At 38.1% G+C, this 71,356-nt stretch overlaps 4 protein-coding genes and 1 non-coding gene across 14 annotated transcripts; 2 read left to right on the top strand and 3 right to left on the bottom strand.

Moving 5' to 3' along the window:
* The first annotated feature begins 3,117 nt into the window (after window positions 1–3,117).
* Window positions 3,118–18,786, top strand: clptm1 (CLPTM1 regulator of GABA type A receptor forward trafficking). Its single transcript, XM_042415240.1, has 14 exons — window positions 3,118–3,230; window positions 7,486–7,634; window positions 9,575–9,698; window positions 9,921–10,079; window positions 10,250–10,367; window positions 10,473–10,558; window positions 10,940–11,060; window positions 11,208–11,452; window positions 13,090–13,183; window positions 13,281–13,471; window positions 13,659–13,754; window positions 13,939–14,074; window positions 15,471–15,638; window positions 17,505–18,786. The coding sequence occupies exons 1-14, from the start codon at window positions 3,180–3,182 to the stop codon at window positions 17,684–17,686; spliced, it is 1,920 nt and encodes a 639-aa protein (XP_042271174.1). The 5' UTR covers window positions 3,118–3,179; the 3' UTR covers window positions 17,687–18,786.
* Window positions 18,787–20,981: 2,195 nt separating this feature from the next.
* On the top strand, window positions 20,982–34,707 carry relb (v-rel avian reticuloendotheliosis viral oncogene homolog B). 2 transcript variants are annotated; one of them, XM_042414290.1, is made up of 11 exons: window positions 20,982–21,273; window positions 21,549–21,569; window positions 24,567–24,733; window positions 28,748–29,080; window positions 29,985–30,151; window positions 30,320–30,411; window positions 30,556–30,687; window positions 30,798–30,902; window positions 32,083–32,298; window positions 32,475–32,546; window positions 33,247–34,707. In XM_042414290.1, exons 1-11 carry the CDS (start codon window positions 21,213–21,215, stop codon window positions 33,684–33,686), a joined length of 1,806 nt encoding a protein of 601 aa, XP_042270224.1. In that variant the 5' UTR covers window positions 20,982–21,212; the 3' UTR covers window positions 33,687–34,707. The 2 variants fall into 2 exon arrangements, with proteins under 2 accessions (XP_042270224.1, XP_042270223.1); XM_042414289.1 differs by having other exon boundaries at window positions 20,983–21,273; window positions 33,244–34,707.
* Window positions 34,708–42,719: 8,012 nt separating this feature from the next.
* On the bottom strand, window positions 42,720–50,903 carry mrpl28 (mitochondrial ribosomal protein L28). Of its 2 annotated transcripts, none has more exons than XM_042415083.1 (6): window positions 50,841–50,903; window positions 46,434–46,742; window positions 46,058–46,210; window positions 45,831–45,965; window positions 43,504–43,590; window positions 42,720–43,221 (listed from the first exon to the last, which is right to left on the bottom strand). In XM_042415083.1, exons 2-6 carry the CDS (start codon window positions 46,716–46,718, stop codon window positions 43,126–43,128), a joined length of 756 nt encoding a protein of 251 aa, XP_042271017.1. In that variant the 5' UTR covers window positions 46,719–46,742; window positions 50,841–50,903; the 3' UTR covers window positions 42,720–43,125. The 2 variants fall into 2 exon arrangements, with proteins under 2 accessions (XP_042271017.1, XP_042271016.1); XM_042415082.1 differs by lacking the exon at window positions 50,841–50,903 and adding an exon at window positions 47,700–47,835.
* Window positions 48,469–48,555, bottom strand: trnastop-uca. The gene has a single exon. It is a non-coding gene; the product is annotated as a tRNA-Sec (tRNA).
* A 182-nt stretch (window positions 50,904–51,085) lies between the features above and the next one.
* LOC121899338 (zinc transporter 1) lies at window positions 51,086–68,916 on the bottom strand. Of its 8 annotated transcripts, none has more exons than XM_042415073.1 (8): window positions 65,699–66,963; window positions 65,486–65,599; window positions 59,705–59,828; window positions 57,349–58,047; window positions 54,903–55,217; window positions 53,873–54,135; window positions 53,538–53,725; window positions 51,086–51,624 (listed from the first exon to the last, which is right to left on the bottom strand). In XM_042415073.1, exons 3-8 carry the CDS (start codon window positions 59,757–59,759, stop codon window positions 51,345–51,347), a joined length of 1,800 nt encoding a protein of 599 aa, XP_042271007.1. In that variant the 5' UTR covers window positions 59,760–59,828; window positions 65,486–65,599; window positions 65,699–66,963; the 3' UTR covers window positions 51,086–51,344. The 8 variants fall into 8 exon arrangements, with proteins under 8 accessions (XP_042271007.1, XP_042271008.1, XP_042271009.1 ...); XM_042415074.1 differs by having other exon boundaries at window positions 66,062–66,963; XM_042415075.1 differs by lacking the exon at window positions 59,705–59,828.
* Between the last annotated feature and the right edge of the window lie 2,440 nt (window positions 68,917–71,356).

Here is a 71,356-nt window from a genome sequence, read left to right as displayed (position 1 = left end):
TATTGAACCACTGAAATAAAAAATTGAAATGGTGAAGCTCAATAATCTGTATAATCTCTTTCAAATCAAATGTATCCACTTAATTTAAACTGAGCTCTCTCATGTATAAATCAATGGCAAAATCCAAGAATAAACATCTATAGAAAGTGTATTCTGAAAAAGCTCTCAGCTGCTTGTAGCTGCAGTACATCGTGCAAAATTGTTGGACTGGATGCTGAATCTAATCCTTAGACTGTCCCAATCTGAACTATGAAATGAATCTTTAATTGTGCTAAAATTAAAACAACAACAACATTGAATTTCAAGTAGTACTTAACAGGCAAAAATTTTGAATTCATGAATTTTTTTTTTAGTTCCATGTGGGCACAACACATTTAAATAGATGCAATTCAAATACAATCACTTACCCCTTTCTACACGTTCTTCATCCTGTGGCATCACACAAGTTTGTATTTAGTCGAGTGGCTTAAGTTGTAAGTCATCTAGTGGAGGTGTTGAACTCAGAAATGTACTTATGTATAGTATGTTTTCCATCCGTAGCACAAGTAAAAATGTATGTATGCGATTTACAATGTACCTTTTTATAGGTATGTTTTTGACCAGATACTCCTGACACCTAATACGTCATCAAGATTATATTTCGAAACACAAAACACAGAAGAAACTCTTTCAGTTTTATTTTATGTGTTTTCTGTTCCTGTAGCTACATGTTAAAACACATCATCTTGTGTTCAGTCTTTCAGTCATCTAACAGTGAGAATGTAAATCACTCACTTTATAGTCTCCCTCTCCGTTATAATTACAACACTCAGCTTTTGACAGGGTGCATTTCAAATGAATGATATGCCTTAATTACGCTTTGTTTTGTTACACGCTTTCCCGTCCTCTGAGGTTTACAGAAGAAATTTGTTGTTTGTGGTTTCTTTTCAATAGAAATGTCATCAGCACACAAAATACAGTGTTGTCCTCCTTTGCTCGAAAAAAACTGTCAGTCTCTAAGGTGCTTGTGTTACTATGTGCCAAATGGTAATACATTACAATAAAAATGATTTGCCAGTATAATTGCTTATCAGATTGAGTTTATTTGTTTGTACATGTAACACAACATGAACCATATTATGTTTTTCACTCATTATTTGTCTGAATACAACACACTATACATCTCATGGACAGATTGTATTCAATAATATACATATATGAAAAACAAATCATGGCGTTTGTTGGAAATGTGTAGAGTATATATGCAGAATATTAATTATAATTTGTTCTAAATGTCTTTGCAATGTGTGTGATGATATTTCTAAATGTGCAGTGGTGGAAGAAGTACTCACATCATTTTCTGAAGAAAAAGTAGTAATACGGTAATGTGAAATATTCTCAGCAAAATACACTGAAAGTATCAGAGCAAAAGTGTTCATTAGTATAAATATACAATTAGAAATTACTGATGCATTAAAATGTATAAGCAGCATTTTAATGTAGCATGGTGAGGTAAGTACTTTACTGGTTAATTTATTTAATAACATTGTATTTCTTTTTACATGTGATCTTATGCTCTGTGTAAAACATGTATTTCACACCTAAACGGTTGTGGAGTAGAAGTATAGAGTAGCACGAAATGTAAATTACTCGGGTGAAGTACAATTGTACTTACAGTACTTGAGTGAATGTATTTTCCATTTGGTGGAATGAATATAAAGGTTGACAGAGAGGAAGGGAAAGTTAAAAAAAATGACATGTTTCAACAGGAAGCTATTTTACACACCAAGTAATACAGGTTCTACTCTGAGTTTATAGGCAGCTTTCATTTTATTAAAGGACGAGTTCACAATTTTTCAAGTCTGTCTTAAAACAACAGTCAGGTGCCCAAATGAACATTGCAACAGGTTTTTCTTGCTGTAATCATCATCAGGAAAACCTCTTTCAGTGTTCAAATGGACACCTGACTGTTGTTTTAAGACATACTTGAAAAATTGTGAACCAATCCTTTAAGGTACACCACTAAATATGACTGACTGAAGCACAGTGTTTCATGCTGTTTCATCAGCCTTGTCAGAAAAAAGCAGCACACAATATTTCTCAATCTCATTTATTCCCTACAGTTTTTTTTATTTACAACAAAGAGGTACAACAACATGTGTCATACAAAACCAGTAAAGAAAAACTTTGTACAAGCCAGAAAAGTCTAAAGTCCATTTATTGTAAGTCCTTTCAGAGTTCAAATAAAATGTACTTCCTTTAAAATACTGAAAGTCTTGTTAGCTTTTTTTGCTCTTCACATCTTCGATTAAGGTGCCATACTGCTCGAGTTCAACAATAAACTGATGAAAGCAGGTTTGGAGCCAGACATTTAGATTTATGGATGTGGAATTTACCAAGAATGATCAGCAGCTGAATTATAAAGGTAATATTGCTATCCAACCCACAAAATATAACACCAAATACATCAATCTGTACAATAGTGCCCATTTTCTTATTTATTTATTTATTTTTTAACATCTTCAATGGAATAAGTATACATTAAATTTACATCACCTTGTGTATACAGCTTAAGTCTACAATCACATGAATGCCAGTGGGAATAAAGGTTTTAATAATAATAAAAAAGTTAAATATCTTGCTAAATATCTTGTAAATCTTACAGTACTTATACGTTTTATATATTGAATAAATATATTGTTTGACATGGACAGTCAGCTCTGAAAAATTTGGTTCTTTGCTTAAGAGTTTGGATTTGTGCATATAAAATTCAAAATAGTAAGCAAATTAATCAAATAGAATTGCAGTTTTCCTTTTTCTTTATTAACAAAAGGATAATATACAAACATTCAGGTAAACAGTAGCAGCACATACAAATCAGATTTAAATAGCATAAATACATGAAGAACATAAAATGAAAATATTAAAAAACAGTTACATGAATAAAAAAACATATTAACATACTTTTCACCTTTTATTTTAATTTTTTATCATGTATATGTTCAAACCATACAATCATATTCAACCAACATATAAAACTTAAGTATACAAATCGACCCAAAACTGCAGTTTTACAATCACTCCCTTGCGAGACGCACCGTACGTCACTCCAGTGACGCTACAGCTGACCTCTCGCGAGATGAAGCGCAGTTTCCCAGCTACCAGTGTGTGTGCGGTGTGTGTGACAGAGACAAGGAAAGATGGCGACGCAGGAGAGCGAAGCAACTAAAGCTACCGTGAGCAACGGCGAGGTAAAATGAATGACACCTGTATGACCGTGTTTAATTTTTATTGCTAGGGTTTAGGAGAGCGGTGTGTTTGTGTGAGTGTTGAGTGTGTGACCGTTAACGTTTAAACGTGTTACCGTTCGTTACACGAGCCCGAGTGACGTTGTCAGTGCCGGTTGGTTTTTAAAACGACCCCCTCCTGACGACGTGTTGAGAAATCCTGACTGCCAGCGAGCAGATGAGGGGAGCGAGAGCGGCGTTTACGGTTAAATCTCACCTGGAGACACACAATAATACAACCGGTGACAAGATAATTAGTTGACTGAAAGTGTGAGCCGGCTGACTGCTGCAGTGTGTCGGTTAGCTATCACAAGGCCTGAACCTGAACAACGCAGCTTGGGCTCGTCTAACCAGGCCAGTCTGAAGCAGGTCTCACACATTTCTTACTCTCTGTTCAATCTTTACACTTGTCTTTTTTTTTTTTTTTTTTTTTTTTCAAATTTACAACCTTTCCAGGGGGACATTTCAGCTTCAACGCTAATTTTTTAACGCACAAATACCACATAAATTAATAACCTGTCAGTTGTTCTTGTTACAAATGACACGTCAAGTTAGATGAAGCAGTTTAGTAAACGTCCAATTTGGTTAGTAATGTAAATGTCCTCTTAAATCGTTAAAACAATATCTGTTAAAGGGACATTTCTGCTTTTTCCGAGTGACACATGCTAATCACCGTTTACTAGAGGTCAAAGTGAATCATCAGTGTCTGGAGGCAAACTACTGGTCTGCCTTTTCAGTCTAAAAAAATCTCCAATTTGTAATGATACAAAACACTGATATGAAAAAGAAAGGGAATTATGAAGCTGTCAATGGCAAATGTTTGGTATTTTTTACCCAATCAATGACCAAAATGACTAACCAGCAATTTGTCATTCAACTACTTGTTTAAGAACTAACTGTTAATTTTGGTTTTGTTTTCTTTAGTTTCCTTTATAGCAGTAGTAGGCAAATAGTGGCCCCCTGGTGAAAACTGAAGATTTAGACTTTCACAGTTTACATCAAAACTTTTACATATTTTCCTTTATTTTACAAATCTACTGTAGATAACAAAATGAACACAATGCTCCTATCAATCACAGTTATTGTAATATAACCTTGCTAGATCTGATACTGCCCCCACACAAGGAGAGTCATTAAAACCATGGTTGCACTATACTATTTGAACAGTGCATGCTGCTGAAATTAAGTCTAATAAACCTACCAGAAATTAAAATGTTTTAATTCTGAACACTGTTTTGATTCCGCTTTAGCCTATAACAGATTTGTTCTTCACAGACACAAGTCATTGGCAGTCCAAACAGAAAGGGTGTGTTGATGCCATCATTTTGATAAAAAAATATATTTGCAACATGGGGAAACAGGATTCTTTTTATCATGCAGCAGCAGACATAACATGTTTTTATTTAGAAAGTTAGTCTTTAAGGATTCTGAAAATACCTTTCATGATTCACGGTTAAATGTTGTGAAATGTTTTCTTTTTTGGCTTTATCCTCCAGTAAAATGGATGCTTAGCTCAGTGATTCAAATGTAATGGTAATACACAAGTGGCAGAAACTAGGACAAGGGTACTGCATGTATTAGTGTATCTTTTTTAAAAATAAAATAGCTCTGTCAGGATAAATGCGCTATTTTAGAGGAGACAGTTGGTCTCGAGGCCCACTGGTGCTGAATCATTTGAGAAACGTGTCTGTGGTATTTAATTTAGGGAAACTGCTAAATGGTTAATAGCCAGATATAAGCAGAGGTGTTGGTTCTGCTCAGTATTGGTGTAGTAAAGTAGCAGCTTCTTGATTTTTATTTCAGATGTTTTCTGAATGTGAAGAGACTTTAGTGTGAACAAATTAGTAGCCTATCTTTATTTTAGCACAGACTGAAAGCATTTTTACGAATTAATAATTGACACACATGCCACAGATATCTTTTTATATCCTTATTTATATGCTTAATATTGCATCGCTTTCTTTTATATCCTTATTTATTTGCTTAATATTGCATTGCTTTCTTTTATATCCTTATTTATTTGCTTAATATTGCATTGCTTTCTTTTATATCCTTATTTATATGCTTAATATTGCATCACTTTCGTCTGGCTGTAGAGGTTACTGTCACTATGTGTAATAAACATTAAAAGAGCAGCCTCCACTTCTCTGTGAACGATTCACTTACCTGAACTTTTTGCCCTCTTCCTGTGACAATCCAGTGTAAAGCATTTACCCTGCACCCTGAGTAGGTGGTTAATTGTTAATCCTTGTTCAAGGTGTGTAAATTTATTATCTCAACCTCGAACAGATAACCTGTTTTCTGTTGCTGAACATATTGGTGATCTGTCTGTGTGACAGTTATTATGTTGATCCCTCCAGGAGACAGAGATCCATGTCTCTCTGATAATAGAGGCGCTTCTATTTTAACACAACAGGACATGGCAGCAAGGATGAAAAGCCCTATTTTGAGCCACTTCACGGCCTTGAAATGTTCTGTTTATGATACCGCAGGGCTAGTGGCTTACCCCAAAACCTTGAAAATTTCACTTCACACTCATTCTCTGCCTGCTTGTCACCCTGAGAAATGATAATAACCTGTTAAACAGAAAACATTTTTTTTTTACCCTCAAGTGGTAATTGTTTTGCAAAGGCAAACCTCCTGTCTCCCTTGTGTTGGTGACAACGGGGGGAGATTAGATGTTTAGATAGTGAATGAGTCTCATGACTTGGCGTGTGCTTGTCCATTGTGTCATTTGAATAGAATGTGGCTTTGCTGGATGGGTGGGGGGGTAACACGGACACGCTGGAGCTTCGAAGGGTGAAATCACGTTAAAGAGCAAAGTAACGACAGATTACAGATGGTCTTAAAGATGCACGCTGATGGTCACATGAATGTGACCTTAGTAATTTAAACTGGACCTTTAGATTGTGGTAGTTAAATTAGCCAATAGCCTGTCAATATCAGTTTTGACAGATTGATGAATTCAGGTAATATCGTCTGCGTAAAAATTAAACCTAGCTGCCTCTTGTGGTTTTTGTCTATTTCTCAGTTTGCACTGCATTTGTCATGTTTAGGTGCCTTGTAATTTGTAATAATTTGAGGGCTGCAATAAACAATTTTGTTTCATTATTGATTAATCTAATATATTTTTTATTGAAATGTCAGAAAATAGGAAAATATGCCTCAGAGGTTTTCCAGACCTCCAAGTGACGTCTTTATATATATTCAATTTACAATTATATAAAACAGAAAAACAGCAAATCCAGGAACAACAGAAGATTTTGCATGTTTTCTTGACACATTATTTAAAGGATTAATTGATTATTTAAAAATCTGTGGGTTTTTTTGCCAAGCAAACATTACATTGCAGTCGTCCTACTATAAAGTTGTGAAAACAAGCAATTTGTCAGTATTACCTCCCTTCAGCAAATCATGGAGTGACAGATTGATTTGTGTGAATGAAGTGCTTCAAATACAGAAGTCAGGCATAATTAATCAATGATGTGAGGTCACCACATAATAAAAGTCTGCGGTGAATTGTATTTTTGTCACCTCATCTTCACATTTAATCCATAAAAATCGACTGTACACTCTTTATTCTTTATTTGGATCCCTGTTAGCTTTCACAAAGTGGTCTCTGGTCTTCTGAGAACCACACAACAATAGCGACAGTAAAACAAACAACAATTTAAAATCACATTGAGCAATAAATCAAGAAAGAGCAAAACAAGCTGAATATAAAGATCAGACAATGAGTGAAATAACTGAAAATGTAGTAAATACAAACTTACTGTGAAAATCAAAAACAAAATTATCAATATAGAAACAAAAAGAAAATAGAAAATGATCAAAAATGTTCCAAAACTGCAATAAATAAAAGTAACATCTATGCAGGAGTTGTCAGATTTTGTTTTAGTGACTTTTTTGAAAGATAATCTATATTTGATGTGTCTTATGTTTGTAGGGAGCAGAAGCTCTATAGAGAACCGTTCTCGTCATACATACAATTACTATGTACTGTCCTGTATAGATAATAGCATTATATCACCACTTTGCGGTTACAGTAAAGTACAGTGGCTACATCTGACTCACGAGTTCTTGAGTGGCTCTTTTTTTTTTTTTTTTAATCTGCGGGTGAAATTGTTGTTTAACATACTTCATCACATGTTGCCTTCGCTGCAGAGTTCATCACTGTGACACTTGGACTGAATGTTTGTGTGTATATTTATGGTTTTAGGTGAGCAGTAATGGAACTGCTGCAACAACAGACGGCCAAGCAGTGCAGACAGCTGGAAATGCACAGGACCCTCAGCAGCAGCAGCAGCAGCAACAGCAGCAGCAACAAGCACCTAATGCATGGCAGGTCATTAAAGGAGTCCTCTTCAGGTGCGTCTCTCTCTCTTTTTGTCTTTTATAGCTGACTTGACAAGCAGAGAGTCAGCTCAGAGATAAAAGCTTACTCTGATACTGAGGTTTAAAAAAAACAAAACAAAATGCATGATGTGGTGTGTCATGGTGGCATCACAATCAATATAAAAGTAGTGTGATTAATATTTAACACATTTTATCCTGGTTTTAGTGCAGAGAGTGACCGCTCAGCTAAAGTTCACTTGGCTCTTACAAAGTTCACTCTGTGCAGAGTTTCTGTGTTTCTCCATCTGCCATTTTTAACCCAAATTAGGCCTTTTGAAAATATGTTTCTTCATCTTCTTCTGCCCGCATTGTTGCATAAACAAGCCAGACAAATTGTTATTGATGGATTTCCATTTCTGATTTGGTACAGTCACAGGGGAACATTTGTTCTCACTGGATTTTGGGCGTTGACAAGTGACAGATCTTTTAATAATTCTAGTCTACTTGTTCAGTATGTTGTCCAGTGTATTTACGCTGTCATTCACTGTGTGCTGCTTTATATATCAAGACAAAAAAAAATGTATGTTGGCAGCTGTTAGTTGTGGCTTTCAAGTGTTTGTAGGTTCAGTCTTCACGTAGACCTAACAGTTGAATGTTATGTTTAGTGAATTTGGATTACATACAAAACACAGCATGTTTTGAGCTTGTACCAATGAAGTTTATTTTTGAACCCTAATTTGAGTAATAGTTGTTTTTTCCTGCCTAAGGCGAGCAGTTAGAGCCAAATAGCAGCTGCTTATGTAAAGGGAAGGTACATTTATTTGATTATGCTCCATTAACAAGTCTTTGGCATTTTAGCACATTTTAGTATCATGATTTGGAAAAACCATGTGTTGGAAAAGTGTAGCATCCTTATTCCCAACAGCTGCAGTGTTCAAAAAGGAGACATGAATGCAATAACAACAAATCATATTACTGCTCAGCTGGTTCACACAAATAAAAATTGCAGAACAGTTCTCTATATATTCCTAAACTGCAGCACTTCGTGTGACTGATTCTGGGATTGGTCCAGGAACAAATGTGGGCTGCAATTTAAAAAAAAAAAAAAAAAAAAAATCTTAAGGAAACAATGTCACATTTACAACACCCAAGCTCAGGAAGCAGGTGCTTACAAGAAGCATCTGAAGGCATTCTAAGCTTATTTGTATCCTCGAGTCTGGGTGTTAATTGTTGAAATAAAAGAGAAATGTAAGAATGAATTTGATGTGGTCAGTTTGCTGGACTTTGATTTGATTTGATTTAGTTTGTTACATGAATCACAAGGTCGAGCAGAAAGCATTATGAAGCTCTAGCTTTGCCTTTATAGGCAGAGTTTTTGGTTAAAAAGAGATGAAAATTCAATAAGAATGACAAACCAAGATCTTGTCTAAAGGGAATGTTTTAAGTTGTCATGATTTTTTTATTTTTTATTTTCATATAGCACAGAAAATGCAAGCACGCAAATGCAGATTAGAATAATAATGGATAAAAAGTCAGTATCGGTTCTTGATATTTTTCTGAATATTTCACAATATTTTCATTTGTTGCTACACAGTACTCTGCATTGTTCTTTCACTTCATGTTTGTCTGCCTTGACCTATGACTGATTTATGATGCAAGAAAGGCGCCTAAAGTCAGACTGTAATGCAGCCTGACTGGATACAGTTTAATCAGATTAGCCTTCTTGCGGTTTCACTCTCTTGTGGCAGCTCCTCAGATCTCAAGAGAAAATGCAAAACACTTTTTGAACCTTTTTATGCAAATTTACCCAACATTTGTTCATTCATGTACAAACACGTTTAAATATTAATCCAATTCTTCCCCCCAAGTGCTTCCCTCTCTTTTTGTTCTCTTTATTTGTTTTTCCGCACTTATCTTTGACTTTAATTCCTAATATACTAAATCTTTTCACCTTCTCGCACGTGTTTCTCCAGAATCTTCATAATCTGGGCGATCAGTAGCTGGTTCCGTCGAGGGCCGTCCACTCCTGACCCCAACACGCCAGCCGGGGCACCCAGAGTACCCAGCAGGAACCTCTTCCCCAAGGACACCCTCATGGTATTACACCTGTCCCTCTTTATAAACACTCAGTCCTTTTATCTGCATGGCCAGATTTTTAATTGAATTGAAGCTGTTCATTCTTCAACACGTCTCATACATGAAGCCCCTGATGTATTTGAGCAGAAAGCCAAAGTTATCTCCCCCCGTCACACCAGCTCGCTCGCTCTCCCCTGCGTCTGTAATGTCATAAACACCTTTATTTTCTCACCATGCCTGCAGGACCTGTACGTGTATATCTCCCAGGACGAGGTGTTCTCAGACTTCAACAACACAGATGCCCTGTTCTGGTTCCATAGGGACCTGGTCTATGGAGACTGGAACACGGGGGAGAGCGGCGATGGCTGCTACCAGCAGTATACGGAGATGGACATCCCAGAGGTGAGGATGACTGAGGATGGGTGGGGGTGGGGGGGGGGGTGGGGGGGGGGGGGGGGGGGGGGTGAGAAGGATCAATTGTTGGTGAACAGATGTTGGGGACAAAGTTAATGAACTTGATGTAAACGTGTATTTATCTGAAACACTCCCTCCTGTTTGGTGTGTGTCTGTAGAACGTGCAGCAGAACGGTTCCCTTTACATACACGTCTACTTCACTAAAAGTGGATTCCACCCAGACCCCAAACGCAAGGGGCAGTATCGCAGACTGGCAACAGTTCATGCAACACGAAGTAAGCACATGTGGTTTGAATTGTCAACTCACAACAGAAGAATAACAATGTCATAATTTCTGTGATCCTTCCAAAATGTTAAACTTGACTTGTTTACTCTTATAGTGCTGAATAAATTCAAGCGCAGAAAGTTTCTGAAGACCAAGAATCTGCTCACAGGAGAGACAGAAGCAGATCCTGAAATGATCAAGGTTGATATTTTTATTTTATTTTTTCATTATTTGGCATTAAGTTAATCAATGATTTGCATAAGAAAGATTTTCCACTTAGCCTGCCAGTTTTGTCTTCATATATTTGATTACAGTGAGCATTTCAAATAATGACCTTGAATATATGATGACATAGATAATGTGGTAATTCTGGAGAGGAGCCATGATCAAAGAATCAAAAACCCATTTAAAACCATTTAATGTAGTTAGTTACGTTTAATAATGGTTCGGTTTGACTTCAATAGAAACTAAAGTTGTTACAGCAGCTAAAACATCAGTTAGTTTCATTAATTCTGACTTTGCAGAGGTTGTTTTGCGGCTCATCTCCGACACCTATAATCAAATGTCTCTCAAATGTCGCAGCGGGCAGAGAGCCACGGTCCAGTGGAGATCATCTCTCATTGGCACCCCAACCTCACCATCAACATGGTAGACGACCACACCGCCTGGGTCAAAGGCTCCGTCCCTCCACCACTAGATCAGCGTAAGTTCCTCCACCCACCTCATCACTGTTTGTTTATAATGCTGTTAATTTTAAAACTACAACAAATGTTAAGTTTCAGATCATGAGTCTTGTTTTCTTTGAAGTTGTTCATGTGTCAAACCATCTTTGACATTTGTCTACCACTAGATGTGAAGTTTGATGCAGTAAGTGGAGACTACTACCCCATTGTGTACTTCAATGACTACTGGAACCTTCAGAAGGACTACTATCCAATCAACGAGACTCTGACGAAGCTGCCGCTGCGCCTCACTTACTGCCCGCTGTCCCTGTGGCGCTGGCAGCTGTACGCTGCGCAGAACGCTCGCTCACCGTGGAACTTCCTGCCGGAGGACACGTACGAACAGTCTGATGAAGATCAAGATTCGGTTAAGGTAAGAGTTCAAGGGTCACAGAGAATTTAAGTAGATGTGATGAAATGGGAGTATATTCAGGTGTAGACCCAGGTTTTCTCCCTGTGCCCCCTTTAAGTGGAGCTAATTAATCGACTAGTTGATTGACAGATGATTAATTGGCAACTACATCAGTGCAAAAGCTCTGTCTCCAGGTGGATTTCTGTCAAAAGTGAATTATTTGTTCCGTCAAAGTCCATTTATTTTTACTGCTAGCTCTCTGCCACCGCACCTCTGCTTTTTGCTTTGTATATGATTAAACGGCAAGGGAAAGAGATGCTTGTTGTTCCAGACATCAACGCTTGTTCCAGCTTCCCGTGGTTGTATATGCATTGATTTATATGTCTTATTTTCTCCAAAATTATCAAAGGTATGGCTGTTTTATTTAATGTGCACTTATTTCTCTGTAGGGATGGGTACCGGTATTAAACAGGCCCTGGGGCTAAATTATTAAAGACCTAGTATTGATAAGCTCCACCGTTACCGGTTCTTTTATTGGTATTTTTTAATGTTTTGGTGTAATTTATTGTCACGCTACAGCCTCTCCTCTGCTCTTTGTGTCGGGCTGAGCTCCTACACACACACACACACACACACACACACACGGAGTGAAGTCAGTGAACAGCAGAGCACAGGTGAAGTGAAAATAATTTGTTGGTGACAACTACCTTCATTACTGTAAGTGCAATAAAACCTTAGAGTAAAAATCCAGTACTTTATCAATACACCTGTTCAACAAGCATGAACATGTAAAAAAAGTGAAATTTGAATCTGCTTTGACCGCAGTCTCTCATCCACCACTGCTATGTTTTACACAACCACAGCACGCAAGCTCAGCTAATAGTGAATTGTTACGAACAAGCTAAAACAAAAGCTGTCTGTATGTATTCTTAACTGTTTAGATGAATTTGTCACATATCTTAAAATTTGGCAAACTCTTGTAAACTCAGCCGCTGGCTGAGACAAACCAGCTCCCCTCTAGACCAGCTCCTCCCAGTGAATCATCAGCATCAGAGGGAGGAGGACAGAGGACAGGATGAATGACTGATACTGACTGATGTCTGTGTTCTTCATTCTGTCTAAACTTCTCTCAATATTTTGATGTCAGGAATATTATTTGTTTTATCTACATTTTAAATTTATTTACAGTGAGATGTTATTGAGTTTATATAGTGACTTTGCTGTTGTAAACATTACTGTTGCTTCTCTAGAAATATTTAGTTATATTTTAAATATAAATTAAATTCTAATCCTGTTCTGAATTTATTCTTTTTAAAATAATTTTTTAAATTTTGAATGTTATTACATCTCAGCTGTCCATGAACTTCTATAAAACTTAAAGCACTTCATAATGCAGTGAAAAAACATGTAGCATAAGGTTTATTTCTGCCATTTGGTTACACAGATGTGTTGTGTGATGTGTTTTTCTTACAGTATATTACACATTGCAGAATAGCCTATATAGGGGCCCCATTCTTTGTGTTCGCCACTGTATCACAATAGTAATGTATAGATATATGTATATAAACAGCTGGTGTCTCCTGTGGACTCTCTGATCAAACTTAAAGAACCTGTCGGTGTTACCTCTGTACTGAAGTTAAAAACTTTTCTTTGTATAGGTGGCCCTTCTGGAAACCAACCCCTACCTCCTGGGACTCACCATTGTCGTCTCCATTGTGCACAGCATCTTTGAGTTTCTTGCCTTCAAGAATGGTAAGTTCACAACAGCTGGTCCGTGTTCAGGACTAAAATTGTTCCTCTGGTATCTTTTAATGCCCACAGCTACTCCTCACCTGCCTCTCCTCCTCAGATATCCAGTTTTGGAACAGCCGGCAGTCTTTGGAAGGCCTCTCCGTACGCTCCATCATTTTTGGAGTGTTTCAGTCACTGGTGGTGCTGCTGTACATACTCGACAATGAGACCAACTTTGTGGTGCAGGTCAGCGTCTTCATCGGCCTTCTTATTGACCTGTGGAAAATCACCAAGGTCATGGACGTCAGAGTAAGTCAAAACAACTTTCTTTTTTCATGTATAACAATATTTAACAGTATTTAATTTTCTGTAGTATATTTGAATATCCTCTTAGCAATGTTTCTTTTGTCCCTTGTGCATCACGTTTTGCATGTGTGCATCTTGTTACCCTGTTTCCACTGTATTCAAGCAACCATCAATTTATATCTTTCTCTAGCTGGACAGAGAGAACAAAATCGCAGGAGTAATCCCAAGATTGGTATTCAAAGACAAGTCAACATATGTCGAGTCTTCAACCAAAGTCTATGACGATGTAAGTCAAACCACAGCTGAGCTGGCCATATGTTTCCCTGTGGAGAAAATACACATTACTCCATCGAAATGAATAGAATATTATAGACATGTTTTATACAAGTGGACGAAAAAGGAATATTGAAAATGTATTCTTGTAGTTTCTGATAACAAGTTAACTGTTGCTTCCTTTACTCTGTGCACAGATGGCCTTCAAGTACTTGTCGTGGCTGCTCTACCCTCTGTTTGGCTGCTATGCGGTCTACAGTTTATTGTATGTAGAGCACAAAGGCTGGTACTCATGGGTACTCAGCATGCTCTATGGCTTCTTGTTAACCTTTGGTAAGTTTGTCTGAAGTGTTTATTTACTCTAGTACTCCCGTGTCCTTTTTTTGTTTTCTGTTAAACAGAGCAGTATTTTGTGTCAGTTGTTGAAAACTCGAAGGCTGATGTCACACAAACAGGTGGAAGAAGTATTGATACAGCAATGTAAAAATACTCGATTACAAGTAATGCATGCATGAAAAATCCCACTTGAGTATTAGCAGCAAAATGTAGATTAAGTAATAAAGTTAAAGTACTCATTTTGTCCCTCTGACTGACATATTATTATATATGACATCATTAGATTATTAATACTAAAGCATCAGTGTTAGAGCAGCATGTTACTGTTGTAGCTGCTGGAGGTGGAGCTAGTTTGAACTACTAAGTAACTGAAGCTGTCAAATAAATGTAGTGGAGTAGAAAGCACAATAATATTTCCCTCTGAAATGTTATGGAGTAGAAATATACAGTAGCATGAAATGGAAATAGTTAAGTATAGTACAAGTATCTCAGTGTTGTACTTAAGTGCTTGAGTAAATGTTTCCACCACTACAAACAGGACTTCATGTATTTTTACTTATATTTTACTTATAAAAGAAAAAAAGGATACAACTATAAAGAAAATGGCAAACAATAGAAGAAGAGTTGTTAACCTACTGGAAATAATCTTGTTAATTACCTACAAATCATGATTGATCTTTGAATAGGCCACAAAATTAAAAAACAAATGTACTGGACAGGAATTAAAATCAGCACTTTCGAAGCTACTTTACATGGATCCAGAAACATGTAGCATCATATAAATTCAGTAAATCTCAAAAAGATTATCAACAATTACCACTGACAGCTGTCGGTCTCATTGAGAATCGGTGAAAATGTATTATTGTATATCTTTTTCAAGAGACGAGTAGATAACAATGTCAAAAAGTAAATATAAACAATGTGACTGAAGACTTGTTAAATACTCAGATGAATGATATAACAGATTTTGTTAACATGGATAATAATTACAGATGAGGCAGCACGAAGAGACGTTTCTTCATCAAGATAATCGCTCTACTCATTCTTCACCTTTATTCTGTTCCTGTTTTTATTAATCTTACTGTCGTCTCTGTTGACACATCGTGTTTATGCAGGTCTATTTTTTTTAAAGGCCAGAGATATTATCGTCTCTCTTAATTACTCCGTCTCTAAGTGGACACACACACAGCTAATGTTTTCATACTTGCATCATGGTTACGTATCCAATTCCCAATAGTCTCTGCTAATGTGCGTTGTATAAATAGACTTTTCATAAGAGCACACTCAGCTATGTCACCTACTGTCGAATTTAATGCCTGTGGTGTAAAATTGTTTATAGGATTGAACTGATCTAACTTCTTTTCTCTCTCTCTTTTTTTTTTTTTTTTTTTAGGTTTCATTACAATGACGCCGCAGCTATTCATCAACTACAAAATGAAGTCTGTGGCCCACCTCCCATGGAGGATGCTCACCTACAAGGCTCTCAATACCTTTATTGATGACCTGTTTGCCTTTGTCATCAAGATGCCCATGATGTACAGGATAGGATGCCTCAGAGATGGTACGTCTTCCCCGATGTAGATGTTGATATTTTACATTTTTTTTTAAATGACTTTACCTGGATCAGGGGGAGTAAATGAATCACCTGAAACAACCAGTGGAAATTAAATATGTTCACTTCCTCTGCCATCATTCAAGAGGAGCCATTTTGAGTGTGTAGCTAGATGAAGATTGCTGGAGGTGGTTTCAGATTCCACTCATCCCTCAGCGGCTTAAAGTAGGTGGGCAGTTAAACCAGACAGATTTGTTGTTTGTTTCAAAAAAAGGCTCTCCTTCTCTCTCTGGCCTTTGTGTTTTGACTTTAACACACTCGCACTAATGGAAATGTGGATCAGTCACAGCCGAGTGTGTGACTCCCTGTAACCACAGAGCAACTGACTGATCACCATCAGCGTTTATGTCTGTCGCTACTCTTCTCATTATATTTAGTCCTCTGACTCCACCTAGTGTCAGCTCACTACATCTTACCCATTTTACTAATGCTCCCACCAGTTTATTAATGAGTTACTGTTTCAGTATAATAGTCATAATGTCCATCATGTCATATTTAGACAACCTACAGAAGTCACATAATTACTGCTTTACTTCTCCTTTATGTCTATGGATCAACAGCAGTTACAGTTTAAAGCTCACACAGACTTAAAGGCAGTTATAAATGTGCACTTTTCCTCACTGGTCAGTGAAGCTCACACAGACCTTCACTCTTGCTGTTATGTTGCTGATAAGTGACAGTTTAACTCACAAAGACAAGTATTCACAACAGGTAAATGACATTTTTATTTCTTTGTGGGAACAGTTCTGAAATTCATTCGTAGGTTGGTGATATCATTACCATAGCGTGCCGGTATGTTTACATGCACACACACAAAAAAAACCCCAGCTTACTGGGAGAAATTAGGTCATGCCGGTAAATTGATAATGTGTCATCTGGCTACTGTAAAATCTGCACTTAGACCAGTATTGTTTTTTTTGTTTGACTTGTTTGAAGTGATTTGTCCCAACAGCACTACTACATGTAATGATCTTTCCTTTGATCCTGCTGCCCTTCTGTCTGTACTTAAGTGTCTGACATTTTTGCACATGTAAAGCCAAAAAAACCCCAAATCTGGTTACATGTATTCATGGCCAAGTAATAGTGTTACTCTAGGAGATATCTAGTTGAGGTTTCTCATGTACATTATGTTAAATAAATATGTGATAATTATTGACAGTAACTCGCTGAAGCGCATGTTGACACACTAATGTCTTTACATCCAGCGATTTAAGTCTTGCTTGTCCGTTTTGACTTAGATTTGATCACTACAAAGTAGGCTGGTACTTTTTTCTCCTCCTTCTGGCAGTGAGAGTAAAGGGGGGAAGCTTGGCTGTGATTGCCTGACACGGGCATGAAGCATGCTCTCATGGGCGCCCCAAATGACAGGCACACAGAGAGGACGTTCCAAAACAGTATGCTTGATAGCCAGTACACCATTGGCTGTAACCTGCTGTTGCGGCTGTAAAACGGTGGTTAAATTGTTTTGAGCAACACACCACCCCAAAGAAATGACTCATTTCACGATCAGAATTTGATTCATTCGATCTGATAACATTTGGAAACTCTAGAAGAGCCGCACGATTAATGGCCACATAGCCAGCGTGGGAATGTCGCCCAGTCATGATGAGATATAAAAACTCTGTATAGGGTGAAGTACAGAGAGATTTATCTGGCGGTGATTGGCTTAATCAGCCTTGTGTGAACTTGAATGTAACAGACGTTTGTTTATATGTAAATGTTCTGCAGGTTTGGTTACTCACAGCCATTTAGGGAAAAATGCATTTGAATTGATCTTGTTTCTCATTGGAGTAACATCTGTGTCTTTTCCTGCAGATGTCGTGTTCTTCATCTACCTTTACCAGCGCTGGATCTATCGGGTCGACCCCAACAGGGTCAACGAGTTTGGCACCAGCGGAGTAGACCACATCCCGGACAACACAAACGCAGCCGACGCTGCTCCTGCCGCGGCCGCAGCCGTCACAGACAAACCAGAGGGGGAGAAGAAGAACGATTAAGCGAGACCACGCCCTGATCTGCCTCCCTGGCTTTCACTGCTGGGGCGAAGAGGACTTGTGGAAATTAGGCAGGGAGGGTAGTCGTCGTTTAGCCGTCATGGACGCCGCTACAAAAAAAAATGCAGTTCAACTGTTCCCTCTGATTTCTGTGTGGATCCACAGAGAATCATATTCAGTGTAGACTTGGTAAATTCTTATTTCTGTTCCCCGCCCATCCCTGCCCTCTCGTTTTGAAGTTCAAGTGAAGTAAAACAAAACGTGATGTACTGTATTCTGTATGATTTCCAGAGAGTAACAATGTCTTGGCGTAGAGGTCGGGAGGGGAACGGGTTGCAGTTATACAACATTTTTTTTTTATATATATATATACAGGGAAGAAAGAGGCCAAGTGCAACTTTTGTTCTTTGTGTAGATTCCTTGTGAATTTTTCTTTTCATTCCATGTGAGCACCGTGTCTCGGATTGCCTGTAAAATGGTGAGTAGTGCTGGAGGAAACTGGAAAGGTCCTGAGCCACGACATAGGGGGGGCGTTGAGAAGGGGAGACGAGATGGATGAACCCTGCAGGACACTACCCACAAGGACAGTGACTACTACCCTCAATTTTAAACAAATGGTTAATGTTCTGAAGTTGAACAGAAAAAATAACAGCCTTGTTGGTATTAATATAAATATATTAATATTGTCAATGACTTAATTTTTGTTTTTCAGTCACCGAAGAATTATTTTGTATGTCTTCAAACTGTACAGAATCTCAGCTTGTCATGTTAATAATACCGATGTCAAAACTGTCTAGCAATAGCTAATTTGCAAGTCTAATTTTATCCCCCCCTCCTCCCCTCAACTGGATCTCTGATTTTCAAAGTGTTTCACGTTCACACTCCAAACCAGATCACCATGACACACATACACACATACACACATACACACATACACACACACACAAACATACACAAACATACATATGCAGTGGAGACAGTCAGGTGTGTGCTGGGAGAATTACAGTGTCTCTTGTTTTTATTTTGAGTGCTGTAAATCCTGAAACTAAGAGGGTTCCATGTTGGTACATATTAAATTTTGAGCATTCATGTTTATAGTAAAACTTAAGTGTGATTTAAAATGTCTATGCAAAGCTTTTTTTAAATTTGATTTTAACCTCAACTTTTACTTAGTGCACTGAGTTCAAGAATAATATTTTTGCATGAAAGCTTAAATGTTTCACTTTGTGCGAATTGCAGTAAATGCAGTTTAATGTGTGCTTGTGCAGCATGCATGTTATAATGTGTGCAGGCCTTCATGCTTTCACCCTGAGTGCTTGAGTTCAGGCAACTGACGATTATTTTGATTATTCTACCAATTATTTTCTCAATTGTTTTGTTTGTGAAATGTCAAAAAATTGTGAAAAATGCCCCTAAGTTTCCCCGAGCCCAAGTTGATCTCTTCATATTTGTCTGACCAACAGTCCAAAACCCAAATATATTAAGTTTACTATCACAGAAAACTACGAAAACCAGAAAATACTCATAATCAAGAAGCTGGAGCCAACAAATGTCTAACATTTTATTGAGAAAAAAAATGACAAAGGTTTATGGAAATAGTTGCAGATGATGGTCTTGTCAACTGAGTGAACAGCTGATTGTTTCAGCTTTACTTGAGTTTGATCATAAGTCACTGTTTGGAAATTGACAGGAGGAAGGTTAACACCTTTTGACAGGTGGACAGAAAAGCAAGTTGTATTAACGCACAAAGTTGATACAGTAATGTTTATGTAATATGTAACAGTGAGAATTATACACAAATCAGTTTTTTAAACGTGGAAATCACCCTCTTTGGAAGTTAGAATATATAATCTGATGTGATCTCAGACTGTGGCTGAGTCACCTCGTCCCTGTGCGCTCATCTCAGAGTCTGTCATCAACTCTTTGTTATTGTCAAAACAATAGTGGCAGTTTTGTCTGGTTATCGGTCTGGAGGCTGAGACATGAGACCAAAATGCAGAATTGGGTACCATTCACACTAAGGCTGCAACTAATGATTATTTTCTTGATCAATGGATTAGTTGTTTGGTCCTTAAAATGTCAGAAAATGGTGAAAAAATGTCGATCACTGTTTCACAAAGCTCAAGATGTCTTCAAATGTCTTGTTTTGTCAACAACCCAAAGATCAGAATCAGAAGGGAAAATACAACTACCACAAAAGACAGGTATATGATAACTAACATTTATAATTAAAAGTGAGATACAGTAAACATAGTAAAAATATGTTCTAAGAGAAAAGAGCTGCTGAGTTTTAAAATATTTATAAGATATTCAGTTTACTGCCATAAAAGACTAAAGAAACCAGGAAATATTCACATTTGAGAAGATGGAATCAAAGAATTTGGACATTTTTCTCTTAAAAAAAAAAGACTCCGATTAATCAATTATCAAAATAGTTGGTGTTTAATTTAATAGTTGATAACTAATCGATTAATCGACCCTCTAGGGATGCATCTAGCAGGTGACACCTGTGTGTAACTGAACCTTGTGAAAGATTATTGTGAGATTTACAGATTACTTTCTGCTCTCGTGTTTTAGTGGATAGTTGAAACTCGGCTCTAGTTTTCAGGTCTGCAGTTGACGTCTATTTGTTTAGTTGTTTTCTCTCTGAGCCGGCTGAGTCATTCTTCCTCTAAACGCCCGAATTTTCACTTTCCATTTCCTTTAAAAGTCGCCTGTTTTCTTACTAGCCAGCAGGTGTCGCCGCTGCGCCTCATGACTTGAGTAAATTCCCCAAAGGTTGATGGTGAAGATATATCAAATACGTCACTTTTTGACTGGGGGCAAGTATTAAACATTCAGTGAGGTTATTGGCAGTTTGACAGCTTCAAGTATTCATGATAAAAATGAGGAATTTCCACTTTTCCCTCAGTCAGCTAGAAGCAGGGGAGGCGTATGATGCAACCAGGAGAAATATTAAAGACGCCATTAATGTGGCCATTTGGGAAAAGCTGGTTTAGGCTTAATTATTTTATAAATAAGTGGTATATGTAGGGAAGGAGCCAGATTTGAATAGTTGGAAATAGTTTTTCACACGAGACTAAAAGCAAAACTCTTCGGTTAGATTATGTAATGGAAAAAATCTCCTTCTTGGGTCACGATTTTTCTTTTTCTGGGATGAAGATGATGAATATTCAAATGAGTGAAACATGACATAAAGGTAATCAGGCGGCCGCCGTGTACCTGCCGCCTCGGTGGGGGTTTCCCGTTATGGAGGTGACGTGACGTTGAGGGGATTTCCACACACCCAGCCAGCCAATCAGCGCGAGGCTGCTTGCGGAAACACAAAACTAAGGCAAACTACGGTTCAGACACCATTTAACACATGGCTTCATCTCAGTGTAACGCCTCCACAAGGGTCAGCGCACACACGCAGAGCTGCTGTCCACTCTGAAGACTTTTTACAGAAGTTTGGGCTGAAGAGAGAAAGACGTTTTAACCGAGAAAGTAAGGAGAATACCGGGATTTTTACGGTTCGACGGCGAAATTAATGGTTTTGAAGGACTCCTCGCATGCGATGAAAGGCGTTGACATTTCCAAGGGTCCCTCTGGTAGGTTTTGAGTGTTAATTTTCAGGAATTTGTGTGTGTTTCTGTATGTGCGTGCGTGTGTGTGTGTTAGAGAGCCAGAGAGAGAGAGCTGACATCACTGCAAGCATGTGATCTGTCAGCGCGGAGGAGCCAACACCCATCCCCGTGCTCAGAGCACTCCCACCCGGATCTCACTGTCACTGCTTCACCGTGAAAACTGGTTCAACATTTTTACCACCACAGCTCTATTTGTATCCTGTGCTCACTAACAGTCTGCTTCCTGTTTGTCCTTGCAGAGCGGGAGCTGCCAGACTTTGGTGAGTGTACAGTTTTGTTTTGCTTTTGTTACCTTTTGCTGTAGATAAACATGCAGTTATGTGGGATGTAAAACTACTATTTCAAAGTGTGACTTGGTGTGACCTGGTGCAGAAGCAGAAGTAGACCATCATGTGTATTCCTGCTTCCTTATCTCGTGTTTTGGTATGTCACACAAAGCTTTAGGTTAGTATGGTGGTCCAGAGATGCAAAACTCATTTAACATTCTCAAAAACAAAACAAAGAACAGCGAATTGCATTTAAGATTGCAGCTAACTAAAACGCATTTTCATTATTAATTAATCTGCCGATTATTTTCTTGATTAATAGTCTGTATATCTGGTCTAGAAATGTCAGAAAATAATAAAATGACCATCACATTTTCCTGAAGCCCAAATTTACATAATAAAAGAGCTTGCAGTCATTGCAATAGCAGTTCAAAATCCAGATAAATTAATAAGACTTTAATCATTGAAGACTAAAAAACAGTACATATTCATATATGTGAAGCTGAATCCAGTGATATAAATACAATATATATTTTTTAGGGTCTATCTGCAGTCTTGCAGACCTACATGACACACCCACTTTACTACATGACACGCCCCCCAAACCCCAAACCCTAACCATGTCACCGCTCATGCCTAAACCTAATCGATCGGGTGTGTCGTGTAGTAAAGTGGGTGTATTGTGTAGATACAGTGAGTCTGCAGATAGACCTACTTGAATTTTTGCACAGTTTTGCCATTTACAGGCAAATTTACAGGCATTGTACTTAAACAAACTCCTCTTAGAGAATTAACCATAGCGACTTAAAATTTGGTCGGTGTCATCTAAAGACCTTTGCGATGCTAAATTGCGAAGCGTTTGAGTTTTCATGGAATGCCCTTGACATTTTGTGCCGGTCACTTTCCATGTTCGGCCATGAAATAGAAAATTCCTAGGAAAGTTGCTCAGTGGCGCATGAAGCCAAAAAAGCTACTTCCCACTGCAAAGAAATTACCTGGATGAAAACATACCGCGGCCCATAGAACATGCTCACTAGAGACTCCAACTGAGATGGCTAACTTCCAGTTTATCCTTCCGGCTAACTTGAATGGGGATAAAACAATTCAATCATGCGGCTCTTTTAGACTTTCAAAATGTGATCGGACCAAAAGGATCAAATTCTAATAGTGGAACGAGTCATTTTACGGGGGTTGTGACACTCAAAAAAATGTATCTGCCATTTTACAGACGCTCCTTTTCCCATGATTGTGTGCAGGAAAAATTCTTTTTGGGCCCCTATCGGACCTGGAAGTTGTAATTCCATGGTTTGGCCATTATGTCAAATTGGCTTCAAAGCCTGGTGCTGCCCCTGGAGGCTTGGTCTGAACACTACATGTCAATAACGAGTCATAGCATGACCTGCTGGCAACAGGACGTTACAGGTGCTGTACTTTTAAGCAGGTCAACCAGATCATCTCAACTTTGTTCAGGGAAATCTGAAGAGCTTCACACTGTTTTATTGTGAAACTCTTGAGTTTTCATGGAACGCTGTTATTGTGGCAAGCTCAACAATTTGCATGTTTTGTTATGAAAGAGGAAGCTGCAGGTCATTTGTGTTTGTACAGGCTGGTGTTTACTCGACAACTGATTGAAAAGGCATCTAATGTACACATTTGTCTTTACAGGATCAGTTTAAACAGTAGAGAGGTGAAAATGTGTACAGCTGATATCAATGTTAGTAGAAAACCACTGTGTCCACATGTGTTCAGCTGCATAGGAAGTGATATTTAACTCCTCAATGCAATGTCCAGTATTCATGAAAATGTATATCCATGTCAGGCAACCTACAGTAAATATATCGCATTAACAACTCACTTGTGAAACACCACCTACTGGCAACAGGAAGTGAAGCCTAAATTACACATAGTTCATCAAATGTATACACAATTTCCAATATGTGATCTCCAGCGCAACATACTGCACACAGGAAATAATATTTTACCTGTTCACACAGTGTCCCATAATCCTGAAAATTCAGAGCCGCGTCAACCGACAGTAGCGATACCACGGCTGCTTGAAAACGACTTAAACGATTAATTAATCGTCAATAAATAATTGTCAAAATTATTGTTCATATTTTCTACATCATGGCTGCAGAAAATAATAGTTTTGGGTGTCACATATAGCAGATGTCAACCACAGGTCTAAATCAGCACGTGTGAGCTGATGGTAACCATAGCAACAACACCAGTGAACCACTACAAGGTCACTCTTCACAGTAACCATGAATTCAACTGACTGCAAAGTAACGTTACAATAAAATATATGTTTTATTTTCCTTGGTCATTATCATATCAACACAATAATGCACTGCAAGGTGTTCTGATAAAGAAAATAAAGGACTATGTGAAGGAAATTACAATTTTAAATCCAGTGTATACAAGCAAAAAGGTAAAGACTTATTACACAATACTTAACTGTGACATTAAGCATAAAACTGATCTAGAATAAATACAGAAATACTCATCACTGGATCTCGTGATCTACGTAGTTATTAAGTGGAGGCCTAAACATTAGTCACACTCATGAAATATGTGGCATTTACTGAGTGCAATAGCGCCTCTGCTATTTCTCCCCCTGAGGGTTCATGTTTTTTTTTATTCATAAAAATGTTGAACGATGTTTGTGGAAGTGGCCTTTGTTTCTAAAAACGCTGTTGGAAAACCAGAAATAAACAAACGTCAGAGGTTATCAGAGAAATCCCATTTATCACCTGTAGAAACCACATAAAAACTCGACCTTTGCTATCATATTTACAGCTGTAGTTTTACAGTTTTATATCTTTTTATTACGATCATTTAGATGTTAGTTGCAGTTTCACTAACTTTTACTGTTTCATTAGCAACATGATGATGAATCAGTCACAACATTTGAACTGAAATAATCTCCTCAGCCAGTATTTCTTCACTTAGTTTGCCGTCTGACTCACACTATCAATATTTTATTCACAGACCTCATCCAAGAAATCATCATAGAGGACAGTGATTGGTTGGGCGCCTCCCTCCCTAGGCCTCCTCCTCCTCCTGTAGACCTCCTACGCCAGGACCACGAGATGCTCACACAGAGCTCATCGCCATCGTCCCAGCCCGTGCTGGTGGCACGAGGCACTGCGTGTCAGGTGGGTGTGTCCAAAAACATTCTTGGTTGTACTGTATTTGTATCAACATAGTCATTTGTGTTGTTTTTTGGTCTGTCTGTCTATCTCGTCTGGTTTCTACCTCAGTTAGCGGTTTCCTGTATTTGCCTGACTGACTGTTGGCAACACCCGGAGGGGGGGGTGCATGGAGTTGTTTCTTTCAGGTGTGGGTTGTGTGTGCTTCTGGAGTGAGATTGTGTTTTTCCAGTGAAGAGAGTGGCCGTTTTTCGGGGGGCAAACAGGATAAAGAAACTCGGATGAGATTTCAATCCTATAAATCTTTCATGTCAGAGTCAATTTTTCTTTGTATCAGCTTGTGAAAACAGCTGCATATTGTCTTCTGTAGCTCTGGAGGAGCTTTGTCAAGTCTGAGAAAAACACTCGAGTGATATCACTGAGGTCATTTTGGCCATGGAGATCGTGGAGTTGCATTGTGGGAAGAGCAGATCCTGCTGCACCGAGTTTGACCATTCTTTTAAGAAACTGTCTCTTGCATGTAGAGCTGCAATAATTAGTCGACTGACAGAGAATTAACAGGCAACTATTTTGATAATCAAATAATCGCTTTAGTTATTTTTTGCTTGCTTCAGATTCTCAAATGTGAGATTTTTATTGTAAACTGAATGTTTTTTGGTTTTGGGCTGCTGGTCTGACATCAACTTGGGCTGTAGGAAAATATAAAGGGAATTATCACTATTTTCTGACATTTTATTGACGAAACTAAAATTGTATTAATTGAAAAAATATTCTGCAGATTAATCGATAATGAAAATAATCCCATAGTCCCCCATTTGTATGAAAGTGCAACACTTTAGTGTCCCTTTAATGGTTTTGTATTACAGTTGTTTATATAGTGTTAGCTGCTTTTAGCTGCTTTTTTAGCTTTTATCTCAAGACTGAATGCAGAATACATTTTGAATATTAATGAAATTCCTACATTTTACATGTTAAAATGTGGCCACATAATCACCTTCATGTTTGTTTGTTTGTATTTTAATGGAACAGTAGCATAAATATGTTTACAATCCTTCAATAACAACAAGTACACATCCATTACATCCACACTCAACAGTAAATAACACAAACACTGAGATAAAACAACAAAAAACACAAAGACTCAAAGCTATTATCACCTCTTAGATAATTGAGGGGAAAAAAATAGCAACTCAATCCACTAAATCACAAATAAAAGTGGGATAAAAGCTGTGGATAGATGTGATATGTGGCAACTGAAAGCTTGTTAGTGTTAAACTCGACGGCAGAGGAAGCTACAGTTTCTGTTAGGATGTAAAAAAAAAAGGCGGCTGCAACTTCCACATAAAGGTTTATAAAGGATTGAAAGCTGGTGGAAGAAGCTGCAGTGTGTGTTCGATGTTTGTTTCTGCACAGAGCAGTCAGGCCGGTCAGGCTCTTACCATAAACCACGTGGTTTACAGACAGCGGGGAGATCAGACGTGTTGTAATCTGATAAGGCTGCAGTGACGCCGTGGCCTGCACACACAGGTGATAACGTGTGCAACCGTGTGTGACAGTGTGTGAGGTTATAACAACGCCCTGAATTTGAGGTTTTCTGTGTGTAAATACAGTTTGTTCGAGGAGTCTTTGTGGCCTGTGAGAGAGGCAGACTACATCATCATGCTTGAGAGAGAGAGAGAGAGAGAGAGAGAGAGAGAGAGAGAGAGAGAGAGAGAGAGGAGGGAGGAGTGGCTGTGGACGACTTGGAGAAACTGTAATCTGACTCCCACTTTCAGTTTGCCATCCTTTCTGTTTACTAGCCAAACCCACCGGGGGTGAAAGGTCGCATTCTTCACCCTGCGCCGCTCCTCCGATTGGTCGATCCACATCAGGTTGAGCTGACTTCCTATTTCCTGTTCGCTGGCTCTGACTCTGCCAAGCCTTTTGTTTAGCTTCAGTGTTTTTAAGGCTAACAGGTATGCCCCGGCTAACACGCTCGCTGGCACACACACTGACACGCACCATCACTTTGACAACAGACATCTGTGGCTCGACAGGATATAGTGAAACATGATCTCATTCAGAGGCATCTCTGCAGCAACGCTTTACTGAGCTCTCAGCTTTTACTGCTTCACCGGTGGCAAAAGGGATCAACTTCTTTACTTCTTTGTCCCCCTGCAGGTTTGATTATTTATCTGACTTCATGCTAAAGATAGATCATTAAAACTTCCGTGTGTTTCGTGATGTTTACACGTAGCTTGTGATTTTCTGCTTTCTTTTACACCACAATTCAGGCCATCCGAGGCCTAACTTCACACATACTGATGACAGGCAGCGTAGCAGAGAGAGAAAGTAAAAGCAGCGCCCAGAGAGTGAGAGAGAGAGAGAAGTATCAAACCGTGTGTGTGTGTGTGTGAGTGGGAGCGGAAAAGCTGGTGGTCTGTGGTGTAACGGAACAAATAAGACACCAGAATGCAAGAGGAGGAGTCAGACAGCATGAGTTTAACTCCATCTGCTGATAGAAAGCACATGTATGTAGCTGTAGCTATGATGCAGCTTCAGTAGATGACAGACATCTGGCTTCCTGTAAAATACTTCTAATATTTGGCAGCTTATTCAACTCAAACTTACGCTCAGCTCAGATAAAACTAAGTTGATGTTGGTTTCTCATGTTAAGAGGAATTCTATCGACATTGTGGACGTTACAGCTCAGGTTGTTGTTACCTGTTACAAACATCGAGTTTGATTTACGTCCTTGTTTTGAGCAGCATGTAGTTAGTTTTTTTTTAAATTTCAGACACAAGTCCTGTTTTCTCTGTTGAAGGGAGGTGAAGGCTGGTCGCTGCCATCACGAGCTGCAATGATTAGTCGATTAATCAGTCGACAGACAATTAATCAGCAACTATTTTGGTTATTGAATCATTGTTTTAGTCATTTTTAAGCAAATATGGTGATATATTTGTTGCTTTTAGCTTCTCAAATGTGATGATTTTGTGCTTTTCTTTGTCATACATGATAGTCAACAGGATATCTTTGGGTTTTGGACTGTTGCTCAGACAAAATAAGATGTTTAAAGATGTCACCTTGGACTCTTGGAAAATATAACAGGCATTTTCACTATTTTCAGTCATTTTATAGACAAAGTGATTAATTGATAATGAAAATAATCCTTAGTTGCAGCCCTAATGCCACATTTTTATACCAGTTCTTGATTATGGTGATTTGTTGTGGTTTTGGACTCTGTTTATCAAAACCTAAAACTACTCACACATCATTGTACTTTGTATTCCAGAGTTGGTTGACCATCTGTGTCCATACGACAAATGAGTAATTGGTATGTTTTTATTTCTAAAGCCATTCTCAAATTTATTTCCCAGAGTTCATCCCAGATCAGAAGATATATGGGCAGAGACGAGAAAGAAAGTCTTCATGTTTTCTGCTCTGTCTACAAAACAAAATAAATCAGGGCTGCAACTAATCATTATTATTCATTATCAATTAATCTGATGATTATTTTCACGATAAATCGATAAATCGTTTGGTCTATAAAATGTCAGAAAACGGTAAAAAATGTTCATAACTGTTTCTCAAACCCCAAGATGACGTCCTCAAATGTTTTGTTTTGTCCCAACCAACCCCAACGATAGTCAGTTTATTATCATAGAAGACTAAATATACCAGAAATAACACTGTAGAAGCTGGAATCACAGAATTTCCTAAAGAAAATGTCTCAAAACGATGAATCACTTATCAAAATAGTTGCTGATGAATTTTCTGTTGATTGACTAATTGATTAATTGACTAATCATTGCAGCTCTAAATTCTATCTATCTATCTATCTATCTATCTATCTATCTATCTATCTATCTATCTATCTATCTTAACTATTTTTGGTAGAATTCAAGACCATTGTAAACTCGTCTATTTTAGCTTTTTGTTTTGTTTTGTTTGCAACTTTTTCTGCGTCTGTCTTGGCCAGGTCTCTACCTGGTTAAATAAAGGTTAAATAATGTCAATTTGTTATGTTTTTTTCCCCCACAGCCAACGTGCACCTTCCCCCAGCTGCCGCAGCAGACGTGCACTCCCAGGGAAATGGCTCATCCTTCCCGAGGAGCCTCCTCTCATGCCAGCTCCCCTCGCCGCGGTCGTGGCTCCTCGTGTTTGCTGGCCTCCAGGAACTCCGGTGGCGTCTCCTCTCAAGGCCAGGGTGAGACGGATATGCTGGAGCGGGTTCTGGAGAAGCCCAAACTGGTGGTGGTGGAAGAGCCCAAAGAAAGAGGCATGAGATTTCGCTATGAGTGTGAGGGACGGTCAGCCGGCAGCATCCTGGGGGCGTCCGGCACAGAAACCAACAAGACTCAGCCTGCGATTGAGGTAGAGATAATCACGTCAGACTCTATACAGTTAAATTCAGTTTTCGTCTTGGACCTGAAATGGGGTTTTTACTAACTGTTTGATCGTATGTGGTGTGCACACTTGAACCCCCTATGTCGAGTGGTGTAAAAGGGTGGAGCTGGAAGGATGTGGGTTGAAAGAGTCAATCAGAAAGTCCCCACAAATCCAAGCTCAAGTGTGGTCAAAGACGGGCGGTTTATCCCCGCCCCACCCACTAACAAACATTCTTACACACTCATCTTCACCTTATGTAACCACTTTCACACATTGAAGAAGACAATCGAGAGTTGCAGAGATGTTGATGTTCTACTTTTTGTGTAATTTGAATGCAGTTATTTAGTGAACTCTTGCTTAAGATCAAGTTAATATAATGGTATTCATTTTGACAGGTTTGCCTTTTCCCGACTTTTTATTCCTCTTGATGAAATTGGTACCTCTGACACTGGAGTTTTTAAAAATGCTGCTCCTGAAATGATTGTTATCTATTAAGGAAATGGTTGAAAAAGGCTTCCCAAACGTGTCAATGATAATACACAGTAAAAAGGAGACGTGAGAAATATTACTATGCTAAATATATGCACAAATAATGGCACTTAATAACATGAAGAACACACAAAAGGCTTGGATCAACAGTTTGCAATGTGTTTAAAACTTGCTGCTCTTCCTCAGGCAGAATCTTTTGCATATTTTAATATTTTGAATGTCAAATGTTCTCATTTTTGCATTTCTTTTTCTTTGTTCTCTGTGTATATAAATATATATCAGAAAAAAGACATGCTTAGAGTGTGCTGCAACATAATTTAGGCCTACATCACGTGTGATATGTTCACTGTTGCCTTGTAAACTTCTCTTTAACCCTCCTGTCCTGTTTTCTCTCTTTCAGATTCAGGGTCCCATCGACCACATAAAGAAGGTCACAGTCACCGTTTCCTTGGTGACCAAGGATCCTCCACATCGGCCTCACCCCCACTGCCTCGTGGGTAAAGACTGCCCGAACGGTTCGGGAATCTGCATGGTGACAATGAACCCTCACAGCAACCGACGTCACAGGTGCACATACTGTTTTTATCTCTTGTCACATTTTTTTTTTTTTTTTTTTTTTTTAGAAAATACATTTCCTCTTTTCTTTTTTCTCTTCGTCTTTCTCTTTATTCCACCACTGAACATGTATTCCTGATCATCTCATATCATCGTACTGACAAAAATGTGTTTCAACAGCTTCTCTAACCTCGGTATCCAGTGTGTGAGGAGGAAAGAGCTGGACGTTTCACTTCAGAAGAGAAGAAGCCAGAATATCGACCCTTTTCAAAGTAGGACGAGACACACACACGTCAACAATGTTTATATTGCTTAATTTTTTTCTATATATTGATCTGTCTAATAACAATGGATGATGCAGTTTGTTGTGACTCCTCATGGCAGACATCATAATTTTGTGTCTTTTTGTCCCTCAGCTGGTCACTCAAAGGGCATTGAAGACATGGACATGAATGTGGTGCGTCTGTGTTTCCAGTGTGAGCTGGACTGGGAGGACGGCAGGAAAGACTGTCTCAACCCAGTGGTGTCCAACCCGATCTACGACAAGAGTAAGACTCACAAACACACACACACGCTTAACGACTGTAGACCACAGTACAGTAGAAATATGTTGATGTATTTCCTGATTCTCACATGTTTGCTTGTATGTCTTTCACAGAGGCCACAACTACATCACAGCTGAAGATCAGCTGTTTGAACCAGAACAGAGGTTCCTGCATTGGCAAGACAGAGATCTACATGTTATGTGACAAAGTACAGAAAGGTGAGAGAGATAAAACATCAGTCGGTGGAGTTTTATTTGTGTCTGTTCTGCTGCCCGTGTAGAAAATATACAGAGGGTGAACAAAGGAAGCTTCAGAAAGTTGAGTACATCTTTACAGGATTTACGTCTAGGAAACATCTGGCTGAGAATTATTCAAGACGTCTAAACTTCCAAATCTTTTTAAGGATTAATAAAATTAGGTATTTTGCATATAAAACTAGACACAAAACTTTTAATGGTCTCTCTTTAATCTCAGCTGTATTTAGAAACTGGCTTTATTGGATTTGGGGTATTTTTACTGTGTATTGTTAACTGGCAAAGTCAAGTGTAGGAAGGATTCATGTTGTAGACTCAGTGAAGGAAGGTCAGTCAGCTACTTTACAGCCAACATCAAATGATTTCTTGAGTCACTGTGGGCTGGATTTTTTCAGGAAACAGAAAATTTTGTTTAGTTTCTGTTGACTTTTGTTTGTAATGTTATTTTTATCAGTGCAGATATCACAAGGGAGTTTTAGTCATTGACTGCTTGTTGTTTGTCTTTGCTGAGGCTGATTTCCTGTGTTTTGCGCATCATATGTCCTTTTTATATTCTTGCTGTTTGAGAGCAATAAATTACCAACTCTTTTGGCTCTTTCCACAGCTTTAACTTTTTTTTGTGCTGCGCTTGAAAACTCATTTGTAAAACTTGTTATTTTGCAAAACTAGTAGTCAAGTTGCTCAGGGGCACCTCAGTGGTAGTAATGAGGGAGGGCCAAGCTCACTTCTCTAACCTTTAGGCAACCACTGCTCAACAATTGTGACTGTGATTTCCAGTAGTTGCTGTCTGGTGCGACAAAAATAATTTTGAGCTTCAGCTATTTGGTATTTTCGTCAGGCTTTCTGTAGAAAAGGTGTTTCTGTTATTTTGTCCACCCATTTAAAGAGCAAATCTTGTTTTATCCATAAGCTCAGATGTTGAAATGTGATTTCCTCGCTGTTGCATTCTGTGAAAGTTGACACAATATTTGGTATGGCTATAATAAATTAAGATATAAACGGCAGGTACATTCGACAACACTTGAACTTGTCATTCAAAATTGAAATTAGGATAGAAAAATAATTCTTTATTCTCTCATCAGCTTCGGCAATTTATGATTGCGTCTTGATCACAGCGACTTTCTGTGTTGTTGCTGATCCACAGATGACATAGAGATCATTTTCCGACGAGGGCAGTGGAAAGCAAACGGAGAGTTTGCCCAGACAGATGTGCACCGACAGATCGCCATTGTGTTCAAGACTCCTCCCTACCAGGACCAGGACATCACAGAGGAGGTCGATGTCAACGTCTACCTGCGTCGTCTCTCAGACCAGATGACAAGCGAGCCGGTCCCCTTCACGTACCTGCCACACAACCCAGGTGAGTCAGGACTCGACTGTAGCTCTGAGCCTGTCATCACTCTTGATGACAGTGTCTGCTAAATGACTGAAATGTACATGTTATTAAATGTAAAGAATAATTACAGCTAATAATTTTAAGGCTATGAACCATAACAAGAAGTTAATTTAAATATTTCTGAACTTTTACAATCTCAGATCCATATGAGGTGAAGCGGAAGAGAAAGATAAAGTCGGACATCAGCTTTAGAGACAAACCTTGTGCCACAGGTGAGGCTTGGACCTCTTTACCTTTCTTTCATTCACTGTCTTCTTTTTTTACTTTTGCTGGTATGTGTTTAGGCAGTTAGGAGGTAAACTGATGCAATGACTGCATGTATTAACAGGCCTTCTTTTTACAACAAACATTGAGTTGTCATACAGGAAATGCATAAGTGTAAATAATAACATTAATTATGGTTGTATTATACACCAGTTATTGTGCCTGTGAATTGAACAGAGCCGTCATTAACATTATCAGTTGTACTTGTGCTTCAAAATGTCTGCCGTGAAAAAGGTCTAAGAGGAGAAAATCTTTTTCCATAAATAACTTGTATGGACAGCGATGAAGTGCCGTTATAAACCAGTTATAATGTTCCAGGTTTTAAGCAAAGTATAAACTGTACAGAAAGGTACAGTCACAATGAACAGTTACAGCGATGTTTCTACTGTATATTAATGTCAATATCTTGCATGTTACATGGATTTTCTTGCCATGCAAACATACATTTTGTTCTTACACCATCATCAAAATTGCAAAGCACATCCCTTATGATGCACAAAAGTATTGAAATAATCTTTAAATCATTTTTTTTAACAAAAAAATTGCATGTCATGATCCAAGTCCATTACCTGATAACGGACTTCTCATCATATATGTGACATGTATTTATTTCCTCAGTAACACAATCCTTTTCTTCTCGTGCAGCAGAGAGAGCACCTGCAGCAGAGCAGCCCTTCCACTTCCCGCAGGCTCAAACCATGATGCCAGACGAGAGGCTCTGTGCTGCCCCGACTACGGCCTCCGCTTTGGGGGAAATGTGTTACAACGAGCCCCAGGACCCTAACATGAGCACTGATGACCTCCTTAATCAGTTGATAGAAATGCCTGCATTATGGGAAATGTTTTCCGACCCGAACTTCACCTCGTCGATGCCCACCGGCTTTGAGCTGGGGGCCGACCTCAACTCCTCGTTTGCCAACATGGATGTGAACTTAAACCAGAACTTTGGTGTGTACCAGCCGGACTTTTCCCATTTCAGCGACGTGCAGTTCAACAGGCTTGTCACTGAGAACCAGACTCAGCCACAGTCAGAGCCACAGGACTGCCCCTCCAACGTGGTCCACGTGAAGACGGAAGAGGAGCTATGAGGACGTGATGGTCAGGATCATGTAGCACAGTTACGCACTCTTTCTGTCCACATGAAAGGAACAGTTTGACAGTGTGAGACGTGCGCTTTTTTCCACTTTCTTGCTGACAATTAGATGATATCACTCTCATGTCTGTATGCTAAATATGAAGCTGCAACCTGGAGCAGTGACTTGTTGTCACTGATTTCAACCAAGAAATAGTCTGGCACATGACTCCCTGTAAAACAACAACAGCAAGCAAACACTTGGGTTTTTATACAATGGAACAAACAAGATATTGTTAATTAGCAAGCTTTAGAGGTGCTGGTAGGTGGATTTTGTTGCCTTTGGACGCTGGTGCCAGTGTCATATTTACCATACAGACATGAGAGTTGTGTCAATCCCCAATATCTTTGTCTGACAGCCTTGCTGGTCAAGGCTTTAGCAAACAGGAGCGGGTTAACATTCCTTACTATTTGCCCGTAAATGCTGCTAGCATTAATCTTAAGGCTTACAGATCATTAGAAGGTGACTCACATTCATCATGTAGCTTTAAAAGAGAACTGATGAACTTCAACCAAGAAACAGTCTGTAACCCTCCATAAAGTGCTGTGTATTATAGTAAATCATTTGTGAAGTAAAACTAAAATGGCAGTAACGTACTGTAGGCTTGTTTTGTTTGCTTCAGTGTGATTCTGGGAAGACGACCTGACTCCCTACTAGAAGTTGTCAGCAGTAGTTAATGGATTATAGTTTTTAAAACAAAAAAAAAAATCTCAAGTAGTTTTAATCTGAGTAGTTTCACCTTTGCTCTTGTGTGTTATTAGTGTTTAATATTTAATCAACTTAAATGCAATAGAAACCAGTCCTTCTTGTAGCCATAGTGCTGTGTGTGTCAGTTCCCTTTGTTCTGCAGTTTCACTCTTGTGCTAAGCAAGCAGATCTCGTCTCGCTGCTTGTCACAGCTCTGCCCCCTCGCTGTAGCACTGTGGTGTAAATATGTCAAAAATAAAAAATAAAATGTCAATGTCAGTCCAAGTTATTTTTGTCACGTTATTATTTTACCTGGTACTGACTTCTGCTTTTGTTACGACCTGTTGGACGTCAAAAGAAGCAAGATTGCAGAGTGACTAAAGGGACGCTTTTTAATGTGACCCGCCTACACACATTCCTAACCTGCACTATCACTTATAAAAACAATGAAACTTGGCATGTAGATGGTTTAGTACTTTTCACATCTGAAAACTCACAAGAGAATCTTGAATGACTTGTTTGCCCAACAAATTGGAGAGAAACGCTCCAGGCTCCTTCCTTGTTTGTGGTTATTGGACACCTTGTAGTTCGCTTAGTCACAGTGTCTTGACCTTGCATGAGCAACAATGCCTTTTTTCCTCTCAAAAACTTGGCCATCATTTCTTACAGTAATCCTGGCTGAGAAAAATTCTCCATTTCTTCTTTCCTCTTCATAATAGTTCAGTTTGTGTGGCCTCTGCTGAGTCAGACACTGTTTTGTAATGTGTATTGGGAAACTTGTAATACCCCTTTAGGAAATTTTACATATTGAGACATATGGGAAAATTAACACCAACGCTCAACGCCCCATTTCTCTTCATGGTGTATTTACTCTCACCAACTTTCAAATAAAGTTGTTTTAATGACTTTTGATTAAACTATTATTTCTTAGTCAATCCATGAAGTAAGTCTATAAAATTTCAGGAAGTAGAGAAAAATGTCCGTCACAAGTTCCAAGACCCTAAAAGGACATCTTCAAAGTGCTTGTTTTGTCTGACCAACAGTCCAAATTCCAAATATATACACTTTAAAATGATATAAAACAGACAAAAACTAGCAAATCCTCACATGTGAGAAGCTGTATCCAGTGAATGACATTTCTGCTTACTAAATGACCTATATTATCAAAATAGTTGCTGATTATTTCTCTGGTGGAAGAAGTATTCAGATCCTTTACTTAAGTAAAAGTACCAATACACTAATGTAAAAATACTCCATTACAAGTAAAAGTCCTGCATAAAAAATCCTACTTAAGCAAAGCACAAGTATTAGCAGCCAAAAGTGCTTAAAGTATTAAAGTAAAAGTACTTGTTTCACTCTGACTGATATATTATTGGATTAGTCCAGTATTTCCCAACCTAAGGGTCCGGCCCGTCTAAAGGGTCACCAGATAAATATGAGGGGTCGTGAAATGATTAGTAGTAGAGGAAAGAAGAAAAAACAAAGTTCTGCTTTTAGTTTTTGTAATTTTTTTCCCTTATCTTTGATTTTTGGTGAAACATTGGATCACTTGAACAGTTGCTTAAATGAAACCATGGGAGAAGTTTAGAAGGAAAAATCAATCTTTGGTGGAGCTGTTAACAACTCATAGACATCTGAAATGTGACCCTGACTAAACACTGCAAGACGTCAAAAGCCAAAAAGGTTGGAAACCACTGGTTTCATCTTTAACAATCTGTTGTATTTTAAAAGCTTGTTATACTATGCATTCTGTCAGATCTTCATCTGAAAAGTAACTATAAATGTAGTGGAGTAGAAAGTACAATATTTCGCCCTGAAATGTACCTCAAAATTGTACTTAAGTACAGTATTTGAGTTAATAGACTTAGTTAATTTCCACTGCTGCTGTCAAGTGATTAAATGTTTTGGTTCTTGTCATCATCACTGCATTTTTATCTATAATCACACCAACAAACCTGTTTTTACCGAGCAGTAAACAAACAATGGTAGCAGAGCTATCGAACAATATGATGACACACAAGTCTTTTCAGCATTTAACATTCTCCGTCGTCCATCTGTGCGCCTGGTTACTTCATGAATGGTGGTAGTGTTTCAGGATGGAGCAGGTGTTACCTTTTCTGGACGTGCCCGTCACCGTTGACTTGTACTTAAACACATATGGCTCACAGCCACCGGGAAACTCCACACCGGGCTGTTTTCCAAGGGCTTTGATCTAGTGCACACACAAGAGATAAACACATCATTTCCTGTGAAATGATACCACGATATCCTGCTGCGAGGACACGTCTGGACATGTCCACACTATAAGCTTTAACATGGGGTCATCCTCTCTGGGTTTATTTTCAGTGATTCAGCTGCAGCTGGCCTTTGTCAACGGCAACAGGAAGTATTGCACACTTCAGGATTTTCTTTCAGGTTTATCTGTATATAAAATTAGCCTTTCCTCTGAAGGACAGTGGTGTCCACATACATATCTAGGAATAGTTTGATATATTGGGAAATAAGCTTTCTTGCTCAGAGTTAGATGACAAGGTCGATACCAGTCTCATAGCTCAGTGTGGTATCAGTGTTCTCAACTCTCAGCATGAAGAAGAATGAGCACATCTCCTAAAATGCCTAACTTTTTAGTTATAGTTGTTATATAACTATACTTATTATGAGTTTATGATCATGTAATTCCAGCTCCATGGAAATCAAGTGAGTTTTCCATGAGATCAATAACTGTGGTCAAAGACAACTTGAGCCACATCTTCGTTATTTAAAGGATTATTTCCATGTGACTGTTCATGTGAAGATTCTGTGCAGAAAAAGGGCAGAAAAAGGACAGTTTGTCCGAGAACAAGTCACTTTAATACTTGACTCTGTCCAGGCTGCATCCAAGTGAATGCTGGTAAAAAAAACTGCAGCAACTCTATGACCATGAATGTGATGATATCCAGCAGGTTTATGAAATTGTACTTGAACTTTGTCGCACCAATCACTCTACTGACAGATTAATTGTTAATTATTTTCTGATAGTAATCTTATGAAGCATTAATATATTGGTCTGTGTAACGTTTTTTCTCTACATAATGAGGTGTGAACTGCAGGCTGTAGGCGTGTACCTGCTGATTGACGATAATTCGTCTGTCGGTTTGTGGAGACTCAGGGGAATACTGAGCTGACTGGATGAGCCCTCTGTGGTAAGAAATGATTAAATATAGAAATGATGAGAGAAGGTGGGTTCGTCAGGAGGTTTGTATAGTTTTTAACCTCAACTCTGTGTCTTCAGAAAGGGAAAGAATGACTTTCAGTTGCGTTGCTTACAAAAAGTTTCAATGACTCGCATTGCTTACAAAAAGTTGCAATGAATTGCCATCGAACAGGAGCTTTCACTTGAGTAACACCCACTATGTCAGGCAATCACAGCTATTTCACAAGAACTTACTGATAAATCACACATATTTTAGTAAATGTTAGGCTGGCACTGTGCAGTCCTGTAGGAGTAGCTAATATTAGTGTGTGTAATATCAATACATATCGGAAATGACTGGGAAATCAGTTGACGCATTGTTTATAGATAAAATAACTTAACAAGAATTCTGCTTTTTTTGGCTGATAAATCAAATAAATAAATTCTGACAAGTCAAAGTGCTTCATTGTGTTTATGCAAAAAACATACAAAAATCCAGTCGGTCCTGGTGGTCCAGTTAATGATGTGATCCAAAGTCACTGTTCAACTAAGGACAAAAATGCTCAAAAGTAAACATAAAAACACATATTACAAACCATATGTTGTCTCACAGTACATACAGTCATATCACCAAACCCTACAGTCCTCTGCCGTTAAATGCAGACTTGTATTACAGCAATTACTGGTTGTTTCTGCTTTTTAAACATCCTCTAAAATACAATTGATCTCTCATATACAGTTATGTTCATAATAATAGTAGTGTGTTTAAAAAGGTGAGTAAACCTCAAAATGCTTCAAATAAATTGTATTTTAATGAAAATTAGAGAAAATTGGAAAAAGTCATTGAATTTGATAATATTTTACAGAAAGTCAAGAAATATAATGTTCAAAAAAATAGCAGTGTTGACATCTTTCTTTACAAACTCAAAAATGTACTGTATAAACTAAGAAATGCTTGAAGATTCAACTTTCCTGAGAATCATAAACTAATATTTAGTTGCATAACCACGGTTTCTGATAACTGCTTCACATCTGTGGTACATGGAGTCGACCAACTTCTGGCACCGGTCAACAGGTATTGCAGCCCAGGACAATTGTACTACGTTCCACAATTCCTCTGCATTTCTTGGTTTTGCCTCATGAACAGAATTTTTTATGTCAGCCCACAAGTTTTCTATGGGATTAAGGTCCGGGGATTGTGCTGGCCACTCCATTACTTGAATTCTGTTTGTCTGGAACCATGATTTTGCTCGCTTGCTGGTGTGTTTGGGGTCGTTGTCTTGTTGAAACATCCATTTCAAGGGCATTTCCTCTTCAGCATATGGCAACATGACTTCTTCCAGTATTCTGATGTACACAAACTGATCCATGATCCCTGGTATGCGATAAATAGGACCAACACCATAGTACGAGAAACATCCCCATATCATGATGCTTGCACCACCATGCTTCACCGTCTTCACTGTGTACTGTGGCTTGAATTCAATGTTTGCAGGACGTCTGACAAACTGTCTGTGGCCCTTAGACCCAAAAAGAACAATCTTACTCTCATCAGTCCACAAAATATTACGCCATTTCTTTTTAGGCCAGTCAGTGTGTACTTTGGCAAATTGTAACCGCTTCAGCACATGTATTTTTTTTAACAATGGGACTCTGCGGGGGCTTCTTGCTGGTAGCTTGGCTTCACATAGACGTCGTCTGATTGTTACAGTACTCACAGGCAATCTTAGATCTTCTTTGATCCTCCTGGAGCTGATCATTGGCTGAGCCTTTGCCATTTTGGTTATTCTCCGATCCATTCCAATAGTTGTTTTTCTTTTTCTTCCTCGCCTTTCTGGTTTTGGCTGCCATTTTAAAGCGTTTGATATCATTTTAGCTGAACAGCCTATCATTTTCTGCACTTCATTATAGGTTTTCCCCTCTTTTATTAATTTCTTAATTAAAGAACGCTCTTCTTCTGAACAGTGTCTTGAACGACCCATATTACTCTGTTTTTCAAGCACAAATGCACAGCCAGCATATGCAGTGTCAGTTGCCTTGATCCTTAAATAAGGGCCACCTGTTAAACACCTATTTTTTTCACATAATCAATGACCTCACTAATTGAACTCGGCACTGCTTTTTTTTTTGAACACGCCCCTTTCAGTAAACGATTCAGTTTCACAGAATCAGCAGCATGCACGTCATGCCTGTTGGGTCTGTTGGTTTTCTATACCTTTACTAAACGTTCTAGAAACTTACTTTCAGTGTAGAAGTTGAAACTCTAACAGTGGGACTGCTATTATTTTGAACACAACTGTATGCAGCAGGCAAACATAACGACAGTTAACAAAGTGTCTGCAGATAAAGATTTAAAATTTAAATACTGTCTGAGGACATTTTTAAGATCAAATTAAGAAATTTAAGACATTTTTTTAGACAAATTGTGCAGGAGGCTTGAAAAGTGGCAAGTTCTTAGCAAAATTTTCTTTCTTTTTCTTTTTTACAGGTACTAGTAACTTCTAGGAAACCGGGGCAACTTTTTCTACACTTGACTGTAAACAATACTCTATGAAAAATAATCAATTTGTCCAAAGGTGGACTGAAGGGGGATTTATCAGGACTGAAAAGCATCGACTATAATAAATATTTGCACAAGACAAACAGAGATGTGGGGGGATAAATGATCTTACAGTAAAAGGAGAGAGCAGTTCAAAAAGGTCACACATGGTTATGGCTGGTAACTAATCTGATTAAATACAAAGTGGAAAAAAAATGAGGTCAAACATTTTTAAATTTTCAGCTTCATTAAGCTAAGATCAACCAGCCAGATGTTCCCCTGAGGCCAACAGAGAAAAATAACCAAATTTAGCACTTTGCTAGTTTCAAAAGTGTGGTTATGAATATTTAACCATTTGGTAATCGTGCGACGTATGAGGGTAATTCCACACTGCTTGTTTCTATATAAGGTTGAATCTTTTCTGTTTACAGGTGCCAGGTATATGTTTTTCTCCTGTTGCCTGCTTACAACACCCACGGGAGTCCCCACATGAGTAGGGACTCCCCATCTTACCATAATAGGATGCTACGACCGCAAAGCAACATAACAGCTATGAAAGTAGCACAGATTAGTGTTGAAAGCGAAACCAGGGGAGGAACGGCTCTTTGTGTGTGTTTTCATACAACTTGTCTTTTTTTCCATTGGTAATCTCAAACCCCATATAAGGACACATGAGGGGTGTTGTAATGGTTTTAAGCGTGATGTTTGTTACATCTGTCTCTTACAAATCTTGGTGTCAATATTGTAAAATAAGGTAGTTAGTGGAGATGTAACTCACTTAACCGCTGTTTGGAGATGGATTTATGGTCTCATGGTTGGGCTTCAGTTGTAACTTGATGTAAATAAAAACCAGTAGTGGAAAGTAACAAAGTATATTTACTCATTTACTGTACTTAAGTACAACTCTGAGGTACTTTTACTTTACTTGAGTATTTAATTTTATGCCAAATAGTGATTTTTCCCTCTAAACTTCTCACATGGTTTCATTTAAACAAATGTTCAAATGATCCAATATCTCACCAAAAATCAAAGATTAGAGAAAAAGTCCAAAAACTGAAAACAGATTTATGTATTAGAACTTTGTTTTTTCTTCTTTCTTCTCCCATTAATCATCTCACAACCCCTCAGATTTATCTGGTGACCCTTTGGAGGGGCCCAACACCTAGTTTGGGAACCACTGGACTAAACTAGCTAATTGTATATAAAGAAGTTCAAACTAGCTCCACCTCCAGCAGCTACAACAGTAACATGCTGCTTACACACTGATGCTTCAGTATTAATCAATCTAATGATGTCATATATAACAATATATCAGTCAGAGGGATGTAATAAGTACTTTAAATATTTAATAATAATACTTTAAGTACATTTTGCCACTAATACTTATGTACTTTTACTTAAGTAGGATATTTCATGCAGGACTTTTATTTGTAATGGAGTATTTCTACATTAGTGTATTGGTACTTTTACTTAAATAAAGGATCTAAATATCACTGATTAGAACAAGTTATTTAGAGTCATCATGTCTAATTCTCTTTAATGGCAATAGCTCCATCTGATGGGCAAATAAAGACTAACATGTTCTGGTTTCACACTCAGCTTGTATTTAGAGCAGTTGTTCTCAAGGAGACCCAATGTAATTAACAGGATCAGAAAGAAAAAAACAACTGCACAAAATTAAACATTAAATAATTTCTAGATAATCGCTCCTTTTTCTTGTGAATTGTTTAATGTTGTACCACAGATTGCTAAAAATATTCACATTAAACAAGGGGAAATTGTTCTTTTGGTTTCCCTGGTAACCAAAGATTAATTTACAACCGTCGACGTTGATCCGTTTTAAGGGGTCGAGAGGTCTGGGAACCGCCGCTTTAGAGGCTTTAAGTTATAGTTGTCATTTTGGAAAATACACTTATTTGACCGTTAGTTAGATGAAACACTTGTTTTTGTCTGTAAAATATGAAGCTAGAGCCAACGGGCAGTTAGCTTAGCGCAGCATAAAGACTGGATACAGACTCCAGGAAGTCGCTGTGCCCAGGCCAAAAAATAGTCTGGCACAGTCTCTCCCTGTAAAACCATAATTTGCCATTTGTTTTTGTACAGATTAAACAATCAAAATATTACATGTTAATTTGTGAGCTTTAAACATGCTGCTAGGCAGATTGTTTTTTCTTTGGTTAGAGTCATTCTTGCTGTTACCACCTGTTTCTAGTTTTTGTACTAAACACAAAAAACTGCAGAAAGTCACCGCACCGAACCAAAAAACTGTCCAGCACAAAACAAAACAGTAAACTGTTGTTTGTACACTTTGGTTTTTGTCAGAATTAAATGAATAAGATTTGAGGTGTGAATTAGTGAGCTTTAGAGGTGCTGGTGGGTGGATTTTTTTTATCTTTGGTCATTTGGACAGAGCCAGGCAAGCATTCCCCCCCCGTTTCAAGTCTTTATGCTAAGCTAATTAGTTGCTAGTTCTAGCTTCATATTTAACGGACAAACAGAAGACTTATATTAATCTTCAGTGAATGAGCAAAATCCATTATTAGTGGACTATATTACAAAGTTATTGGAGAACAGATTAACAGAAACAAGGTTTTAAGAAAATGGGAATCTTTTATTTATTTATTTTTAGATATCCTATACAAGGGCCTTATATCACAGCTGTCTGGGGAATATTTACACTGATGGTGACTTTGCCCTAGTTCCAAAAAAGGCATCAGAAAAGGTCTTAAATGAAAGGGGAAATGAAACAAAGCTGAAATAAATAAGCATTGTCCAAGGTGACCGCATTCATTTGTGTCACTTCCACCTTGTGTGTTGTTCCTTGATGGAAATACAAGTTGAAACTGCAGGAAGTTCTCCAGGGTGTTAAAATTTTTCAGACAGAAACTTGGTGACTCATATTCCCACCACCATCTGGAGAATCTCAACAGTTCAACCTACTTAAGTTTCCAGTCTGAAACTTCTCGGCCTTTGTCCCGCTCAAACATCTCTGGTCATCACTTATTCTCGACGAGATGAGGCTCTGAGAGTTTTTGGATGTGTAGCTCCTCCACTAGATTTTCCACGCAGGCCTTGAACAAAGGCTCAGACTCCTGCCAGACAAAGATCCAAACAAAACATAATGAGAACACACAAAACAAACAGATCTGACACTGTACACGGTATTATGATCTCTGAGAGACAATCAATAAATCAGTCTCTAAGATTTATATAAAATGTCTTTTTCATCAAAAACACAAGACATGTTCACCCTCTATGCTTCCTTTAGTAAGCATCATAAAAAAGCCTGCAACAAAGAAGCATCAGCACTGCTGCTTTGTTCTCAGCTGTTGTGAGGGGAAAGGAACTGCATGAGCTGAGCTTCAGGCAGTTACCTTGTGCTCCAACTGCCTCTGTTTCTCCACAGCTTCCTCCAGACTCAGTCCCATCCACTCTGCCTCCTCCTCTGGGACCTCAAACTGCTGCTCAGCCAGAAGGAAACAAGAAAAAGAAACACACCATTACACTGTTTTTTTTTTTTTAAGGACAGGTGTCCAAATAAACATTAAAATAGGCTTTTCTTGCCATAATCAATCCTCCTGTTCACACTGGCCATTAGAAGATCCCTTCATAATGCACTTAGGGCCAAAATCCACAAGCCTCCTTCTGTGAAAAAATGTATTTAAGTTTATTTGAAACGAATACGAAGCTTCACCTGTCCAAATTTGTCATATCAAGTAGATCTTTCATCGTTACAGTCTTTTTAGTGCCAAAGTTCCTCTTTTTGTTACTATACTTCCACCACAGCTCAACAGGGAAACACAAAGAGGGAATTTGATGCTAAAATAAATGTAAATGTGGCAGATATCCACTTGACTTCACTAACTCAGACTGCTGAATACTCATTTAAGCTTAAGATCAATTTTCAAATACATTTTTGCACAAAATGACTGTGTGGACACACTGTGGATTTTAGCCCCCATAACTTACATTGAAAGCACTTTGAAGAAGATCTTTTAATGGCCAGTGTGAACAAGAGGAATGATTACAGCGAGGAAAACCTCTTTCAGTGTTCATGTTGCACCTGACTGTTGTTTTAAGTTATTTGATACATGATATATTAGTCTTAAAGGGAAATTCTGGTTTATTTCAACCTGATGTATTTCCCATAAATGTGGCCATGGTTCCATGTGTCATGCTTACTTTGCTCTCTCCAGCTCCATTATAAAGATTTGGGGGATTCACAAAATTATTGCACAAATTGACCGAAACTGGGGCAGGCTGCTGAGCCTCCCACAGCTTTCTAAATAAACATGACCTTTACATGAATCATTTCAAAGGTTTGTTTCTGAGTCTGAACTAAAGTAGACAGAAACTAACTGCCTGTAGCAGCCATTATGGCTCACTGCATAGAGATCTATATCCGGGGCAACTTGCCGGCTAACCTAACCACCCTGTGTATTCATCTGCACATGCTGGTTTGTTTACATGTATAAAAAACACTAAGTGGAATGACAGATTATCCTACTGACTATTATGACAACGATCATGAGTCATTTCACTTAGATGGCCAACTGTATTTATTTGAGCTGGAGTACACAGAGAGAAAATAAAACAAATGGAGGAAGTGAAGGAAATGAAGAATGGAGGCAGAAAGGCAACAGGACTGTTAGAGCTCTCCTCTTCTGCTGAGTGAGGAGGAAAAGTGAGACATGTTGCTTCCATACTCAGAAAATCTAAAAATGTCCACAGATGAGAGTAATCAGCTGTGTAACTACTACAAATGGAAAAATGTGATTATACACAACAAGCTGTGTGAGAAATTACAGTATGTGAGTCTCTATTGTCCAGCTGTATAGTCCATGAAAACTGCGCATCGTCTATCATGTCATTTTATCTATGTAATTTGGAAACTTGCGGGCATGATCCATATTATTTATCTACGACACTGAGTTATCCACAGCCTCAGGCATTAACAAACCGACGTACAAGTTTCCCTGGATACAGATCTCTATGCAGTAAGCCATAATGGCTGCTACAGGCGGCTAGTTTCTGTGTTTACTTTCGTTCAGACTCGGACACATTTGAAGAGATTCATGTAAAAATCGTGTTTATTTGGAAAGCTGTAAGAGGCTCAGCAGCTTGCCCTGCAACTTGTTGTTTTGTGCGATATAATACGTCTTTTTGTGCATTTCCCCAAATCTTGATAACAGAGCTTGTGAGAGCAAAATTAGCATGACACATAAAACCACAATGGCCACATTTATGGGAAATACATCAGGTTGAAATAAACCGACATCACAAAACAAACAGATCTGACACTGTACACGGTATTATCTCTGAGAGACAATCAATAAATCTGACTTTTTTGCATCTAATTAGGAGAGTGACATGTAAGAACTCCTGAGGATCTATGCAGAAGAAAATGGAGATGTGATAGATTTTTTTAAAAACAAGCCTACTGTCCCTAAGATTTATATAAAATGTCTTTCTCATCAAAAACACAAGACATGTTCACCCTCTATGCTTCCTTTAGTAAGCATCATAAAAAGCCTGCAACAAAGAAGCACTGCTGCTTTGTTCTCAGCTGTTGTGAGGGAAAAGGAACTGCATGAGCTGAGCTTCAGGCAGTTACCTTGTGCTCCAGGTTGAAATAAACCGACATCACTTAATTACTAACACATTTGAGATCACTCAGTGAACTAAAACACAAGTGACCCACCTTGTATTTGTGGTAGACCTTCTCTCTCTTGACCGAGTCGTTGGGGTAAAGCTCAGTGTCTTTGCGTGCCAGACGAAGTAACATGGCCCTCTTCAGGTCCATCCCCAGCTTTGAGTTCAGGTCTTCCTTTGGTGTCTAATATGAGTCGGACAATTAGAGAGCTTGTTATAAATGTTGTTTTGTTCCCAAATTGTGTCTTTTTCAGCACTCGGACAGTTTTCTCTTACTTTGAGGATGTAAAAGTCAAATCCGAAGGCAGCGTCGATGAGGTCCAGAGTGCGAGCTGTGACCGTGATGGTGAACTTGTGATCGAGGATCTCACTGTACAGCTCTCTCTTGAACAATTGTGGTTTCCAGGTCTTCCTCAGACGAGTTGACAACTAAGCAAAGAGACAATTCAGAGGTGAATAAAAACAACAGACAGAGATACTGTGGCTTTATGTCTGGAGTTTAAGGTATCTACAATCTTAAAAGGCACAATATAATACTGAGCGCCTGTCATTCACACTTACAATGAAGACAAGAATAAACAGCTGCTTCCTTCAAACAAAATGTAAACAATACATATTTTAAAGAAAGCAAATCATCTTCCTGGAGACTCACTTTGTCGCCGTTGGCGTATCTGAAGCCTGATATCCATCCCTCTCCTCCCCACAGGCCGTCCTGGGACTGTGGAGGGTAGTGGATGGGGATCGGGACATCCTGTACCCGTTCCTTCTGCCCTGTCTTTGAGTTTGCTCTGTACTGAACTCCCAGAGGCCTCCAGTGGACGGCTGTGGGCTCTTTCTGCTCGAGGGACTTGAGATAATGTTTAGGGAGACGAGCGTAGATGCCCTGCTTCAGTTTCAGGGCATCCCAGATTTTGAGGGGGTATTTATGAAGAGGCATAATGGACTGTCTTTAAAGCAAAATCTGGAAGACAGACAGAATAAGGACAAGGTAAGAAATAAATATTAATACTTCAAAAAGGAAATCAGACCCCTGCAATCAGTCAGGTGCAGACAGGTTAAGACAAAATAGAAAAATTGTGAACCTATCCTTTAATAACAAACTGTTTTACTCATTTATCAAGCAGGCTTTATAGTCATTCCGTCCTCACACCAAATATGACTCCTCATCAGACTATTCTAGATCTGTAAATTCAGATTATTTTCAATTACTGATAATCTGTCAATTTCTTTTTAATATCAATCAATTCAATCAATTTTATTTAAAGTGTAGAATCACAATGCAGCATGGTCCTAAAACACTTTACAGTTAAAAAGAATACATAGGACAAAACATACAACAACCAATTTACACTAATCAAAATTAAAAATGAAACAACCACATTGAGAACATTTATGTTAAATGGAAACATCAAAATTAAATGTTTAGTCTTCAAAACGTTAGAAAATTGTGAAAAATGCCAAACACAATCATAGAGACCAAGTTGATGTTGTTGTCTTTGGACTGTGGCAACCTGTGATTGTGTGATGTGTCATTAAATCTCAAATTAAATATTTAAATAGCCGCTTGAACAAAAGATACATTTGATAGATTGACTGATAATGAAAACAATCCTTAGTTAACAGCAGCTCTTGCATATCTTACTTGATGAGGACAACTGAAGCAGGTTAAAGTTCCCTAACACTGATGTGACATATTCAATTAATTTGCAACATATTATGAGATTAGGAGGATTAATCTCTTTTAATAAAATAAATAAATAAAATTAATTTATTGAAACTAACAAACACAACTAAATTACTTTCATAACGTTACTCGTTAACAGGCCAACAACACAATTGTACATCGGTTTATTTGATGAAAACAGGACTTCTACGCACATGATAAACTGTTGTAAATACCATCAAAAGTCTGTCTTACCCGGTGACAACAAAACAGTGATCTCCACCAAACACAGAATGAGTTTTAAATCCACGTTAACTCAAAATCAGGGAGGCAAGGACACCATGCAACCTCCGATTCATACACAACACAATTTCCGCATTGACCGGCCCGCCCACACTGAAACATGATCGGATTGGCTCTTGTATGCTGTCAATCAATGTATTTTTTTCCGGGCAAACCGGATGTAGATCCACAGAAATAAGACTTCAAATTCAAAATGTATTTATGGATTATATATGTTCTGTTGTACTTTTTGTGTACTTTTTGTATTGCTTATTGTATTATTGTATTTTTTTAAAAAAAACAAACTCCTTATATTTATGTGTGTGTGTGTTTGTGTGTGTGTGTGTGTGTGTGTATACATATATACATATATATATATAAACACAACAACAAAATAAAGTAAAAGTAAAGTAAGTAAAAGTAAAGTTTAAGCAGAATAACAATGAAGGAAGAAAAAAATGTGTCACTATTCCTTTAAATCGTTTGGCTTTTTATTGTGAGGTGCAAGGACAAAGTTTGACCGGAAGTGACGTAGTTTTTAGCAATTGTGGAAAAAAAACCCTAAAACGGACAAAAATAGCAAAAATAATAATTTTTAAGTAATGTGTTGAACATTACGCTGTGGTTGGCATATCACCACAACAAACGGTATTTTACTATCTTCGGTGTCTCATGTGAGAGACTACTTTTACTTTTAATTACCGAGGTGTGCATAATAAGTAATATTTTTCTTACGTTCAGACGCCCGAAAGGTGGAATTGAACCACTCTGCCGCTAAGCAGCTACAGGTTTGAAGCCTGCACCCCGGACCACCGAGGCTCATCCGGGCATCTACACTAAGGCGTCCAGGATGTATAAATAGCTCATAGCAGCGACAGACAACTCAGTCAGGGTGTCATTAACATGATTCATATCTGGTTTGTATTTATTAAACAGAGGACGTGTGCACAAAATGGAGCAAGGTGCTAGAAGCCTTCAAGCGCCTTTTTTTGTCGAATAAACGCAGCAAAACGGACACTGTGATCGCTGATCTGTGCTGTATTATGCAAAGCAGATCCTTTGTGATTGGCTGTCAGAGCCAGACGACGTCACCACAGCTAAAACGTTCAGGATTTTAATAAAACACAAATATAAATGATTTTTAACATGCTCTTTCAGTATCAGTGTATTGTTTATTGTGCATGTTGAGATATCATTGGTTCAGTTACACTCTGTCTAATCTGGTTTACCATAACACCCTCACCTCCTCTCACTGTCTTTGTATAAGGAGACTAAGATACAAGCAAAGTTTATATAGGGGGACTTCAGGTTGAGTGGGACACTTTTTGATCATTTATTGTGTGAGTTTTGAAAGCAAGTCACTGCTACTGTTATTACTGAATGTCTCCTGAAAAATAAACAGTTTTTGTATTAGTTTGCAAATTGTCTGACTGAGCCAATGTCACGGTGAGCTTAGTGACAAATGAAATGCTCTTTTTTTAAATAAGGCAGGCAGTTTTCATCCAGCAACATTTAGATTTTTGATTATGATGATTAATGAGATTTTTGTGATTAATTTATTGTGTAAATAAAGAAATGCAACACAAAATCAAACAGATCTGCAGAGATGTAATAGGTGCAAACTAATATATGACAATAATATACAGAAAACCGCCCCCAGTCCAGCCCCACCTACACAAAACAAAAGAAAAAAACTAAAAACAAAAAAACCCAAACAAACAAACAAACAAAAAAAAAAACACCTGAAAGAAATTAAGTCAGCAAAAACATTGCCCCCACTCCCCAATATCACCCCATCATCACTGAGACTCTTGTGAAAGTTACTTAAAGTTGTCTCATGCTGCTCGAATGAAATCTTATTTCAAGGTGGGGTAAAAGTAAGAGGTTAAAGTTTGAGGAAAATATTATGAAGTATCACAGATGTACATATATGTATATGGATATAACACAGGTAATGTTGACATGTATTTATCCATGTTCAAGCAACTTTTATATAGTAAACAAAACCAGAAATGTAACAATAAAATAACATTACTACCAGTAAATCATGCAGTTTCAAGGAAGTGTCTGATTTTTTCCAGCAACTCTGTCCAGCAAATAATCTTTTGAGGTTTTAATGCTTTTAACCTTGCACAGGAGAGCTCTAGTTGGGCAATCTCTGTATGAAAAGAGCCTTTTATTGATAAAGAATGTGGAGGTTTCCTTTTAGCCCAGCAAGCAGGAGACGTCTGCTCTGTATGTATCATTGAAGAGTAATATGTCTTGTGATGCAGGGATCAGTCTCCTCAACGAGGTGGAGAGAACAGTAGAAACATTTTCTCAAAAACGTTTGACCTCCAGGAAGTGAATAAATGATCATGTGAATAAATGTGCCGATGGTGTCGTCTGTACAACAAGAACAGTAGGAGTCTGCTCTGGTTTTCATCTGGCAGAGCCTTCGGGTAGAGAGATGAGCCCTGTGGATAAGTCTATAATATATCATCTGGTGGTTTGTATAAGATATCTCGGTCCTTATGACCTTACAGTTTATTAATGAGATAGTTGAATATGTAAAAAAAATCAAATTAAGATGGTAGCTTATCATATCTACATCGTAGTAGCCTACAGGAAAATGATACACACACTGAAAGGGACAGAAAGGAGAAGAGAGGTGCGATAAAAATAAGTAAAGGAGCACAGAAAATTAGTAGAAAAGGAAGATAACTCAACATATGGAGGGAAGACAGAATGAGAGGGTCCATAGAGGAGTATGAAGAGCAGCAGTGTCTAAAATTGAGATTTTTTTGTGATTTTTAAAAAAAAATTTGTGGCCATGTTCTTTTTTAAAATTATGAATCTTTAATGTTCATGTTTAATGAGTTTAATTCATAATTCACTGTTTTAATTTATATTTCCTCCAACTACATTATAACTTCTAAACACATAAATGAACAAAATGGATGCTGTTTCAATAAAACTGACTTTTTCCTCACATGAATGATGAGTCTCATGTGTAAAATACTAAATAAAGAAGGTGTCGTCGTAGATTCTATTGTGGCTACTAAAGCATCAAATGACATTTCCCTCGGGGGCCGGAACCAAAAACAGCTAAAACAGAGTATATATTGGACTTACATTCGCCAGCTACAACTGCAAATTAATTATATTGGTGCTCCGTGTCTGCTGGATGTATTAAAAGCAACCGTTTGTTGATTTCACCTTTCAAGGTGAGGACTGTGTGTCATGTTTCCTGCTGCCTCCAAGTGGCCAAAACTGTTATTGCAAGTTTAAGTCACTTAAACTGCATCTGTTTTGTACTTCACTTTGCAGCTCTGATCTGTCAGTTTCCCTCGATCAAATAAGTTGACCTATATTAAAAATGAGAGGAGACACTTGTGTTTTTATTAGAATACAGTTTCCAGATACAAATGATGCAACATAAAAATCTTTCCAGTTAATCCTTTGACAGACTTGATATTACGCAGGAATCTTTGGTGACTGACATATTTCAATGAAAATGAGCAGTCATGATAGAAATGACACTTTCAAATATGTTGATTTCTCCATTCACCATCTGGACATCTGGATATCCGATCATTCATTTATTTTCCTCCAGTGTAATTTTGCTAAAACCGACGGTCATTGATTGGTGTTTTCGATCACCGGTGTCTGTTCAGGCTCTTCCTTTGTTTTTGTTTCCCCGACGGGAGTGCAGCACATACTCCCAGCACAGGCCTCTCCACAGGCCAGGCTGCAGGCCAGGACAGGAGGCAGGGAGGGGTCCTCGACGACTGGGGAAGCGCCACCCTGGCTGCCTGCAGAGGATGCTGAGCAGGCAACAAACTCTGGCTGTACGGTGCAGCAGCTCACTCCTACACTCTGCAGCACTTTGGTGACCCCCAACATCAGATCAGCACACCTGGACATTAATAAAACATGTAGGTTTAATCTGGACAAAAACAAACATATGAAAATAGTCACCAACCACCTCTATATGTGAATTATCTGTCTGTATGTGTCTGCTCTGTGACACTGATGGTCCAGGGTCGACCCCACCTGTTGCCCAACGTGAGGTGTGACTGGCTCCAACCCCCTGCGACCCAGCACAGGATAAGCAGGTATAGATGGATCATACCTTTAGCTGTGCTCAACATGAAATAAAAACTTAATCAAACCATATAAACAAGTATTTGCCAATTATTCTAACTGATGTGCCACTTCTGTTTGAGATCAGTTGAGTTTGTGTAATAACAAGAAAGTTTTGTGATACAACAAGATAAAATGACATGTTGTTATAACAGGAAAACTTTCTTGTTAAAACTGAATAATTTGGTACCTACTAATAATGAGAAAAAAATATAACATGAAAAGGATCTTGTTTTTGTCATGGTTGCAGCAATAGATAAGCAGGATAATCTCTTTGGAGCCACATCAGGCTAAACTTAAAGCTGCACCAATCAATATTTTTATACATTTAAATGACTTTGTCGAAGTGAAAAGGATCACAAACCCACATAGAATAACCTGACTTTGTAGTTTCCCTCAGCCTTACAGAGCGTTTCAGCGTCTTTCATTGTTTTGGTTTTTTGGTCTGCAACTTCATAGTTTTGTTTGTCTCTCACTGCTCTATTTTTTTTTTTTTTTTTTAGCAAAAAAGCACTGTTAAACTCCCTGTAAGCTTCCTGCCCAGCACCAAACAGCAGACAGATAAAGTTAGTGACTAGCTGGAGAACATAGTGGAGCAATTTGCAGCTAACGAGCCAGATGTTTTCCTCAGGAGTTATTAGAGAGCATAAACAAAGATAAAAGGAGAGTGAATACTGGGTTGCAATGAATGCTCACGTCACCCCGTATCTGCTGAATATGTAATTATTCAAAAACAACTCCATACTGCGATTGTAGGCCAATGTTGTGTTTACAACTTGTTGTGCTGCTGCCAAGTGGCTTAAAAGGTCTATTAATGGAGGTTTAACTCTAAAAATATATGTATTTACAAACCACTATTAGTTTGAGAGTGTTTGTGTGTGCTTTAGTGAATGAAAGGCTTTGTAAAATGCTTTGTTCTACTCAGGCTGAAAACATATCTATATATATATTAATCCATGTACCACACAAAGAAGAACATCCCATCCCTCCCAGCTCATATCTAGACGATTTCCCCAGACTGGCCAAATTAAAGTCTTTTATCGAGCATGGACTCTTCACCGCAGAGGAAGTGATAAATCAGTGGAATACAAAACTTATAAAAAGCCCACAAACACCAGCATGCTGCGTATAGTTTATTGATGTCAGATCTCTCAGTGCCATTTAGAGCAACAAATATTTGAGGTTGCCCAGTGCAGTTTTAAAGAATGTTAAACAATAAAACCTCAGATTTCTTTCCTTAGAGCAGGTATGTATTATTTTGTGAAGTACAATCTTAATCCTACAGAGGATAATGATAATGATATTTTAAAAAATGGATGTTATTTAACACAATTAACTGTATGACAATGACAAACAGTCATCTTGGGATTGTCTCTTTCTCTTTTTTCAGTAGGGTTGGTCAAGTTAGCATTTGGAGTAGCATGCGTCACTCATCCATTACTCTTGCAGTCTATTTGTCTTATCTGTTCACTTTCTAACTAGTTTTCATGTGTTCTCAGTTGCAGCATGTGGTGTTTAGTGTTACAGCTGACTCATGTTGGTGGGAGGTGTGTACTGTGCAGTTGGAAGCTGGTAGTTTATCATGTATTTTGCCAGGAAATATACTAAAGCCTCGCACCATTTTTTAATAATATTTGTGTGTATATTGTCCTCTACCAGTACGAAAGTCAAATTTTGCTACTTTACCTGTGTGTCGGAAACCCAGCATGGCAGTGCACATGCACAGAAGCCACCATCAATGAATCAGTCAGCTGCCAGATGTGGAGGTCATGCACGGCCTGCACTCCAGGCACACTCATAATCCTCTGTCCAAGATCAGACACACAAATGTGTGGAGGTATGCCCTGTAGCAGCAGCAGCCCAAACCTGCGACCCTGGAGAGGAGATTTACCAGTGAAACAATAGCAAATTTCATTACTGGTTTGGATACAGCTGTGTTTAATATGAGCAACAGGGAGCTTCAGCTATGTGCTTAAAAGCATTTAAACTAAATGGAATGATATAAACGCACATAGCCTGACCTGTGGCGTAACTATGGTCATCAATGTAATCACAGCCAGTACGGAGAGGCAAGGATCCAGGTAAACCAGTAGGCTGCAGGGCCCAGAGCTGTGGAGGCAGTGTGGACCGACCAGCAGCATCACCAGGCTGTTGATCAGACCGAGAACGGAGGTTAACAGGTCCTGAATGACGAAGACGAATAAAAGGAGACAGACTGGCCACCGGCTGCTTGGTACAGGGCTCTCATTGTGATGCGTTGACTTGCAGACTGCTTTTTCATTGTCTGAAAGGGAAAGAACATAAAAACACATGACTTTTAAGTCCTTTTTTTAAAACATGTGATCAGAGCTACAGTACAGATTATAAATAAAACATAAATACATGGGAAAACATCACATTTTCATTACGTCATCTCCCACTAGAGAATAAAGCATTTTATGTTTAGAGCCCTTACAAGATAGATGTGAAGTCCAAACAGTGTTTCTGGAAACAGGCTGAGTTGAGTCAATCTTTTTCACACTGATAATATATTTTCAAATTTACGTTTCACAATATGGCAATTATGTGCAAAATCATGTGTAAAATAATCACACTGATGATGTTTTGATTGAAAGTTCATTCTTCACCATGGAAACAGCAGCTGGAAAAACAATCTCAACACAAGGTCCATTAGTAGCCTTAATGGAGCTTTTGAGCTTTCACACGATCTTCCTCAGCACATGGAGTTTACCCAGCTGACATGAAGCTGCAGATGTTCAAATTTCCCCACAGGTATGTACATACAGACATAACATCTACAATACAATGATAACTGGGAAATCTGCCGAGAAGCTCCAGAATAGCAACTAATGGACTTTATGGTGAGATTGTTTTGTCAATATTTGTTTCACGTAAGAATATTTTCACCTGCACAAACACATCTCACACACACCAAACAGACAATTTCATTTTGGTCACATATGAAGACCAAATCTTTAAAAAAAACACATGTGCATTGAATTCAAATGTCTCTTTCTCCAAGGGACACTAAGGGAGACACATCTGCCTTACCGAGATGTCCTACGCAGGTACTGTCTTTAGAAATCTCTGCGATGTCTTTTGAATGACTCTCACACTTGCAGGCCTTCAAATCCACAACGCCCTTCTCTACTTCACAGTCCTGGCTGTCCTGTGGAGCTGCTGGGTGCGGGTGGACCTCTTGCTGTTGCTCTGGGGCCTGAGAGTCAGTTTCAGGGATAGTGGAGGCTCCCGGGTTGCAGAGGACAAGCGCCCCATTGTGGAGCACGTCGTCCACAGCAGATTGGACTTGGCTAACATCATCCAGGACTTGCCGTGGTTCAGTCTGGTTTTCCTCTTCAGCCAAGGCTGTGGGAGTCGAACAGAGGAATGAAAAACAAACATGGACACTGTTTGATGTTCCTTACAGCTGAATATACACTTGGCAGCTACTTCAAAGTGAAACATGTCAGAGCAATATCATCACCTGGACAAGCACATTTACACTTAACTTAACTTTACACTTAACTTGAAACTCACGCTGAACTTTGTCAATTTTAATAGCATCTTAATTCTGTAATTGAACATATTTATGGTGGAAAAAAGTGCAAAAGCATTTTCAAATATGCTTCATGCATCATGGTGAGCTGTTAAATACGCCACATTTTACAAAATTAATTCACTAGAACTGCAGCAACATGTCTTAAACCAGAAACATGACATTAGACTTAAATCCTAAACTACAATGAAAAGTTTGATAGTCACACATTTAACAACTAACTACTGTATCTCATATTAGATCAATTAGATTTATGTTGTTAACCAACTGAAACTGGATGTCATGTGTCCATATTCCAGTCAGAAAAATCATGAGTTAGCTTCGATAACACTCTCATGTCTGTACGATAACTATGACGCTACAACTAGCATCCTATTAGCTTAGCTTAGCCTGGAAACAAGGGGAAACAGCTAACAATGTGTCATTTTTACACTTTGCTTTTTGTATGAATTGAACAAATGAGATATAATGTGCTTTTGTTCTCTTTGGACAGAGTCAGGCTAGCTCTTTCCCTCTGATTCCAGTCTTTGTGCTAAGCTAAGCTACCCGACTACTGGGTTTAGCTTCATATTTTACAGACTCTCATCTGGCACTCTGTGAATAATTGTATTTCCCAAAATGTCTAACTATTCCTTTAAAGTCAAATTTAAGGCTAAAATCCTCATTAAAACCATAGTTTGAAAACTGTGAGTATGCTGTTTTCATGTGACCTTTTCTGACACTTAGTATAACATTATAACTAGTGGTGGAGGAAGTACTCAGATTAGGGTGACCAGACATCCTGAAAAATTGAGGACAGTTCCGAATTACGAGCAGTTTTCCCAAATCCTGAATTCTGTCCTGTTTGTCCTGAAAATTAGACTAAACCTGAGTTTTGATTAGTCACTAATAAAACATTAAAAACTGATTGTTGTGAAATATTATTTTGGGTTTGCCCACAGACAGGCACTGTTGTCCATAGCCTACATGAATTATGGCTGTTGTAGTTTCTTTTAGCCGAGTACAGTAGTGTCGTAGTGAAATTAAACCATCCTGATGAGATGAATAAAATAAAATGAGTTTTATGTAACAGATAATAATTTACACACTGTTACATACAACACAGTCATTGTGTTTCTTTTCCCTAATAACAGACAGTTGATGTCATGAACAAAAAAAATAAATTTTAGGGTTGAGTTTTGACTTTCACATGTTTCACTGTTCTTTGACATTAACTAAAGCTTTAAGATAAATGCAGAGTAGAATTTCCCTCTGAAATGTAGTGGAATAGAACTACAAAGTTGCTGAAAATTTAAGTACTCAAGAAAAGCACAAGTAACTCAAAATTGTAAAGTACAGTAATTGAGTAATTCATTTCTACCATGGATTATAACTAGTATGTAAGTAAGTTATTGGGTACTACTTTCTAATCACTCATTATAAAGGGTTTATATGTAATTTACTGATGTTTTAGATCAGTTATAAACCATTAATAAGAAGTAATTGTTGGGTTTTCCATGTTGTAGAAAATCTCTCTGGTAGGCCAGAAATAGTCAAGTCATTGATAAAAAGTCATGAGTTTTTCACTTTCTAACAGACCATCAATTCTGCAGTTGGAAATGTTAATAAGTAATTAATAACAGCTTCTTATAATAATACACCAAGTCTTTAGTTTTGCAGAAGGTCAGATGTCAAACAATCCAGTGGAGGGTTCTTTCTAACAAACTTAAGAGCTAAAAAGACAAAGTAAGTGTACTACCGGAGGAGGATAAACATCAGCCACAACCTGGCAACCCAAAAGTTGATGAGCTATAAAGCATTAGCAAATATTTATCAATCATTAATAAAGACTTATAAATACTCATGACGGGGTGTTATTGGAAAGTTGCATGGACAGTCAGCTCTCTTGTGAACATGTCGTCTACTATTTCAGATGAGATGAAATATTGTTGGTAATGTTACCTTTGTGGTTGACTTCAAGGTGACATTCGGTCTCTTGCCCCCTGGCGGCCCAGCCCCTTTCGCCCTGCAGCTGATCCCAGTTCAGCCCGAGCACCAAGATTTTATGGAGCAGACTGACAGCTCCGACAACCACAAGCAGCAGGGGGCGCTGTACTGGTTCAGGATCCATGAAAAAGCCGATGATTTCCAGCAAGTATGACATACTAAGAGAGGCCAGGACGAGAACATTAAAGAAAGCTCCGAAAGCCTCAGACCTGCTGTCAGCGTAGGACAGGCCGCAGACGAGAGCTGGAGGAGAGATATTTGGGGAGATGAGCTCATGAGAGTTGACCACTGATGCTGTTTCGTGGTTAGGCTGAGGATTGGGAGGTTCAACAGGAACGCTTGACTCATCGGTGGCTGTCTGCAGGACACGTGAAGGTTCGATGGATGACTCTGTGGCCGGGATGGAAGGAAGTGCTGATGATGAGGAGGGAGCATGTGGAGGAGACGCAGCTGCGTCCAGAGAGGAAGGCTGAGATCTTTTTACATTTGCACTTTGAATAGGAGGAAGAGCCATCCACATGAGGATGAAGAGTGTCTGGAACGCGACCACCAGGGTGATGAGGGAGTTGCACAGCTGACTGATGGTGACCTCACACGCCAACAGCAGGGTGGTCAGTCCCAGTACGCACCAGTGTAGCACCCTCATACCTGCAACTGAGAGTATAGGCACTAAATTACTTCATACATGCAAACAACACACATGGGTGTAATATAAAAAAATCAATAATAGTCAAATCTGAGAGAGAAAAAAGAAAATAATTAAACCCTAAATGTGCAAAAGCTCCCCGAGAGTGTTAGATAAATTATATCTATGAAGATTCTCAGTCATCCAGGTCCTGGTTCTCCAAGGAGGGTTTGAATCGAGGGCAACTGGACTTGGTTGTAGATACCTGAAGATGTTTCATCCATGGGGCTTCTTCAGTTCTAACTGACTGGTGGGAAATGCCAGGTATTTAACCTCGTTATCAAGGTCCTTGATTTGTGGGGCGACTGTGGTTCAGGAGGTTGTGCAGGTCATCCACTTATCGGAAGATTGGCGCTTCGATTCCCAGCTCCTCGAAGTGTCGGAGTGTCCTTGGGCAAGATACTGAACCCCAAAGTGCTCAAATAGGTGTGTAAATGATTAGATCCCGCTCATGCATAAGTTGATACCTTGCATGGCAGCCCCTGCCATCAGTGTATGAATATGTGTGTGAACGGGTGAATGTGGCTTGTAGTGTAAAAGCGCTTTGAGTAGTCAGAAGACTAGAAAGGCACTATATAAGTGCAGTCTATTTACCATTTACTTGATATGACTTGGTTTGTTAGTGCTCCCAACTGTTGACACAACAGTTGTTAGTTGTTGGAATCACCTGAGGCCAAGTGTAAACAACAATAGTTGGAGTGTAGATGGGGGATAAGTGGTGCCGTAAACCTTCTCCTCTGTTGAGGGATTGTTTCTCAACTTTGATGTTGAAAGAGGAGTGAAGGAGGCTATCTACATCAAAGTAGAGAAACCAGCCAGGAGCACCAACGAACCAAGTGGTATCAATGACCTTGACAATGACCCCATGTAGGTTGAATACCTGGGACTCCCCACCAGCCAGTTAGAACTGAAGAAGCCCCTTGGATGAAACGTCTTCAAGTATCTTCAACCAAGTCCAGTTAACCTTGATTCAACCCTCCTTGGTTAGATAAATTATGTTATTGGATTATTATGAATGATGCAAGAATGTGTAAGCATTTTAATTGTGTTGCAGCTGCTTAAAGTGGAGATAATTTAACAGCTGTATATGCTGCTGCTTATATTTCATACTGTGATCATATGTTTTGTATGTGAAATATTAATCTGCAAACTACATCTGTCAGATGTACAGCAGTAAAATGTGCAATCTCCCCCTCTGAAATGTATATTCAAATGTAATGAAAAGTATAAAGTTGCATAAAGTGGAAATACTCAAGTAAAGTACAAGTACATCAAAACTGTACTTAAGTACAGTATTTGAGTAAATGTTCTTAGTTATTTTCCACCAATATTAAATTAAAATCTAACTATAAATGGAACTAACTGTATTCACTCCTGCACACACAACATACTGTAACTCATGAATAAAACAGATTGCACATGTGACTCATAACAAACTTTGCACAAGTAACACATGGTAATCAAAATTCAAGACAAATGCATCAAATATCAGTGTTATCAGTCCATAGTTTGAATCTTAATTACCCCAGAAAAGTGGACAACCCTCAGCTGGCAATCAAAGGCAAGTTGGGCTCTTGGATGTGATCTGTGCGCTGAAGTCGGAAAAATGTCATTCATCGTGCTCACCATCTCTCCCTCTGTCTGTCCCACCACACTCCTCCTCTGCTCTAATCGTAGTCATGTGAGTTGGGGAGGGGGGTGGGTGGTATCGTCCTCTCCTCAGTTATCCCTGTTTGCATTCCCTCCTCAGCTAGTTGGTGGGAGAAAATACCTTCAGCGGACGATCACACAGCCCACCCACCCTTTATACACGACACTGAGCCGGTCGAGTGAAGCTAATTTGCACTAATTAAATCCCCATTGTGTTGCCAGGATTACATAATCAGATGTTAAGGCGAGACCCTCTTAGGCCAGTTAGGCCTCACAGCTTTTGGGACATTTACATCCAGTGCAGTGTTATAGATGTGATCATCAGTACTAAAACCATCAGGTGGTTTGACACTCCTCAGTAATGTAGAAATAATTAGTAATACAGCTTTAAATTGTGTTGTACAACTCACAGCTGTACAACAAGTAAACTATTAAACACCACAGACACACAATATGTCACCATTTTAGAAATATTTAAGACTTTTATCCTTCAACTTGGCTGCAGTTAAATACTTTTTCTCAGCATTTTCTCAATATTTTCTGGGTTGAGCTGCAAAACAATGGAAATCTCTGATGTTTCACACTATTGTTTTTTCCCCCTAAATAATTCATCAGGGTATTTGTCCTGTTGACCTACCACAAACTCTCATATTATATAATTTACAGAATCTGTCTGACAATAGGACAGCAGTGCTTTTAGCTAAATGCTAACATGCTCACAATGTCAATTAGAGTAAAGCATAGGAAATTAATCGCCTGCTATTTTGATTTTAAGTCATTTTTAAAAGAAAAAATACTAAAATTCTCTGGTTTCAGCTTCATAAAAGGGAATATTTTCTGGTTTCTTCAGTCGTCTATGATAGTAAACTGAATATCTTTGGGTTGTGGACTAAAAACAAGATGTTCTAAGTTGCATCTTGGGCTTTGAGAAAGTGATCAACATATTTTAGCATTTTCTGACATTTTAAAGACCAAATGACAAATTGATTAATCACGGAAATAATAAACAGATTAATCGATAATGAAAATAATTGTGAGTTACAGCCCCAATGACAATGCTAACATGCTAATGTTTAGCAGGTGTCATGTTTCCAATGTTCACCTTCATAGATTAGCATGTTAGCATGCTAACATTTGCTATTTATTTAGCATGAAACAGAAAGTATAGCTGCGGATGATGGGAATGTTATTAGTTTTGCAGGTATTTGGTAATAAATCAAAAGTATTGGACACATTAAAAATTTAACATGATGATGGCGGCACTAGACGAAAAGTTAAGAGATCACCAAAGTTTTTAGGATTGATTCTCTGGGGATCATGAATATCTGTGCAAAACTTTATGGAAATTCATCAAATAGTTGTTGAGATATTTCAGTCTGAACCTAGCAGAACTTTATCTCAAAGTTGCCAAATATGAAGCTAAAGCCAGGAGACGGTTAGCTTAAAGATCCCTCCACACATTTATTAAGACATAAAAACACTCTGCTTGAAACAATAATGTGTGTCTGATATGTTTTTTCCACACAAAAAAGTTTGATTACTACGTTAAAATCCTTAAAACATCATCTACTCCTTCTACCTAATTAAAATTGGCAGTATCTATGAATATGCAAATTTATTTCATTTCAGAAGTTTATCTGCTGGACACAAGATGTCTCCTACTTCACGGTAAAGTCCATTCTCAGCGTCTGTGCACTGGAGGCTTCAAGTTTCCACATTACACTAGTCGAAGCTGAATACTGGACCAGGATTGGCTAAATCAGGCTCATGGGCCCACCCCTTACAGTCAGATATTCAATGAGCACTGAGAAAATTTCCACTTTCAGCAGTTAAATGTGAAAACAGCCTTTTAGTGTCAAATTCTGCACATACATCATTCTGCACAGTGAAGGAACAAAAGGAAACCACATTTTTGAGTGGAGAGGGACTTTAACATAACATAAAGACTGGAAACATGGAAACAGTTAGCCTGGCTCTGTCTGAACACAAAAATGGAAAAAAAAAAAAAAGCAAACAAGCGTTTTTCTCAAAATGTGAAATTATTCCTTTAAAGGCTGTTTTTGTATTTATTATTGGTGGTGCACCGTCTCTGCCCCCCTCTCAGCACTCATGATCCCACAGTGATGCTGCAGTCCCATCAGGTCCTGCTCTTGTGTGCCAGTGCGCGGGGGCTTGTTGCAGTCCAGTGGACTGCGAATCAACAGGCCAGATAGGGGCTGACACCACGGATAAATCCCTACTGTTCTACCAGCATGCCAGCACATTCCTGAGGCACGGCTAAGCCCAAGGAAAGACCCAGCGAGGAAGCATTTGATCACTTGCCACTGTCCCCAAACAGAAAGAGGCCACTGGTAGCCTAGTTACACCTTTAGCACCAACTGTAACACCACATGTCTCCTATGGTTTCTTTAAAAGATGCATTATTTTAGCCACTTGTTGCAGCTGAACAAACTGAAAATACAACACTTGTACTTAATATTCATTCTCGTTTTAGCTCTGTTATGGTCTCCACCAACTCCTGAGAGAATCATCTCACTCTGTAACTGCTAAATGCTCCTCTATGTTCACCAACTAGTCGCTGATGTCGTCTGCAGTTTGGTGCTGTACAGTGAGGTTGGGCGAGATGCAACCAACGCAACAAATTTGCAGGTCAGAAAACTAAAACAATGAGCTAAAAGATGTTAAAATGAAGCGTTGTGCTGAGGGGAACTCTGTGGGTTTGTCTCTACAAGTGACCCCTTTTACATTACACTTAGTTATATGATTTATTTTTGGTAGTGGACGTATCATGCTTTTAGTGATTTTATGTTATTTATATACTGGTATGATATCGGATATCTATGTTTAACATGGTCAAAGTTCCAAAAGTTTAACGTATGTAGAAATGCTCTCTGAAAGTAAACAGTCCGGCTTCAGTCGCTCTGAACGCTTTGCTTGCAACATGTTTTTCTACCTTGCTGACAAGCTGATGTAAGCTTAATATGCCCCCCCCCCCTCTTTTTTTATAATGAACATCTAAGTATTCATTTCCGCATTAAGGTCTAAACTTAAGAGGCCTGAACCAACATACACCGGCATAACAAGCACCAGTTGACAGAAATATCCTTTGTGGAAACTCTCACTCACAACTGACACAGTCTCTAAGTTCAAATAAGGTAAATTTGTGTCTAATTTTAGCCATTCAATTTAATGAAGATCCAGGGAATGATTAATACAGGATGTTCTAAGACCTAATCTACCGTGTCATAATAGTTAATACAGGACATAAGTCCAGTCATAATGACAGTCATGACGTGTCAGAGGATGCTTTAATGGCAGAAAAGGTGAATCATTAAACAAATCTGAGTGAAAGTGTGAAAAGTGAGCACATCTCCTGTAAAACATCTCCCCAACAAACAAATTAAACAAAACTGCTGATGCTTGTGGTTCTATTTGACCCTTTCATGCATAGTGGTCACTACAGTGGACAGCTATTCAATACCCATTTTCTTATATATATAGTTGCACATCAGCCACCACAGTGGACACTAGTGTGTCATCCCATACACTTCCATCCAATTGGCCAGCCTTTGTGAGTGCAACACAAATTACTCAAAACAAAGATGACCGCCGGCCGGCCGGCTGGAAACGCTCGGCAGCTCAGGAATATCTTGCCAATCCTTTCATGGTAGTAGACCCTTGCAGGTGAATAAAATTTTGTAACATCAAGTAACAACTAAGGAGTAACAAAACTGTTAAAATTTCCAAGTATTGATTGTATGTTGGGAGAAAATGATGATTAATCATCTGTCCACTAAATTGGACATCATGCATCACTGACTATATTTCAACTACAATTATACTGTTACTGCAACTTTGTTGTTCTTCAAAATACTTCATCTGCAGTAACTTTTTTGTCTGTAAATCAATTGATTTATGTTATGAGAATGTAATTTGCAGTTTTGAGGGGGCTAAGGATACTGAGGGAACTGAGAATGCTGAGGATGCTGAGGGGGCTAAGTGGGTTAAGGATCCTGAGGATGCTGAGGAAATGCCTGGCACCTCAAAAAATGTCTGGATTAGAAAAGAAGGATCTTCTGCATTTCAAGTCATCTGTAGCTCATGTGCTAATAAATGCAGTAAGACAGAGGGGAGAGGCTGAGGACTTAGGACCAAGGTTCAACATTTTTGCATTGCATTGAACAGTATTAGAATATGCTAAAACATTAGTTTAACAGCTTTGAAAATATATATTATTTTACAGTTTTCAAATAATATATCATTTTATTCATTGGTTTGTTAAATACATATTCCTTCAATTGAAAACTCAAACGCATGCTGTCCATCTGAGTGGACATGTGAAAAACTCCTTGACAAATGCATGTTTAAAAAATATGAAGCTCAAATATTATTTTTCATGCCGAAAGGAGAGTAAAAATCCTGACTGAGGTTATCTTAATTCATGCATGAAAGGATTAAAGTAACTAAAACCTAAAAAAACCTAAAAATCACCTCAGAGACCCTTTAACTCTATAAATGTAGTCTTCATTCCACCACAAGATAAATATGACAGCATGGATTAAATATATTCAGTGGTTTGATAAATTATCATACCTAACAACGTTTTTATGAGCGCTTCCTCCATTTGTTTGTATTTCATGTTTGCATGTGCATCAGCCTGAAACCTAATGGTTTCAGGCATCAGCTGATTGGTCAACAGACTGAATACACTTTTAAGGCTTAATCACAGTAGGGCTGAAACTAAATATTTTCATTACTGATTAATTGGTCAGTTCTGTTCTTGATTAATCGATTAGCTATTTGGTCCATAATGTTTAAGAAAACTGTGAAAAATGTCTTTAGATTCTAGTTTTGTCCCAACAAACATTCATTATCAAAGATGTTTAGTTTACTATCATTGAAGACTAAAGAAACCTGAAAATATTCACATTTGAGAAGGTGGAATCAGAGAATTTGGAATATTTCTTCTTAAAAAATGACTCAGAATAATTAATTGATATATGTTGAATGTATTTTGCACAGAATATCAAGTTTGACTCTAACTTTATATATGTTCACATTTTCTTAAATATTACCTTTTAGATTCATTCTTTAAAAGTTTTTTAAAGCTGAAGTGTGTGTTTCTGCAGTGTATTAATAGTAGGTGACTATAAAACATAAATGATTAGGCTACAAAACAAACTAAAGATGATTTAATGTAGGATGTATCATGAATATCTGGTGCTCACATTAAGGCTGCATCTAAGGATTATTTTCAGTATTGATTAATCTGTTGATTACTTTCTTGTTTGGTCTATAAATTTCAGAAAATGGTGAAAAATGTTGATCACTGTTAACCAAAAGCCCAACACGCAACCTCAAATCTCTTGTTTTGTCCACAACCTAAGTATATTCAGTTTACTGTCATAGAAGACTGAAGAAACCAGAAAATATTCACATTTAATTAGGAAATTTTCCTCTTAAAAATGTAATAGTGTAATGTAATAGCTGCCAACAAATCGATTAATCGACAAATTGTTGCAGCTCTAGTCACCATTAACAAATATGCACAATTAAAAATGAGCAACAGTTACTGGTTGTTGCTTCACATGTACTTCATACATTAATTGCCACCAAATTAGCAAGAATCCATACAGTCAACGAGAAAAGAGAATTCAATACATTTGATCAGCAACATGAACTATTCTGATAGAAATATGAAGCTTTTTTCATCTAACAGTTAGTCAGAGACAAACTTATGCTGCTACATGACCTCACCTGCATCCGCGGAGTTCAGCTTCAACCTCTGTCCTCACAAACTTTGAGCGCTTCTGGCATCATCATCATCATCATCACACAACACGTCAGACAGCAACTGCTGTTAGTTAATGGCTATTTGAAGACAGCAAACAAACAAACTGTTGTCCCTGAAGACGGAACTGCAGGTTGAAAGGCGGTTTGTCCCCCCTGGTCATCGGCCTGAATACTCACCTGTCCTGTCAGCTCTGCTTCACAACATGTGACGTGTAGCCTGCTGTAATTAATTAATCAACCCGATACACACAGAAATACATGAAATGACCACGACCTCTGAACACTTACATTACGTGGTGGTGATGTGTTAAAATGATGTAGGTTACCATGGAAACAACGGAAAGTCAAATAGGATCCTTTGTCGTTATTATTGTTGTTATGAATCAGGTAATTTGGGACACTTTTTGGTAAAATTACCAGGAGACCATCAAAAAAGCTAGTTACTCACTCCGCCAATGTTTTTATAAATTATCACGAATCTCTGCAGTATTCCTCTTTTGAAATGATGTTGTAAAGTATACTTGTTTAGAAACTACAGACCTTCAAACACACCAAGATCCCTTCTCTCACGTTGTTGGCATGTTCAGGTAAAATGGGACAACTGGTAAGGTAAAGTGGGACATTCATGTTCAGCTGAAATATTTTTTTTTATTTGAACATATAGTATATAGTACAATTGAACATAGTAATAGAAGGGCTGAACAGAGTAAAATAGGGAATCAGGTGTTGTATGAATACAAAAATAATTAAAAAATGATTTAACCTTAAACCTTAACATAACTCTTAAATGTTTCATATTTCATCCCAGGTTTTCTTTCAGGTTTTTTGATCTTCAGTTCTTTGTGACGTTTCATGAAATTGTTGAACCAGTGGTAACCAGCTGAACCCTTGGCTTCCGAAAAGCATTTAATGCCATTAGCTTTGGCAAAGCTAAAAGCAAGCTTTTGAATATCTTTCTTGCCCAAGGGGAAACCACGATGAGATAGCATTTTTATTATGCTGGAAAGTTCTTTTTCTGCTGCCTCTGACAGGTAGGGTTTCCTGCCAGAGGCATGTTTGGAGCCACTGATCTTCCCATTGACCTGTCTTTCCAAAGTTGACTTTGGCACGTCCCATGCTCTTGCCAAGAATCTTAGTTTGGGATTCTGCCCTGCCTCTACTGCCTCCCTATATTCTTTAATGGCACCCTCCATCCTGTCCTCTCTCCACTGATTGTATTTTACCTTGACATTCTCTCCCTGTCTTTTCTTCCCTGTCTCTTTCCTTTGTACCATGTCTATAATAAATAGTTTTACAAAATGTTAGTTTTAGGCTACTAAACTGTTCAGAGCTAGCAAGTGAACAGAGCTAGCATGAATGAATAAACTCTGATTAACTTTTTTTTACCTACATTAGCCTAGGCTAATGCACATTAGCCTAGCATATTGTGTATCTGTGCGAGGCAAAATGTGTGACATGGCTAATTAGCTTAGACTAATGTACATACATTAGCCTAGGCTAATGTACACACATTAGCTTAGGCTAATGCACATTAGCCTAGACTAATGTACATTAGCTTAGCGTGTTGTGTATATGTGTAAGGCAAAATGTGTGACATGGTCAAAATAATACAAGAAAAAGCCTATAAAATTGATTAAATCACAATCTTATTGCAAATATTAACACTTAAACAACTGTCCCAATTTAGCTGAAATTCTTGTCCCATTTTACAAAACGCTGTTTGATAAAATGGGACGGTGATTGTTTTATGTTAAGTAGTATTGTAGCAACAATTCAATGACCTTTTCAGTGATTGGCTGCTAATATTTAAAGAGCAGAGTGCCTCAAAGCTTATATGTCCCATTATACCTGATGTCCCAAATTACCTCACATCACCTACATTACGTGGTGGTGATGTGTTAAAATGATGTAGGCTACCATGGAAACAATGGAAAGTCAATTAGGATCCTTTGTCGTTATTATTGTTGTTATGAAAGAAAATACATCTGAGAAATATATAACTATTTATCAGCCTTGCAACGATGTACAGGCAACTGCAAATATTTATTTAACACAGATGATGTAGGAGCTCCAATATTCATATTATCATAGTTTTAATTATTATTATTATCATTAGGGGAAAATGATAAAACAGGAATATAATTGCCTTCTTAATAACATAAGGGAACAATCTTAAACCTTCCTCATTATATCAAAATGACAGTTTTATCACACACAACACAAAGTTTTTAGAGAACTAAAAAGTAACTAAGGTGCTCTAATAAATTCAGTCAACAATAAAACACAGTTTTCTATACTAGAAAACAACATTAACCACCGCCCTTTGTGTGACATTGTTGAATCAGGGCATTCATGTGTCCACCACCACAAAGGATCCTAATTGACTTTCCGTTGGCGTCGTTTCCACGGTAACCTACATTATTTTAACACATTACGTGCCACCAGCACGTAATGTGGTGTTAAGAGGTTGTGGTCATTTCACGTATTTCTGTGAGCTCAGGTTGTATTAATGGTCATAAAACTGTAAACTGTCACATTATTTCCATTATTGTTTCATTATTTACTTGATTCATTGATTGTTTAGTTTGTGAAATGTCAGAAAACATCTTCAAGTCTCTTGTTTTATCTGAACAAAACCAGCGGTGGAATGTAACTTTATTATTATTATTATTGTTATGATTATTATTATTATATCTAGTTTTTTATATTATTATTATTATTATTATTATTATTATTGATTTTAAATCTATTTCATTTTATTAAATTTTCATCATCTTTATTTCTTGAAAATTTTGTGAATTGTTTTACTATTTACACTTGATCTGACTTATTATTGTCTTGTCAAACTTTGAATATTAAATTAAACAAATGTGCAGCATTTTTTGACTGAAAACTGATCTACTGAATTACTTGATTATCACAATTATTGCAGATGAATTAACTAATCAACTGACTAAAACTTTAGTCAGGTGCAGTTTCAGTTTCCTGCAGATTTATAGATATATTCATAGATGTTTGTAGTTTTAAACTTATTGCTCTTTTACACTTTTACACTCCTTCCTTACTGTGTATTCTTTGTAGTTGCCGGTCTTGTCTTGTCCCAAAGAATCCACCTCCCAGTTTGACTACTTGACTCTGAGCCTTTAAAACGTCCACCCTCTGTGCTCAGCAAAGACCAATATTTATGAAACAACATACCTGATTCTGGTCCAGGTTGCCTCCCTGCTAAGAACAAGCATTAATCAGCTGCAAAAGAAATTCCAGTTTCTTTTTACCTTCAACTGAGGAAATTGAACTGGCTTGTTGCCTGACGTCTGTAGCTATAAGGAAAACAATTTCACAGAAACAGAGGCTCACATGGACTCCTCAACTATTCACCCTGTGGTGCACAATCACATGTTTTATACCGGTGTACAGAGACAGCGCCTCAGGAGTTCCTCTGGCTTTATGGTGAGTCACAAAAGAAACAGTAAACAGGAGGCCGACTGAACATTAGCAAATGTTTTATTTCAACTGGAATCTTACAGGAACTCCAAAAAACGCAATAAAACCAAAAACTTATGGTGCTCGCTTGAACTGTTTCAAGAATCCAGCTGCTTTATCGCTGGACGTATGGCAGGATTGTGTGTGAAAAGGCATTAAAACAGAAGAGATTAAACCCACTGTGATGTGAGTTTTTTCTGACTTTACAGTAGTGTGAAGTCCTGCTTTACAAGAAAAAGAAAAACCTTGACAAACAATAAAAAGAGAGGCTCAGAAACAAAAAAGTGAAACATGAAAATCACTTTAAATGACACTTTTTGTGATGGGAAATGTTTTGGTTTGTGATAAAAATGAAACACTTACATAGAGACAAGTCAAGCCGAGAATCCTGTGCAATGTTTAAAAATTATTAATAAAAGAATACTTCAACATTTTGGGAATTAAACTTTTTCTCTTTGTTGATGAGAGTTAAATGAGAAGATTGATATCACTCTTAAGTGTCTTTAGTCATTGTTTTTCTTTGACATAACTAGATACTTTGAGTGTGTCTGACCTCTAAAAGCTATTAAATTGTAACAAAAATCTCAAAATCAGTGCTCACAACTCAAATGCAACATATGACAAGGAGTCAACCGTCTCCTACAATGAAGTTTTGTAATAAAATCTGCCGCCTGGATTCCACTTATCAAACCACAAAATGAAGAAAAGTTATTAATAAATGTATCTGGCTGGTTACAAAGTGTTGATATTGAACAAATCTGCAACACTCACACTTATTTTCAAGTGACCTTCATGTCTTAGTTGTTAGCAACTAAAACATGAAGGTCAGGCTCATCAAATCATTATCTTCCTTAAAATCACTGATCTTTTAAAATTCATTTGTATCGCTTAGTTGTACTTGACATTTTATTAGATTCAGTTTATATTTTGTCTATTTTACTGGTTTTTGTCTTGTTGATTTTATTCCCATGTCTTCATCTTTGTAACATTGCATACAGAAGTGCAATTATGATAAAACTGGTTTTATGGTTATGTTTAGGCATCACTGCACTTAAATAAGTTCAGGAAAAGATTGAGGTTTTGGTTTAATGCTGAAAGTTAACAGTGACTTTAAGCATTTGTTTTTTTTTAACATTTCAAGTTAAAAGGTGCTACACTAGAAAAACATTTTCCGTAAACATAATCCAGCTACAAACCAGTTTTTTTTACAAAATGTCATCAGCAAAATCAATTAGAAGTCTATAAATGTAATATCTGAGTTGCTAAAGTAGACATTGCTTCATTCTGAGGTGTTATAAGACAAAATAACAAAGGATCCCCCTTTTATATTTTCCCATTGGGACCGTCTGTAAGTGTCGGGGGGGGGGGGGGGGGGTTTGAAATCACATTTTAATAACTTCTGACTTTCTCACAATCTCCCCTCCCTGTAATATTGGAGCATTATTGGGCGGCAGTGGATTAGTGCAGTCTGGAATTCCTTCAGAGGAGAATTACAGTAATACATACAGAGCAGAGCTCCCACCCCGGCCTGTACTCGACCCCCTACCACCGCTACACACCCTCACTCCAGGGGGACGTGAACCCGATCACCCCTCACCACCACATCACACCAGTGGGTCTACATATTGGTTTTTTGTTTTGTTTCTTTAAAGGTCAGTTCACCCAAATTACAAAAACACACATTATCTCACTATTACTATCTAACTATGCACTTAGTTTTGGTTTTATGAGCCCTAGTCAAGATACAGTGATTTTTGGAAAGTATTACTTGTCGCACACTTTACTGTGTAGATTTCAATTAAAGTGGATTTAAATTTTTTTTAAAAATAATAAATGAACCATTATGACAAAGCAAAGACACATTTTTAGAAATGTTAGTAATGTGAGATGTGTTTTCTCTCCAGTGGTGGAAGAAATATTGAGATCTTTTACTTTAGTAAAAGTAGTAATACCACAGAATAAAAATAAATAACACTGCATTAAAAATATTACTTCAGTAAATGTATGGAAGTATTAGTTGCTAAATTTACTTAAAAGTACTCATTATGCAAAATGTCCCCAGTCAGTGTTTTATTTGTAATACATGCTGCATACAGACATTAAGTACCTTTAAAAGTATTCACCGCTCTTGGACTTTGTCATGTTTTGTTGTGAGCTAAAGAGGATTTAATGTGGATTTTTTTGACACTGATGAACACAAAGAGACCCTTTAATGTCAGGATGAAAACAGATCTCTGCAGTGATTAATTACAAATAAAACTGTTTTACATGTAAAATATTGATCTGAAAAGTAACTTGTAAATATAGCTGTGAAATAAATGTAATGGAGTAAAAAGTACAATAATTCCCTCT

Source organism: Thunnus maccoyii, chromosome 6, assembly GCF_910596095.1.
Source record: "Thunnus maccoyii chromosome 6, fThuMac1.1, whole genome shotgun sequence".
NCBI lineage: Eukaryota > Metazoa > Chordata > Actinopteri > Scombriformes > Scombridae > Thunnus > Thunnus maccoyii.
The sequence above is the reverse complement of the archived record's forward strand: the minus strand, read 5'-3'. Positions and strand labels throughout refer to the sequence as shown.

Bases quoted from the DNA above. Each gene is read 5' to 3' on its own strand.
- mrpl28 (XM_042415083.1), bottom strand. From the start codon at position 46,718: ATGCCTCTTCATAAATACCCCCTCAAAATCTGGGATGCCCTGAAACTG. The intron at 43,591-45,830 runs GTGGGTCACTTG...CTGGCTGAGCAG, and splicing joins AGGTCTACCACAAATACAAG to CAGTTTGAGGTCCCAGAGGA. The intron at 43,222-43,503 runs GTAACTGCCTGA...TTTGTCTGGCAG, and splicing joins AGAGGCAGTTGGAGCACAAG to GAGTCTGAGCCTTTGTTCAA.
- relb (XM_042414289.1), top strand. From the start codon at position 21,213: ATGGTTTTGAAGGACTCCTCGCATGCGATGAAAGGCGTTGACATTTCC. The intron at 21,570-24,566 runs GTGAGTGTACAG...TTTTATTCACAG, and splicing joins GCGGGAGCTGCCAGACTTTG to ACCTCATCCAAGAAATCATC. The intron at 32,547-33,243 runs GTGAGGCTTGGA...CTTCTCGTGCAG, and splicing joins AGACAAACCTTGTGCCACAG to CAGAGAGAGCACCTGCAGCA.
- LOC121899338 (XM_042415073.1), bottom strand. From the start codon at position 59,759: ATGACTACGATTAGAGCAGAGGAGGAGTGTGGTGGGACAGACAGAGGG. The intron at 55,218-57,348 runs GTAACATTACCA...CGACTCCCACAG, and splicing joins CCTTGAAGTCAACCACAAAG to CCTTGGCTGAAGAGGAAAAC. The intron at 53,726-53,872 runs GTCAGGCTATGT...TCTCCTCTCCAG, and splicing joins TGACCATAGTTACGCCACAG to GGTCGCAGGTTTGGGCTGCT.
- clptm1 (XM_042415240.1), top strand. From the start codon at position 3,180: ATGGCGACGCAGGAGAGCGAAGCAACTAAAGCTACCGTGAGCAACGGC. The intron at 13,184-13,280 runs GTAAGTTCACAA...TCTCCTCCTCAG, and splicing joins GTTTCTTGCCTTCAAGAATG to ATATCCAGTTTTGGAACAGC. The intron at 13,472-13,658 runs GTAAGTCAAAAC...ATCTTTCTCTAG, and splicing joins CCAAGGTCATGGACGTCAGA to CTGGACAGAGAGAACAAAAT.